At 46.5% G+C, this 51377-nt stretch overlaps 2 protein-coding genes across 8 annotated transcripts; one reads left to right on the top strand and one right to left on the bottom strand.

Annotated features, from left to right (window-relative positions):
• Window positions 1-341: 341 nt before the first annotated feature.
• LOC100489278 (beta-1,3-galactosyltransferase 1) lies at window positions 342-16693 on the top strand. The gene is made up of 5 exons (XM_031899394.1): window positions 342-505; window positions 1036-1162; window positions 1467-1591; window positions 2574-2657; window positions 15667-16693. The coding sequence occupies exons 3-5, from the start codon at window positions 1511-1513 to the stop codon at window positions 16663-16665; spliced, it is 1164 nt and encodes a 387-aa protein (XP_031755254.1). The 5' UTR covers window positions 342-505; window positions 1036-1162; window positions 1467-1510; the 3' UTR covers window positions 16666-16693.
• Window positions 16694-18311: 1618 nt separating this feature from the next.
• On the bottom strand, window positions 18312-36868 carry ilf3 (interleukin enhancer binding factor 3). Of its 7 annotated transcripts, none has more exons than XM_012953092.1 (20): window positions 36695-36868; window positions 33714-33774; window positions 33402-33628; window positions 33139-33319; window positions 32902-33049; window positions 31544-31635; window positions 31036-31131; window positions 30263-30374; window positions 30077-30174; window positions 29817-29931; window positions 29616-29726; window positions 28981-29180; window positions 27953-28093; window positions 27538-27675; window positions 27233-27409; window positions 26883-27030; window positions 26616-26678; window positions 21576-21989; window positions 21248-21370; window positions 18312-19275 (listed from the first exon to the last, which is right to left on the bottom strand). In XM_012953092.1, exons 2-20 carry the CDS (start codon window positions 33714-33716, stop codon window positions 19136-19138), a joined length of 2727 nt encoding a protein of 908 aa, XP_012808546.1. In that variant the 5' UTR covers window positions 33717-33774; window positions 36695-36868; the 3' UTR covers window positions 18312-19135.
• Between the last annotated feature and the right edge of the window lie 14509 nt (window positions 36869-51377).

The raw sequence follows: 51377 nt of genomic DNA, 5'->3' as shown, positions 1-51377 counted from the left end.
GTTAATATGAGTATGGTCAGACTGATGGGTGCAGGGCCCACCGGGGCTTCTGCCTCAGGGACTCACTGTTAATATGAGCAGGATCGGAGTGCTGGATGTAGGGCCCACCGGGACGTCTGCCTCAGGGACTCACTGTTAATATGAGCAGGGTCGGACACACATTCCACCAGGGGCCCCCAACCGCACGCTCGGAGGACCCTGAATATGAGGATTCTGAATATGAAATAGGAATGAAGGGACTACAGAAGGCCGTGTTCTGGAGAGGATGTCCTCCTACAGGAAGAGCAAAAAGGAAGGAAGTGCATCTGAGGAGCTGGGGGGGGGGCTGCTGGAGGTCTCTGCTAAAGGCCAGACTGTGTGTGTACGTTGCATGGAGATTCCCCCTGCCCAGTTTGGGAAGAGGACTGAAAGGGGAGGGGAGACTTGCGGCCCAAACACGTTGCAAAGTATCAGACCCGCCTGTCCCACATCTCAGTAGTGAATGTGCCGCAGCCCTGACGTACAGGTAACTCCTATATATGTAACCTGTGCAGCAGCAGTGCCACTGGGACAGAGCGGCCATACAGTTCCCTCACACACTCACACACACTCACACACTCACACACTCACACACTCACACACTCACACACTGCCGCTGTGGGATTAGTATCACTGACCCACACTAAGTGGATTACAGGGAAAGCACTGCCTACAGTCACAGATAATTATATTTAATGTGACAGTACACATTTGAAGCTGTAATACAAAGTTCAAGCATCCTGGGTGTAAACTGCCGGCTTTGAGGACATTACGGGAGCCCCAAACACACACATTGTTTATTTACTTTGTTGCTAAACGTAAATGCCAGTATGGGTCACACTGCACTATATTTGCCGTTGCTGCCTGTTCATATTTCCTGCATTTATCTGTATTTCATTTTTCTAATTCATTTTCAGCCCAGTTCCTGTGTAATAAATCTGGGTTTACTTCCTATTTGTGTTGGTATTTGTACGGAAATATTTAGGCGTAACCGCAGTCCTATCTCCCATACCCTAGGGTGGGCTACACTCACCTACTGGCACTGTTACAGAGACACAAGGCAGTGGCGCAATGGGAGCCGGCTGAGACCATTACTGAGGGGCCAACGCTGGTCGGCTGCAAGCAGCTTCCCCCGGAATATAAGGTAGATATTCCCTGTGCCATGTGGCTCGCTGGTACGGTAATAATCACCCTATTAATTAGTCTCTCGGGAGGGATATTTGTCACTAAGGGAGGAGAAGTAGCAGGGAAGCATAGAGGGAACTTGTTTTCTTTCTCATTTATCTCTGTATCGGGGCTGCATGTACCATAGAGTTGCCACCCTGCCAGTAAATCTCCAGCTAGGGGGACTGAGTGCCTTAAACCTGTAGGTGAACATGTAGGGAGCACTGTCTGTTTGTTCCCAAAATGATTAACCCAAAGCAGCAAGATTGTTTTTCCCATCAAAGGTGCAAAATGTAAATTCTCCACTGAACCCCTGAATCCTTCGTGAATGATTTGGACGCATACTGAACCGCATCTGAACCTTAATTGCAAGGCAGGCCATACAAGGGCTAAAGGGAGGGCTAAACAGGTAAAAAAATTCAATTTCCATGTTTGTGTGACAAAAAGTCAAAGTTGTAGCAGCTTCAGTCTCCCTGTAAAGCTCAATAAATAATAAAAAAAAACACATTTTAGCCTGTGTCCTGTTCATTGCACTCATGTTGCACAAGGTGAACTGGCCCTTTAATTTCCAACTAATACTAAATGTAGCTGCATTATATAAATATATATATGTATATAAAGCAAGAAAGTAAGCTGCACACACCAAGACTTGACAAAAATTATAACAAATTTATTTAAGGAAAGAGATCCAGAGATATATATATATATATTCAAAAATAAAAAATGATTGGTGAACTTTGTATAAAATACTTACGAAAAAAGCTTTAGCTCCTAGTTGTTGCTCCGTGCTAAATACAACTGCAAAAATCCAAAAAGTAGAAAAAAAGCTTCAGCAGATTTACTGCAAAGCATTTATTGTGGGGAGTGGTAACACGACATGTTTCGGGTCAGACCATAACCGTGTGTTCTCGTTTAAAGCCAAATTGACCTATGACCCCGCCAGACACACAGCATTTCAGGAAACTCCTTAAAGTGATAGTACAATAATTGAACATAAGTGAGGGGTCAGTGTATAATATACCTTGTGAAAAAAGTGCTACAGTTAAGCAAAGTAATGTTTCATTATACATTAACATTAAAGTGAATGCGGCATTATCTATGCTTAATCGCTGCACTATCACTTATGTTCAAATAAATGTTATGACCAAAAGGACAGTAGATTAAAGGTTTCACATAAACCACATCCTTCTTTCTTTGCTGCCAAGAAAAATTGGGCCTGGCTCCAACATGCCATTTATGGAGGCTGTATCAGATTATATCGCTATTACCGGGCGCAGCAGGCACAGAGTAATGCAAGCAATGTTTGCTAAGCCCATTGGGCGTGGGAGCGGAGATTTTAAGCACAGCTCGGGCTAATGATTTACTATACGTTACTGCTCCGTATTTTATAGGTCACACAGGCAGCACAGGGCGTATGGGGACAGAAGCTCCACCGGCAGAAACATGTGCCTGACACAAGTATGGAGATATATAAGGTACTAATTAATCTTTCCTTTATTTTTCATTTAGCAGTCTCTGCCCACTGTGTACTTTCCATGTAGTGATCCATAAAAACCCCTCTATTTGCTTTGCCATCATCCCAGGGGGCAGTATGGGGTATGTATTTTACTTGCAAAACTGCCATTGTCATGGGTAAAGGTTCAAGGAACTAGGGGGAGAGACTAGGAACTAGGGGGAGAGAGACTAGGAACTAGGGGGAGAGACTAGGAACTAGCGGGACAGACTAGGAACTAGGGGGACAGACTAGGAACTAGGGGGAGAGAATAGGAACTAGGGGGAGAGACTAGGAACTAGGGGGAGAGAGACTAGGAACTAGGGGGAGAGACTAGGAACTAGGGGGAGAGACTAGAAACTAGGGGGAGAGACTAGGAACTAGGGAGAGAGACTAGGAACTAGGGGGAGAGACTAGGAACTAGGGGGAGAGACTAGGAACTAGGGGGAGAGAGACTAGGAACTAGGGGAGAGACTAGGAACTAGGGGGAGAGACTAGGAACTAGGGGGAGAGACTAGGAACTAGGGGGAGAGAGACTAGGAACTAGGGGAGAGACTAGGAACTAGGAGAAGAGAGACTAGGAACTAGGGGGAGAGAGACTAGGAACTAGGGGGAGAGACTAGGAACTAGGGGGAGAGAGACTAGAAACTAGGGGGAGAGACTAGGAACTAGGGGGAGAGAGACTAGGAACTAAGAGGAGAGAGACTAGGAACTAGGGGGAGAGAGACTAGGAACTAGGGGGAGAGACTAGGAACTAGGGGGAGAGACTAGGAACTAGGGGGAGAGACTAGGAACTAGGGGGAGAGACTAGGAACTAGGGGGAGAGAGACTAGGAACTAGGGAGAGACTAGGAACTAGGGGAACAGACTAGGAACTAGGGGGAGAGAGACTAGGAACTAGGGGGAGAGACTAGGAACTAGGGGGAGAGACTAGGAACTAGGGGGAGAGAGACTAGGAACTAGGAGCAGAGACTAGGAACTAGGGGGAGAGAGACTAGGAACTAGGGGGAGAGACTAGGAACTAGGGGGAGAGAATAGGAACTAGGGGGAGAGAATAGGAACTAGGGGGAGAGACTAGGAACTAGGGGGAGAGACTAGGAACTAGGGGGAGAGACTAGGAACTAGGGGGAGAGACTAGGAACTAGGGGGAGAGACTAGGAACTAGGGGGAGAGAGACTAGGAACTAGGAGGAGAGACTAGGAACTAGGGGGAGAGAGACTAGGAACTAGGGGGAGAGACTAGGAACTAGGGGGAGAGAATAGGAACTAGGGGGAGAGACTAGGAACTAGGGGGAGAGACTAGGAACTAGGGGGAGAGACTAGGAACTAGGGGGAGAGACTAGGAACTAGGGGGAGAGACTAGGAACTAGGGGGAGAGAATAGGAACTAGGGGGAGAGACTAGGAACTAGGGGGAGAGAGACTAGGAACTAGGGGGAGAGACTAGGAACTAGGGGGAGAGAGACTAGGAACTAGGGGGAGAGACTAGGAACTAGGGGGAGAGAATAGGAACTAGGGGGAGAGAATAGGAACTAGGGAGAGAGACTAGGAACTAGGGGGAGAGACTAGGAACTAGGGAGAGAGACTAGGAACTAGGGGGAGAGAGACTAGGAACTAGGGGGAGAGACTAGGAACTAGGGAGAGAGACTAGGAACTAGGGGGAGAGAATAGGAACTAGGGGGAGAGAGACTAGGAACTAGGGGGAGAGACTAGGAACTAGGGAGAGAGACTAGGAACTAGGGGGAGAGACTAGGAACTAGGGGGAGAGAGACTAGGAACTAGGGGGAGAGACTAGGAACTAGGGGGAGAGACTAGGAACTAGGGGGAGAGAATAGGAACTAGGGGGAGAGACTAGGAACTAGGGGGAGAGAGACTAGGAACTAGGGGGAGAGACTAGGAACTAGGGGGAGAGAGACTAGGAACTAGGGGGGAGAGAGACTAGGAACTAGGGGGAGAGACTAGGAACTAGGAGAAGAGAGACTAGGAACTAGGGGGAGAGAGACTAGGAACTAGGGGGAGAGACTAGGAACTAGGGGGAGAGAGACTAGAAACTAGGGGGAGAGACTAGGAACTAGGGGGAGAGAGACTAGGAACTAAGAGGAGAGAGACTAGGAACTAGGGGGAGAGAGACTAGGAACTAGGGGGAGAGACTAGGAACTAGGGGGAGAGACTAGGAACTAGGGGGAGAGAGACTAGGAACTAGGGAGAGACTAGGAACTAGGGGAACAGACTAGGAACTAGGGGGAGAGAGACTAGGAACTAGGGGGAGAGACTAGGAACTAGGGGGAGAGACTAGGAACTAGGGGGAGAGACTAGGAACTAGGGGGAGAGAGACTAGGAACTAGGAGCAGAGACTAGGAACTAGGGGGAGAGAGACTAGGAACTAGGGGGAGAGACTAGGAACTAGGGGGAGAGAATAGGAACTAGGGGGAGAGACTAGGAACTAGGGGGAGAGACTAGGAACTAGGGGGAGAGACTAGGAACTAGGGGGAGAGACTAGGAACTAGGGGGAGAGAGACTAGGAACTAGGGGGAGAGACTAGGAACTAGGGGGAGAGACTAGGAACTAGGGGGAGAGACTAGGAACTAGGGGGAGAGAATAGGAACTAGGGGGAGAGACTAGGAACTAGGGGGAGAGAATAGGAACTAGGGGGAGAGACCAGGGGGAGAGAACTCGAACATTTCCGGATCTTTTTGCATTTAATAAATATTGAGTTTTTCAACCATAAGTAGAATTTTGGGAGTTTTCATGCAAAGCAAAAACTGAATTTGACCATTGAAAAAACATCCCGCTGTATCTCTAAACACTTTAAAAAGAAAAAACACCATCAAATCCCTAGAGGATCCATTTACTATGGGACGGACGAGGCAAAAAGAGACTGGAGAGGTGAAGATCTTGAAATGGGGTCTCCGACCCCGTTAGGTTGTTATATTTATATTAATTTAGGGGCTTTTTAAGGTGATATATAATGTACAGAAACAATCAGGGATATCTGAAACTTCATATCGAGATCAGTAAATATTGCCCTTTTACATCCTTTCCCTTGAGCCGCCATTCAGTGATGGGCTGTGTGCTCCCTCAGAGATCAGCTGACAGGAAGTAATGCAGCTCTAACTGTAACAGGAAGTAGTGTGGGAGTAAAAGGCAGAGCTCTGTCCATTCATTGGCAGAAACCAATGGGATGTAGCAAGCAAGGAATTGGGTGGGTATCTAAGAATCTTGACTCCCTGCCTCCAATATTCGGCTGCCAAAGGCTGCGTCGTTCAAGGCCGCTAAGTCAAGGCAGTAGAACTTTATGAATGTAGTAACGTTGCTCCATGAAGCGGCTTTACATATCTCTTCCAAGCTCAATGAAGTAGAAACTGCTCTAGTTAAATGAGCCTTTAACTGAGTAGGAGGATCTTTCCCTGAAGCCAAGGAGATGGCATTTTTACCCATGCTGAAATGGTAGATTTTGCAGCTTTACTCCCTTCTGATTTTCCAGAACATGAAACAAAAAGATGCTCCGAGTTCCTGAATGTTTTGGTTCTTTCACTATAAGTAGCCAAACATCTCTTAACGTCTAACTTGCTAAGCTCTTCTTCTTGGTCTAAAAGAAGGGAGTTCTCAGGACATCTTTATCCAGAAAAAACAAAGTATAAGGAGGTGTCGCCACCAAAGCTTGAAGCTCTCCCACTCTTCGAGCAGAAGTAACTGCCACAAGAATGGTTGTTTTCCAGGACATCAATTCCAGAGGTTCAAAAGGACTCTTACGCAAAGCAGCCAACACCACATTAAGCTCCCATGTAGGAACAGGAACTCTCACTGAAGGTCTAAACCATTATCCCTTTGATGTAGCATTTTACCAAAGGATCCCTGGATAATTCTCTAGAGGAAATAGCTGATATAGCGGCCAACTGGACAGTCCTTTGACTGAATGTTTTTTGGCTTACACTAGTGATCCCCAACCAGTGGTTCGTGAGCAACATGATGGTCAACAAGGGCTCTCAAGGGCTTCAAAGTAGGTGTTAATTTTTGAATTTCTGGTTTGGAGGCAAGCTTTAGTTGCATAAAACCCAATGTAAAGCCAAAGAGAACCTTCTATAGGCTGCTAGTCCACATAGGGGCTACCAAATAGCCAATTATAGCTCTTATTTTCACCCCCCAGGAAAATTTTCCATGCTTGTGTTGCTCCCCAACACTTTTTCCATTTGAATGTGGCTCACAGGTATAAAAGGTTGGGGATCCCTGGCTTACACCATTGAAAAAAATTTCCAGACTACTGTAGACTTTTGATGTGGACTGTTTACAAGAATGAGGTAAAGTCTGTACCACCCCTTGATCTGTTAAGAGGTCCTTATCAAATTCCATCTAGAAGGGCGACACCTAACCCTGGATCAGAAGATCTTCCCTCTGGGGATGTACCCAATAGACAGTACTACCTTGGACAGAATCAAACTCTTCTTGGCCAAAAGGGCGCTACCAAAATGACTGAGGCCTTGTCTTGCCTGATGTTCTTCACCACCCTCTGAATCATCGCCAGAGGAGGAAAAATGTAAGCTATTCTGAATTTCCACGGAATGGACATTCCATCCAGGAAATCTGGATTGTCTCCAATAGAGAACAAAATTTAGACACTTTCCTGTTGCATCTGGTTGCCATCAGGACGATTTTTCCTGCATACCTCCCAACTGTCCCGATTTTTGCAGGACAGTCCCAGTTTTAACAGCTCAGCCCCCAGTCCCAGATTCTTATTGAAAAGTCCTTCATTCTCCTTTGATCTCCAGCACTGCATGCCAAAACAGATACAGTGTTTCTCAAACTTAATTAAATAAGTATCTTTAGGCAGAGCCCAGAATACTCACCCCCTGCACTGAGATACAACTGTAACTAATGAGCTAAACAGGTCTCTTGGGGGAACTGAGACTCGCAGCTTAAAGGGCAATTTCACCTTCATTAGCAAAACTGTAATAAACAAGACCCCAAAACCCCCAGAAATACAATCAAACTATTTTTAACCTGCCAATTTTTGTCAAATGGGAGTGGTATTTAGGGGGTGCAGTTGAAAAAATGGGTGTGCTCAAAAAACATAATATGACATAGATTTATCATCTCTCTGTACAGGCTATGAGCAAACTTAGGGGGCTGTTCCTGCTGAATTGTGCTTAGAACAGGGGAATCCCTATGTGCCATAGTTTTATGGTATCTCTCTGTACAGGCTATGAGCAAACTTAGGGGGCTGTTCCTGCTGAATTGTGCTTAGTACAGGGGAATCCCTATGTGCCATAGTTTTATGGTATCTCTCTGTACAGGCTATGGGCAAACTTAGGGGGCTGTTCCTGCTGAATTGTGCTTAGTACAGGGGATTCCCTATGTGCCATAGTTTTATGGTATCTCTCTGTACAGGCTATGAGCAAACTTAGGGGGCTGTTCCTGCTGAATTGTGCTTAGTACAGGGGAATCCCTATGCTGCCATAGTTTTATGGTATCTCTCTGTACAGGCTATGAGCAAACTTAGGGGGCTGTTCCTGCTGAATCGTGCTTAGTACAGGGGAATCCCTATGTGCCATAGTTTTATGGTATCTCTCTGTACAGGCTATGAGCAAACTTAGGGGGCTGTTCCTGCTGAATTGTGCTTAGTACAGGGGAATCCCTATGTGCCATAGTTTTATGGTATCTCTCTGTACAGGCTATGAGCAAACTTAGGGGGCTGTTCCTGCTGAATTGTGCTTAGTACAGGGGAATCCCTATGTGCCATAGTTTTATGGTATCTCTCTGTACAGGCTATGAGCAAACTTAGGGGGCTGTTCCTGCTGAATTGTGCTTAGTACAGGGGAATCCCTATGTGCCATAGTTTTATGGTATCTCTCTGTACAGGCTATGAGCAAACTTAGGGGGCTGTTCCTGCTGAATCGTGCTTAGTATAGGGGAATCCCTACGCTGCCATAGTTTTATGGTATCTCTCTGTACAGGCTTTGAGCAAACTTAGGGGGCTGTTCCTGCTGAATTGTGCTTAGTACAGGGGAATCCCTATGTGCCATAGTTTTATGGTATCTCTCTGTACAGGCTATGAGCAAACTTAGGGGGCTGTTCCTGCTGAATTGTGCTTAGTACAGGGGAATCCATATGTGCCATAGTTTTATGGTATCTCTCTGTACAGGCTATGAGCAAACTTAGGGGGCTGTTCCTGCTGAATTGTGCTTAGTACAGGGGAATCCCTATGTGCCATAGTTTTATGGTATCTCTCTGTACAGGCTTTGAGCAAACTTAGGGGGCTGTTCCTGCTGAATTGTGCTTAGTACAGGGGAATCCCTATGTGCCATAGTTTTATGGTATCTCTCTGTACAGGCTATGAGCAAACTTAGGGGGCTGTTCCTGCTGAATTGTGCTTAGTACAGGGGAATCCATATGTGCCATAGTTTTATGGTATCTCTCTGTACAGGCTATGAGCAAACTTAGGGGGCTGTTCCTGCTGAATTGTGCTTAGTACAGGGGAATCCATATGTGCCATAGTTTTATGGTATCTCTCTGTACAGGCTATGAGCAAACTTAGGGGGCTGTTCCTGCTGAATTGTGCTTAGTACAGGGGAATCCCTATGTGCCATAGTTTTATGGTATCTCTCTGTACAGGCTATGGACAAACTTAGGGGGCTGTTCCTGCTGAATTGTGCTTAGTACAGGGGAATCCCTATGCTGCCATAGTTTTATGGTATCTCTCAGAAAGTCTCCCATAGGGCTCAATGGCACTCTGCAGCTCCAACCCGGCCCAAGGGAAGTCTCCCATAGGGCTCAATGGCACTCTGCAGCTCCAACCCGGCCCAAGGGAAGTCTCCCATAGGGCTCAATGGCACTCTGCAGCTCCAACCCGGCCCAAGGAAAGTCTCCCATAGGGCTCAATGGCACTCTGCAGCTCCAACCCGGCCCAAGGAAAGCCTCCCATAGGGCTCAATGGCACTCTGCAGCTCCAACCCGGCCCAAGGAAAGTCTCCCATAGGGCTCAATGGCACTCTGCAGCTCCAACCCGGCCCAAGGAAAGTCTCCCATAGGGCTCAATGGCACTCTGCAGCTCCAACCCGGCCCAAGGAAAGTCTCCCATAGGGCTCAATGGCACTCTGCAGCTCCAACCCGGCCCAAGGAAAGTCTCCCATAGGGCTCAATGGCACTCTGCAGCTCCAACCCGGCCCAAGGAAAGTCTCCCATAGGGCTCAATGGCACTCTGCAGCTCCAACCTGGCCCAAGGAAAGTCTCCCATAGGGCTCAATGGCACTCTGCAGCTCCAACCCGGCCCAAGGAAAGTCTCCCATAGGGCTCAATGGCACTCTACAGCTCCAACCCGGCCCAAGGAAAGTCTCCCATAGGGCTCAATGGCACTCTGCAGCTCCAACCCGGCCCAAGGAAAGTCTCCCATAGGGCTCAATGGCACTCTGCAGCTCCAACCCGGCCCAAGGAAAGTCTCCCATAGGGCTCAATGGCACTCTGCAGCTCCAACCCGGCCCAAGGAAAGTCTCCCATAGGGCTCAATGGCACTCTGCAGCTCCAACCCGGCCCAAGGAAAGTCTCCCATAGGGCTCAATGGCTCTCTGCAGCTCCAACCCGGCCCAAGGAAAGTCTCCCATAGGGCTCAATGGCACTCTACAGCTCCAACCCGGCCCAAGGAAAGTCTCCCATAGGGCTCAATGGCACTCTGCAGCTCCAACCCGGCCCAAGGAAAGTCTCCCATAGGGCTCAATGGCACTCTGCAGCTCCAACCCGGCCCAAGGAAAGTCTCCCATAGGGCTCAATGGCACTCTGCAGCTCCAACCCGGCCCAAGGAAAGTCTCCCATAGGGCTCAATGGCACTCTGCAGCTCCAACCCGGCCCAAGGAAAGTCTCCCATAGGGCTCAATGGCACTCTGCAGCTCCAACCCGGCCCAAGGAAAGTCTCCCATAGGGCTCAATGGCACTCTGCAGCTCCAACCCGGCCCAAGGAAAGTCTCCCATAGGGCTCAATGGCACTCTGCAGCTCCAACCCGGCCCAAGGAAAGTCACGATACTGAAGCTTGAATGAATCCGAAACTTTCGTACTCGGCACGACACTACGATGATTTCGCGACGGCGCCAAAAAAGTAGCGACAATCCACGAAAAAGTCGCGACGGCGCCAAAAAAGTCGCGACAATCCATGAAAAAGTCACAATGGCGATGAAAAAATTGCAAAAATACCGATCATAATGAAAAAACCGCATTCTGACGCTTTTCGGACGTTTGTGGATTAGTAAATGTCCCCCAAGGGGTAGGACACGTAAGAATAAACTGAACAAGTTTGAACTTCCATTTGGTTGTGTCCTTCTTGTTCCCATATATACGTCTTTGTCCCCGCAGGAGGGCTCCCACGGATTACTACATTTACAGTTTGCGGTCGGGAACCCTAACAACTATGATATCATCATCATGTGTAAACGAAGGCTGACTATATATTGTGCAAAGAGCCGGTCATAAAATATGGTATGAGATCGAGCGATTATGGATCAGGCGCCTTCCTTTGCATATGGTGACGGAAACATTTGTTACTAAAACAAGAAACTTGGATCCACTCGGGTTTCTGTTTCACCTGTTTAACCAGATGTTTTATGGGGGTTGAGGCCTCTAAACAGTATAAAAGTGAGACCAAAATGCAGAGTGGAGTTCTGTTTCAGGGATCAGGCCTCTGTGTGCCGGGGTCTCTCTCTAACCAGGAATCTGCCGGCCGAGACACTGACTGTCCCAGGATCGGTAAATATTCTCCTGTCTTTTTGTCTCTGATGGTTTTAGTATTGTGTATTTGGTATTGTATTTATGTATTAGGTTGTTACTGTTTGTACTATTTTGATTAGGGCTCTGGCACACGGGGAGATTAGTTGCCCGCGACAAATCTCCCTTGTCACGGGCGACTAATCTCCCCGAACTACCATCCCACCGGCGAACATGTAAGTCGCCGGTGGGATGGCACACGCAGCGCAGGCAATTTCAGCTATGAGCAAACTTAGGAGGCTGTTCCTGCTGAATTGTGCTTAGTACAGGGGAATCCCTATGTGCCATAGTTTTATGGTATCTCTCTGTACAGGCTATGGGCAAACTTAGGGGGCTGTTCCTGCTGAATTGTGCTTAGTACAGGGGAATCCCTATGTGCCATAGTTTTATGGGATCTCTCTGTACAGACTATGAGCAAACTTAGGGGGCTGTTCCTGCTGAATTGTGCTTAGTACAGGGGAATCCCTGGAATCCCTGGACTTTGTGCTAGTGCAAGTGCACTTGCTTACTGAGCCACAGGAGGCTCCTTGAGCTCCATGGGATCAGTTGCCCTTATGTGCCTTCTGCATTTCCACCAGTTTCCTTTATGTCGCAACCTATATTGTTAATCACGTGTGGCTGCTTTACTAATTACCCGCCTATATAAACCCTATATAAAGCCTGGTCTTGCCACTTCTGTTCCGTGTTCCCTGCCTGTGCCCTGCCTGATCTCCCTGATTTGACTTCTGCCTGACTCCTGATTTGCTTGAACTCTGCCTGGACTGACCCCTGCCTGATAAACGGACCCGCTAGAACTCTGCCTGGACTGACCCCTGCCTGATAAACGGATCCGCTAGAACTCTGCCTGGACTGACCCCTGCCTGATAAACGGATCCGCTAGAACTCTGCCTGGACTGACCCCTGCCTGATTAACGGATCCGCTAGAACCCTGCCCGGACTGACCCCTGCCTGATAAACGGATCTGCTAGAACCCTGCCTGGACTGACCCCTGCCTGATAAACGGATCCGCTAGAACTTTGCCTGGACTGACCCCTGCCTGATTAATGGATCCGCTAGAACTCTGCCTGGACTGACCCCTGCCTGATAAACGGATCCGCTAGAACCCTGCCTGGACTGACCCCTGCCTGATAAACGGATCCGCTAGAACCCTGCCTGGACTGACCCCTGCCTGATAAACGGATCCGCTAGAACCCTGCCTGGACTGACCCCTGCCTGATAAACGGATCCGCTAGAACCCTGCCTGGACTGACCCCTCCCTGATAAACGGATCCGCTAGAACCCTGCCTGGACTGACCCCTGCCTGATAAACGGATCCGCTAGAACCCTGCCTGGACTGACCCCTGCCTGATTAACGGATCCGCTAGAACTCTGCCTGGACTGACCCCTGCCTGATAAACGGATCCGCTAGAACCCTGCCTGGACTGACCCCTGCCTGATAAACGGATCCGCTAGAACTCTGCCTGGACTGACCCCTGCCTGATAAACGGATCCGCTAGAACCCTGCCTGGACTGACCCCTGCCTGATAAACGGATCCGCTAGAACTCTGCCTGGACTGACCCCTGCCTGATAAACGGTTCTGCTAGAACTCTGCCTGGACTGACCCCTGCCTGATAAACGGATCCGCTAGAACTCTGCCTGGACTGACCCCTGCCTGATTAATGGATCCGCTAGAACTCTGCCCGGACTGACCCCTGCCTGATTAATGGATCCGCTAGAACTCTGCCTGGACTGACCCCTGCCTGATTAACGGATCCGCTAGAACTCTGCCTGGACTGACCCCTGCCTGATTAATGGATCCGCTAGAACTCTGCCTGGACTGACCCCTGCCTGATAAATGGATCCGCTAGAACTCTGCCTGGACTGACCCCTGCCTGATAAACGGATCCGCTAGAACTCTGCCTGCTTACGGATTTGCCTATTGCCGGACTCTGTATTTTCTTCATCTCAGGCTTGTACATTACTTATATTTTTGTTCTGTTTTGTCTTCATTAAGCTTCCTTGGTTATCACAATTGGCTGTCTGGCCCTTAAAGGGAGTTCTGGGGGTTATTTGCAGATAGGCTCCTACCTGCCGGTCTCTCGCCAGAGGCCAGTCCTGACAAGGGGAATCCCTATGTGCCATAGTTTTATGGTATCTCTCAGTTCAGGCTATGAGCAAACTTAGGGGGCTGTTCCTGCTGAATTGTGCTTAGTACAGGGGAATCCCTATGTGCCATAGTTTTATGGTATCTCTCAGTTCAGGCTATGAGCAAACTTAGGGGGCTGTTCCTGCTGAATTGTGCTTAGTACAGGGGAATCCCTATGTGCCATAGTTTTATGGTATCTCTCTGTACAGGCTATGAGCAAACTTAGGGGGCTGTTCCTGCTGAATTGTGCTTAGTACAGGGGAATCCCTATGTGCCATAGTTTTATGGTATCTCTCAGTACAGGCTATGAGCAAACTTAGGGGGCTGTTCCTGCTGAATTGTGCTTAGTACAGGGGAATCCCTATGTGCCATAGTTTTATGGTATCTCTCTGTACAGGCTATGAGCAAACTTAGGGGGCTGTTCCTGCTGAATTGTGCTTAGTACAGGGGAATCTCTATGCTGCCATAGTTTTATGGTATCTCTCTGTACAGGCTATGAGCAAACTTAGGGGGCTGTTCCTGCTGAATTGTGCTTAGTACAGGGGAATCCCTATGTGCCATAGTTTTATGGTATCTCTCTGTACAGGCTATGAGCAAACTTAGGGGGCTGTTCCTGCTGAATTGTGCTTAGTACAGGGGAATCTCTATGCTGCCATAGTTTTATGGTATCTCTCTGTACAGGCTATGAGCAAACTTAGGGGGCTGTTCCTGCTGAATTGTGCTTAGTACAGGGGAATCCCTATGTGCCATAGTTTTATGGTATCTCTCTGTACAGGCTATGAGCAAACTTAGGGGGCTGTTCCTGCTGAATTGTGCTTAGTACAGGGGAATCTCTATGCTGCCATAGTTTTATGGTATCTCTCTGTACAGGCTATGGACAAACTTAGGGGGCTGTTCCTGCTGAATTGTGCTTAGTACAGGGGAATCCCTATGTGCCATAGTTTTATGGTATCTCTCAGTTCAGGCTATGAGCAAACTTAGGGGGCTGTTCCTGCTGAATTGTGCTTAGTACAGGGGAATCCCTATGTGCCATAGTTTTATGGTATCTCTCAGTTCAGGCTATGAGCAAACTTAGGGGGCTGTTCCTGCTGAATTGTGCTTAGTACAGGGGAATCCCTATGTGCCATAGTTTTATGGTATCTCTCTGTACAGGCTATGAGCAAACTTAGGGGGCTGTTCCTGCTGAATTGTGCTTAGTACAGGGGAATCCCTATGTGCCATAGTTTTATGGTATCTCTCAGTACAGGCTATGAGCAAACTTAGGGGGCTGTTCCTGCTGAATTGTGCTTAGTACAGGGGAATCCCTATGTGCCATAGTTTTATGGTATCTCTCTGTACAGGCTATGAGCAAACTTAGGGGGCTGTTCCTGCTGAATTGTGCTTAGTACAGGGGAATCTCTATGCTGCCATAGTTTTATGGTATCTCTCTGTACAGGCTATGAGCAAACTTAGGGGGCTGTTCCTGCTGAATTGTGCTTAGTACAGGGGAATCCCTATGTGCCATAGTTTTATGGTATCTCTCTGTACAGGCTATGAGCAAACTTAGGGGGCTGTTCCTGCTGAATTGTGCTTAGTACAGGGGAATCTCTATGCTGCCATAGTTTTATGGTATCTCTCTGTACAGGCTATGAGCAAACTTAGGGGGCTGTTCCTGCTGAATTGTGCTTAGTACAGGGGAATCCCTATGTGCCATAGTTTTATGGTATCTCTCTGTACAGGCTATGAGCAAACTTAGGGGGCTGTTCCTGCTGAATTGTGCTTAGTACAGGGGAATCTCTATGCTGCCATAGTTTTATGGTATCTCTCTGTACAGGCTATGGACAAACTTAGGGGGCTGTTCCTGCTGAATTGTGCTTAGTACAGGGGAATCCCTATGTGCCATAGTTTTATGGTATCTCTCTGTACAGGCTATGAGCAAACTTAGGGGGCTGTTCCTGCTGAATTGTGCTTAGTACAGGGGAATCCCTATGTGCCATAGGTTTATGGTATAGGGGGCTGTTCCTGCTGAATTGTGCTTAGTACCTTCACTAGCACAGTTTTATGGTACCCCTGTGCATAATATAGGGACGTGTTGTGACCAATTCATTATGGATATTTCTTTACGCAGATGTTTTCTCTTGACAGCAAAGAACTGGAATGAATGAAAAGAGCATCCATTTTACACAGCCGGGAGGAAAGAAAACGCTGCTGTTCTGTTTCCTGGTTCTCTGTTGGTTTGTATTGCTGGTCTGCGTATCATATATCTACAACTGCATCAGGAGGGATAACATTGCCGTGATATCAGCCATAAGGGAGCCCATTGTCACAGAGCCCTTGTACCCTTATCTTATAGAGGAGCCATTGAGATGTAGAGGAGAAGCCCCATTCTTAGTGCTGCTCATCCCTTCCATGCCCCAAGATGTTCTTGTCAGGGACGCCCTGAGGAAGACTTGGGCCAATGAAAGTTTAATCCCTGGAATCTCCATCAAAAGGATTTTCCTTCTGGGCAGGTCCTTTGTTAATGACATAGAAATATCGGTGGAACAAGAGAGTTCTACATTCCATGATATCGTCCAGCAGGATTTCCTGGACACCTATCGGAATCTGACCGTCAAAACACTGATGGGTATAGAGTGGGTTAGCCGTCTCTGCCCCCGAGCCAGCTATGTCATGAAGGTGGACGCTGACATGTTCTTCAACCCTTGGTTCCTGGTGAGGCAGATCTTACAGCCGGAGAAGCCTCTCAAGCTGGCCTTTTTCACTGGACTGGTCATTTCAGGAGCTTCACCCAGGAGAAATAAAAATAGCAAGTGGCATATATTATATTCTGAGTACTCTAAAAATAGTTACCCCACTTACTGTTCTGGCACGGGCTACGTCTTCTCTGGGGGTTTGGCCCCGCTCTTATACAGACAGGCGATGGAGCTGGCCATCTTGCCCCTTGAGGATGTCTTCTTGGGTCTCTGCTTGCAAAGAATAGGGTTATACATATCCCGGCCACAGCAAAACTGGTTTAACCTTGACAGGTTTGAGTACAATGGATGCCAGTTTGCCCGGCTGGTAACTGTCCACCATTACAAGCCGCATCAGTTACTAACACTGTGGCCTGATTTCTTAAAGGCAGTGGAAACTTGCACATGGTAGTATATTTAAATAAAATAAATGAAACACATATTTGCAGAAACTGGTCTGGAAAATAAATGGGGGGATAATAGCCTCTGGGAAGGGACTGGGGCTGTGGGATAGCAGGTATAGTAGGGAGAGATGGTGCCTATAGTAGCAGTGGGATAATAGCCTCTGGGAAGGGACTGGGGCTGTGGGATAGCAGGTATAGTAGGGAGAGATGGTGCCTATAGTAGCAGTGGGGGGATAATAGCCTCTGGGAAGGGACTGGGGCTGTGGGATAGCAGGTATAGTAGGGAGAGATGGTGCCTATAGTAGCAGTGGGGGGATAATAGCCTCTGGGAAGGGACTGGGGCTGTGGGATAACAGGTATAGTAGGGAGAGATGGTGCCTATAGTAGCAGTGGGGGATAATAGCCTCTGGGAAGGGACTGGGGCTGTGGGATAGCAGGTATAGTAGGGAGAGATGGTGCCTATAGTAGCAGTGGGGGGGATAATAACCTCTGGGAAGGGACTGGGGCTGTGGGATAGCAGGTATAGTAGGGAGAGATGGTGCCTATAGTAGCAGTGGGGGGATAATAGCCTCTGGGAAGGGACTGTGGCTGTGGAATAGCAGGTATAGTAGGGAGAGATGGTGCCTATAGTAGCAGTGGGGGATAATAGCCTCTGGGAAGGGACTGTGGCTGTGGAATAGCAGGTATAGTAGGGAGAGATGGTGCCTATAGTAGCAGTGGGGGATAATAGCCTCTGGGAAGGGACTGGGGCTGTGGAATAGCAGGTATAGTAGGGAGAGATGGTGCCTATAGTAGCAGTGGGGGGATAATAGCCTCTGGGAAGGGACTGGGGCTGTGGGATAGCAGGTATAGTAGGGAGAGATGGTGCCTATAGTAGCAGTGGGGGATAATAGCCTCTGGGAAGGGACTGGGGCTGTGGGATAGCAGGTATAGTAGGGAGAGATGGTGGCTATAGTAGCAGTGGGATAATAGCCTCTGGGAAGGGACTGGGGCTGTGGGATAGCAGGTATAGTAGGGAGAGATGGTGGCTATAGTAGCAGTGGGATAATAGCCTCTGGGAAGGGACTGTGGCTGTGGGATAGCAGGTATAGTAGGGAGAGATGGTGCCTATAGTAGCAGTGGGGGGATAATAGCCTCTGGGAAGGGACTGTGGGATCTTTAAATCCAATAGTGTAACTAATGTATATTATGAGGTCTATGAGGTCCATTCCTTTGTGTAGTTCTTAAACTACGTATAGTTACTTGAGATATACCTTTAATATTACAGAATTAGTCCTTCTCACCCCTAGCTTAAAGGGATTCTGGAAAATGGTCACCATTGTGGCATTAAATTGACAGGATCTCCCCCCCCCCCCCCAAGTCTGTACCAATAAATGTATGCCCCTACTGTACAGAGGGTAGCAGCTGTGCCCCCTACAGGACAGAGGGTAGCAGCTGTGCCCCCTACAGGACAGAGGGTAGCAGCTGTGCCCCCTACAGGACAGAGGGTAGCAGCTGTGCCCCCTACAGGACAGAGGGTAGCAGCTGTGCCCCCTACAGGACCAAAGGCGGCTGCTGTGCCCCCTACAGGATAGAAGCCACACACAGTGAGCTGCACAGCCAATGAGATTACATCCTGGCATTTGGTGAAGAGAAGGACGAGCAGAGGCAAAGCTCCTTTTTTTACATTTTATTCACCTATGTTTCGGTTCACTCCAGATACTGCCTGAATGATACGAGACATACAAAAAAAGAACGCATCCCACTGTATTCTTAAAATAAATTCTTCACTTATAAAACGGGGAAAGAACAAAAATGAGGGAAAAAAACAAAAAACATTTCAAAACACTAACGCGTTAAAATACATAAAGCTTGTTAAGTCACTTCACAGAATTATTTTAACGATAGGGAAATGGAGGTGAAAATGGATGAATGTTCTGCTCAGGATTAAAACTTCCCTTACCTAGAGAACAGGCTAAATACCCTCTCTCCCAGCCTCTGCGCGCAGCAGTGAAAGTGCCAAATGCAAGCGCGGGACAGTGAAAATGGCGCCACAGAGCCGTTAAACCAGTCGGGGGGTTAGTGCAAAACCTTATCCGCTTGTGTTTGGGGTTAGGATTTGGCTTAGAGTGTACAAATCCTAAGAGCAGAAAGGTTCTGGCAGCCATGTTTAAACCTTCCTTGACTTCCACACGTCACTATGGTTCCAAGTTGAACAAGTACAGGACAAGGGCGGAAGGAAACCAAACTTACACACTACAGACAAGGCTGCTTCCGGGCGCGGTGGAGAGTTCCGACAATATGGCGGAGGGACAGATTTGAGGAGAAAGTGGAAGAGACCGTTTAGAAGGGAGCAGAGTGAGGCCGTTACATAAAAGCACTGCAACAAGGAGGAGGGGGAAGAGCAGAACATCCCCTTAACGATGTCTTAAAACGAGAAGTGGTAAGTAACAAAAGCTTGGGGCTCCCCTCGCAGGGAGACTGGGGGGGCTAGAGAGTTTATCTGTACTGGTAGCTCATGTTGTGGTCTGTATTCCTGCCGTAACCACCTGCTCCTCCCTGAGGCGCTTGGTAATTATTTGGGGGGCCACTGTAGTTCTGTCCGGGGGGACCTTGATTGTAGTTCGACTGCGTGTAACCTACAATGAGAGTGAATTCCATTAATACAGACATCTGAAAGCCACAAACAGTCAGATAAATGCAACAGATTCACATGAAAGCTTAATGGCCCCGTGTATGGGGCCCTTAGATGGGCCCTGCTTGACCAATATCTGGATGGAGACTGGCCAGCTGTTTATCGGGCAGGTTTCAAATTCCTGTTGGCAGAGGAGCACATCAGTGTGTTGATGCAGTCTCGCTCTGCAGCGGTACAGTGACTTAAAAGAACAATGTCCCCTTAAAAAGGTTTCCAATATAGTTAGTCAGCCACAAATGTAATCTATTAAGGCTGGAGTAGGCAGATGCCTAACATAATAGCCAGAACCCTACTTCCTGCTTTCAACACAAGCTATTAGCAGTCAGTATTTTGAGGGGGGGCATATAGGACATAACAGTCAGTCAGTTAGTTTGCATATGAATCTGTCCTGCCTGCTCACAAACTAACCGAACAGTTACGTCCCATGTGCCCCCCCCTAAAGTCAGACTAAGAAGTTAGAGAGCTGAAAGCAGGAAGTAGTGTTCTGGCTATTATGTTAGACATCTGCCCACTGCAGCCTTTATAGATACATTTTTGCCCAACTATATTACAAATGTTTTTTTATTTTGCACAGTGTCTATTATACCTGGTTTCATTTTTACACTGAGCTGTTCCTTTCCAATCAGCTCTGACAGTCTACACAGCTTAATACACATCTATAAAAGTACAACAGCCAGTAGGAGAATAGTATATATGTAGTATGTCCCCATCATCCATAACATAAGAAATTGAACAGAGCCTTTAAACACTTGCATAATGCTGTGTTGGCTGTATCTCAAGCACAGGATCAGGCAAAGTGAGATGGCTGCCTACAAATTTCAAAAAGAACTAATGTTCACAGCACACAGTGAAATATAGTATTAAAGGAACAGTAACACCAAAAAAATAACTGTATAAGTACAATATGATGTACTATTGCCCTGCACTGGTACAGCTGGGTTGTTTGCTACAGAAACCCTACTATAGTTTATATAAATACCCGCTGTGTAGCCCCGGGGGCAGCCATTCCTGCACTGGTACAGCTGGGGTGTTTGCTACAGAAACCCTACTATAGTTTATATAAATACCCCGCTGTGTAGCCCCGGGGGCAGCCATTCCTGCACTGTTACAGCTGGGGTGTTTGCTACAGAAACCCTACTATAGTTTATATAAATACCCCGCTGTGTAGCCCCGGGGCAGCCATTCCTGCACTGGTACAGCTGGGGTGTTTGCTACAGAAACCCTACTATAGTTTATATAAATACCCCGCTGTGTAGCCCCAGGGGCAGCCATTCCTGCACTGGTACAGCTGGGGTGTTTGCTACAGAAACCCTACTATAGTTTATATAAATACCCCGCTGTGTAGCCCCGGGGGCAGCCATTCCTGCACTGGTACAGCTGGGGTGTTTGCTACAGAAACCCTACTATAGTTTATATAAACACCCCGCTGTGTAGCCCCGGGGGCAGCCATTCCTGCACTGGTACAGCTGGGGTGTTTGCTACAGAAACCCTACTATAGTTTATATAAATACCCGCTGTGTAGCCCCGGGGGCAGCCATTCCTGCACTGGTACAGCTGGGGTGTTTGCTACAGAAACCCTACTATAGTTTATATAAATACCCCGCTGTGTAGCCCCGGGGGCAGCCATTCCTGCACTGGTACAGCTGGGGTGTTTGCTACAGAAACCCTACTATAGTTGATATAAATACCCCGCTGTGTAGCCCCGGGGGCAGCCATTCCTGCACCAGTACAGCTGGGGTGTTTGCTACAGAAACCCAACTTGTACCAGTGCAGGGCAACTGTACATTATATTTTAATTACTTTAAAACAATTTTTTGGTGTTACTGTTCCTTTAAAGCTACACCATCAAAATCACGACAGTATCCTATAAAGCTCCCCCCCAATTAGAGGGAGGTATGCACTAAATAGCCGCTTGCCTTGGTACGATGAGGTACTGCTGGCTCCACCATAGCCGGTGTGCGCCCCTGCGTTGTAACCAGAGCTAGGCGCTGTGTAAGAGCTGCCGCCTCGCCCTCCTGCACCCTCTCCACTGCCGTACCCTAAAGACCAGGGAGAGTTTAGAACATGGAATACCAGTGCTATCCAGAATGTATAGAAGTGACCAAAATTAAATATTCAGAATTAGTGAAGTATAGGGAAAGCCTAGGTCAGCTTGGAGTATACCAGAATGGCTTTGATTGGCACACTTTTCTGGTATATGTAATCCACAAAGCAGCAGCAGCTCGCAATAATACCATTACTCACCCGAGCTTGCACCTCCTGTGTAAGAGTTGGAGTAGTTGTAAGATCCTCCGCTTCCACCTCCCTGTGCCCCCTGGTTGTAACCACCCTTTTGTTTCTGAGGTGGCCCATAGTTGCTGTACTGGTTCTGATTGTAAGTCTGCTGCTGCTGTTGTTGCTGCTGTTGTTGTTGCTGCCCTTGATGGCCCTGGTAGCCTTGGTTATAGGCTGGTTTGGGAGGGTTGCTGGCATGCTGTGAAGGTGGTTGTTGTTGCTGTTGTTGCTGCTGTTGAGGAGGGGGTGGCTTCTTGTTTACAAAAGGTTTTGGTGGAGTTGGCGCATTATAACCATCTCCCTGATAGTAAGAGCTGTAGCCACCAGTTCCTGCACCACCTCCTCCTGCGTTGCCTGAAGCTCCTCCGTTGCTATAGAACTGACCTGTAACATGGAAATAGAGAGTGAGCGCAGTGCTAAAAAACAGGATTAAAAAAAAAATCAGCTGACAGTGACCAATAAAGCAACATTTTTAATGTTTTAAACGGAACTCGTGTGCAATGTGGCTAACTCTCCCCGTTCTACATGGCGCAGCAGAAAAATGCAAGCAGAATGATAAGCAGAAGAAACCTTTTCATTGTCAGGTGATATTGTTATTAGGAAGGCATTTGGGTTTGGCAGGGTTATAGTACTGCTTACTATGGCCAAGGATCCATTTACTAACCCTCCAGTCAGCCCCTGGGCTGGCAGCCAATCCGAGCTTCAAGAGAAACCACAGGTGAATCATAAGCTTGGGGACAGTGCATATTTCACCTTAAGGGCTTAACCTTTCACCTTCAGTAGGATATAAAGTGCTATTATGAGAATCTGCAATTGACCTTCATTTATTTGCGGCTTTTGATTTAGCTTTTTTCCCCACCAGCAGCTCTCAAGGTTGGAATTTCAGCAGCTATCAGGTTGCTAGGGCCCTATTTAACCTAGCAACCAGGCAGCAACTTGAAAGTCAGGAATATGAATAAAGATAATAGAGGCCAACTAAAAAATAAAGGCCAACTGAAAATCTGCCATTCTAACACATACTAAATATTAAACTGAAGGCAAACCACCCCTTTAATTAAACATATTATACTGTCTGAAACCAAGCAACAAAACTTGGGTGGAATCTAGAGAAGCATGAATAGCCAAGTCAAACCTAAGGAAGCCAGAACCATGTGAGGACATGGCTTTGTATCACCAAGGAAATACTGACGAGGAAAGTCCAGTATGGACATCAAAAAAATTAAGGGGCTGTTCACTTTGTTACAGAATGGACTATTTAAATTGGACTAATATTCTATCTGGCTCACCGACAAATGCTATTATGTTGTTCTGGTGTTAATTATATATTTTCTGTCTGTCACTCAAACTGCTGCGTGCATACTAGGATTAAGGGTAAGGAACCCACGCAGCTAGATATCTGCTGAGATTTCAAATGAACTCATCAATAGGAGGCAATGAAATACCTCTTTAAGGGGCAAATGTAGGCTTCTGTATTACCACCTGTGAATGTACCCCTCTACATGGTGTGTGCCTGGCACATCTGTACAACAAACCCAACCCTAGCCGGCTTGCACACATGTTCTGGGTACAGAGTTATTTTAGCTACAAGGGATTTCCACCCTAAACACTGGGATTGCTTACTAGCCAGAAGAGCATGCAGTTACATGACCCTACTATGTCACTGACAGGTTTCAGACTACCAAGAATTAATCACCTATGGGAAAATTAGTCAAGCAGTTCCTAAACTAAGTCCCTTTGAAATGTAGAACCTCTGCCTACAGATCAGAAGCAATGACTTGTTACTGGAGCTGAACCCAAAACCTCTTATTCTACATATTGCCTCATTTAGACTGAAGCTTTTGGGCAGGGCCCTCTTGTACAGAGGATTATTTTTACTTGTGTATTTGCCCATTTATTGCAGGTCAATGCAGTAAGATATTAACTTCTAACTACAAAATACACCTGGTGCCACACAGTTTATATGATTTAGAGCTACATTACTGAATTTCAAGTGAAATGGTGAGACAGCCAGAAATACTCTCATTAATCCCATAACAGTACACTAAATAAACTTGCCAGAAGTATTTAAGAGAAGCTCTGCTGAAGCTGTAAGGTAAATTAGGCGGTATCAAGCGGTCACTGTACCAAAGCCTTCCAGGCACACCAAGGCCCTGTCAGGATATATCAATACACACCACCACTATACAGTACATGATATGAAAAAGGTGTCGTCAGTCAGCAAGTCATGAACGCTTAAGCAAAACTGCATGCTTTTACCACAAAAACAGTTCAAACTTAATATCTCAAAAATATTAACTCGTGAAAAACTGCAGCCTTTCAAAAGCAGTTAATTTGAATAGTATCACGTGAAGATAACAGATATGAGCAGAACAGGCAAATAACCAGAGGCCAAAAGAAAGCCTACAGCATATATAGTACTATCCCCTACACAAGATAGCACAGCCCCCTATTAATGGAGTGTTCCACAGCTCTACAACAGACAAGCTATGCAACTATACCTGATATTAACTGCTCCTGCAACACTATACATTAGCTTGGAGCCAAGGATAGATGAAAATTTATCAAAAATGGCCAAGTTCAGTCCAAAGGGTCACACAGGTAAGGCACAAAAGGTCTCCCTCAAGGGCCCTGAAGTTCAGGCCTTAATGGCAACCAACATGTTTCACAGAGGAAAATGCAGAAAGTAGCACAATATTTCTGCTTTGTAACATAACACACATGGCAACACAGCTACAAAAGCTACTTCACTTAACCTACTTTCTGCATTTTCCCCCCATAAACCTACCTTTTCAGTTACTAAACATTTAAGTTTCAGAGTAAACGGATTGGTTGCTCATTAAAAACTGAACTGTGTAGGGCAGCATTATAAAGAGAACAATTTACAAATATTGCTGGGAGAGTTAACACATTTGTCCAGTACATAATATGCAATTAAAGGGAATGTAAACCCATAAATGTGCCTAATCAAAGGAAATTGAATTCTAAGCACTTCCTGACACATCGGAAAGTCGCTCAGAATGACTCTTTAATTAGACAAAGTACCTTCGGGTTGACATACCATTTAGTTTTTAGGGCAGGGAAAAACCCCAATCTGCTTCTTAAGGTCAGAGGTGTACCCCTAAACCCTGTAGAGAATTGGGGTCAGTGACACAAGGTTGTGCCAGAGCCTCAACCATCTGAGGGGTGCTGCTGTGTTCCAAGAGGTCAGGATGAAATCACGATGCTGACTTTGTATTATACAATCCAGCTTTGATTTCTGTCCCAACAACTCTGGGAAGAAGGTTGCAGAAGCAGGAGTTAGTTGTAACCCATCACTGCAGACAGAAGTCAGATGACTATCATTTTAACATTCCCAACAAGTTTTATATGAAAGTTCCCCTTTAAAAGCAATGACACAGGGTTATTTTTTTACCACAGCAATTAGTAGCTCAAAGGGCAGCACAAAAAACCACCCCCATTCTGAAATATTCCAAGTGAATGGGGGTGATTGTTTCCTGCCCCTGGATCTACTAATAACTCTGGGAAGAGGATTTAGAAATGTCCTGGGTCATTGCTTTAAGACAGACTCTGGTAACCAACCACAGAGCCATTTAAATGACTAGGAGGACTGAACAGAAGCTCGGTAGCAACACTGCTACTTAAAAGAACCTATGGCACTCCGGCTATAGGCTGCCCACAAAGGCCAGTACACCCAATGGCCAAGCGGGAATCATGCCAACAGCTGGAGTGCCAAAGGTTTCACATAATGGCAATTGTAAAATTGACCGTTTGCAAGCAAAAATATGGCCAATTTTAGAAGAGCATTCTCAGCCCAAAGCAAGATGTACAAAAAGGAGCTTATCCACGGTAGTTTTAACACGGTTTATTAAAACATTATGACCACGCCAAAATCCAAAACAATGAATGCGACTTTAAGACAATAAAAACACTTGTCAAGATTTAAGTAAAAAATAATAGTTAAAAAAAAAGTTATAAAGTGCCCTCAAAGCTATGCTTCAAGAACTGTAGAGTGGCTTCAATTTAGGGAAACGACGAGTGCAGTAACTGGCCAATTTAAAATCTCAACTGTTGACATTAGGAAAAAAAACTTCCATTCCGGCATTAAAAATGTCCCAGGGAAGGTTCAGTCTGCCAAAATTGTATACATTGCCAAGGGATTAAAAGTCAGAAAGCTTGAGGTGTGCGTTCCGAGAACTCAGTCATGTACAAGGGAAAGTAAGAGGGCAAGGGAGGAGAAAAATAAAAACAAAAGTAGAATGTTCTTGGCTTTGTAGTTCAAGAGACTGGATTTAAAAGCTTGTGGGTGTTGAGTGTATGGGTACAATACTCTAGAGATGGTCTAGGCAGATGCAAAATCATGATAACCGTAGCAGTCTGTGAAAAAGTCACCTACAAAAAGGGGGAGACAGCAGAGAGAAAAAAAGAATTAGAATTCTTTTTGTAAAGGGGCACTAAGCCACAGTTTTTATACAATGTTTTAGATTTCTCTGCTCCTGTCTCCCCCCTCCCACCAAATATGTAGATGCTGCTCCAAGTGGTGAAAAAGGGGGAAAGGCATAAACGAGGGTGTGAGTTGTATGTCGTCTCACTTTGTTAAACCAAAGCAGAGAAATGTAAAAAAAGACAAATTGCAGACCTTTCTTCATAAGTTAGATGCATTATGATAAATATGGTGCGTTGCCATAACCCAACACAGGTGTGACCTAGGCCGTTTAAACTATTACGCTTGTTTTACACCATTAAAAGTTTCTATGCATTATGGACATGTCAGGTCGGCAGCCTTTGTAATCTAGAAAGCATACACAAACAAACAGCCTTCGGGGAAGAGAAAACACACAGCGACAAGCCTGCTAATGTACAAACCCATCTTGGATTCCCCCCTCTGGGCTGAAGTAAAAGCGGTTACTGGTGAGCTTAAGAAGCTTTCAATAAAAACAAAAAAGTACATTCAAACCAGGGTAAAGTTGAGTCAAATTATAATTTAGCAAGTTATGTTATGAGTCAACTTACTGTATCCTGCCGTCGCAGAAGTTTGATAGTTGTAGTTTCCACCATAACCTCCACCATAGCCACCTATTAAGGGGAAGGTTAAATATTAAAAGTACAGACAGACACAGGGTTCCCCATTGTCATTTTAAGAGCAATAATCTTTGTTCACTACTTGCAAACAGTACAACATGGAATAAACCTAGAATAGTAGCAGTTGGCAGTGTGCCACTCATCCAAGGTATCTTAAGAGCCAGATACAACAAAGCATTTAATAAGTACAGAACCTACCAGAGTTCATGTAGCCACCGTGGTTTCCTCCACCAAATCCACCTCGGCCTCTTCCTCTGCCGCGATTCATTCCACCTCTACCACGACCTCTCATGGCTTGAGGAGGGGGTACCTCATTGTACATCATTCCAAAACCTTGGTTATGCTGCTTAAATAAAAAAAAAAGGATGGTCTTAATGAACTAGAATCTACAGCTTTTGGCACAAAGCTGGACTAGGTAGTGACTAGTTCACAACCTTTAACCTCCCACTTCAAATCCACTTGTCCCACCCATTACTTATAGAAAGTAAAAGGTAACCATACACAATGTAATCCAATAGTGGGGCAATTTAACACACACACACACACACCTTTCCTGCAAATTTGGGACCTCCTCGTGGCATCATAGGTGGTCTCTTTTTCTTGGGAGCTTCTGCGTATGTTGTGTAGTCTGGGAATAGTTTTTCTAGGGCAGCAAGTGCAGCATAAGCTTTTGCCACTTTCTTGTTAGAGCCAGATCCTTGAAACTTCACACCATCAACCTCAACCTGAAAATTAAAAAAAAAATTGTATTTCTTGTTGAGCCTGTGTCCCACAGTACCAGTGCAGTAACACTCCCCCCCCCCCCCCCCCCCCCCCCTTTGACAAATGCAGGTCAAACCAAGAGCCAACTTACCTCCATTACAAAGCGCTTATCGTGACTGCCACCGGTCTCTGAGATCAGTTCATATTTCAGGCCACGTCTTTTCTCATTCAATTCCATGACAGGGTTCTTGCCATGCTTTGTGAGAATAGGTCCCTGCTGCTTTGCACTCTAGAAAGGGGAAAAAAAAGTAGATTTAGTTCTAGAACGAGAACCACCAATAAAACTATAGCTATCCACAGAGAGCAATTTTTAATATGAGCAAAGTTGCAACTTTAAACTCAGGCATTAAATGAAGAGTCAGAATATTAATGTATAATGTTGTACTAAAATAAAGCTAAAATCTGAAAGCTTCAGGGTGGACCTATTCATATCCTTGATTTAAGAATCATTAAAAAACAGTGAATAAACAGTGATTTGTTATCAAAGCAAAACCTGAGAAACATACCTCTGCTTGATCTGCAGCAGAATCAGTTTGTGTGGAATCAGCTGGCTGTGCTGGAGTTTGTACAACTGGTTTCTGTTCCGATTCATCAGTTGCTTCTTCCTTTTCCTCCATACCGGTAGGGAGACCCATGTCTTGCAGCACCTTTCAAAAGCACCAGATTAAACAGTCAGCAAATTAGCAAGCCTAGCAACAGAAGTCTAATTAGGGATATGAGGAATAAGCAATGCAGCCCACAGATCTTTAGAAAAGCTTAAGCTCCCACTGTATTCAGGTGCAACCACTACTGCCCTGATTTTTAGCAGCCTTTGGCTGTGAAAACAAGCCTTAAAAAGGACCATTACATATTTTTATCACCACTTTTTTTCCTATATGCCTAGTCAGAACAAAGAAAGTGAATGGCCCTTTAAAGAGAGACAGTCATGAGTTTTATGGTGTACTTTATTTCTAAATTACACTGTTTATATAGCAAATCATTGACTGCTTTTAACATTTTATTCTTGAACCAACAAATGTATTTTTTGTTGTTGTAATACTGATGTGTAGGCGCCATCTCAGTGCATTGTGCCCGAGTCGGAGCTTTCAGCCAGCGCTACACATTAGAACTGCTTTCAGCTAACCTATTGTTTCTCCTACTCCCATGTAACTGGAGGAGTCCCAAGCCGGACTTGGATTTCTTACTATTGAGTGCTATTCTAATACCTACTGGGAGCTGCTATCTTGCTCCCTTCCCATTGTTCTGCTGCTGGGAGGGAGGGGGTGATATCACTCCAACTTGCAGCTCAGCAGTAAAGTGTGACTGAAGTTTCAGAGCACATGTCACATGGCTGTGGCACCCTGGAAATTAATATGGCTAGCCCCATGTGAAATTTCAAAATTAAAAAAACTTTTCTGCTGGAGAAGCTCTATAAACAGATTTGTTTTGAAATCAAAAACCTGTTCTCCCACGCAAGAGACGTATTCCTACAAGGCTGACATTTTTTGTCAAACGTGACAGATAAGCAGCAAAGATAATCAGCAAAGTTACTTACTTTGACTGCTACATGGAGCTTTGCCGTCTTCTTTGAAGGACCTGAAGCTTCAAATGTCTTTTCATCTACTTCCACGGACATCGTAAAGATAGGTGCATGTACAGGTCCTGTCTGGGATATCAGCTTGTACTGCAGACCTGGCTTGAGCTGGTTCAGCCTCATTAACGCATTCATAGCTTGTGGGGGTTCGCTCTTCTCATCTGTTGCAGATTACAGAATTGTTAACTGTAAATACGGCAGTTATTGATGGCACAAGGCTTTCGGTTTATAGAAGCCATTTGTACACACAAATAGCTTTATAACAGATGTATTATTCTGCGATTACTCTGCACAGTAGCTGTTCATCTTGCTATGTCTGACCAAACTTTCACACTTGAGCAGAAGAGTGCAGGTACCATATTGAATTTTTTTTTTTTAAACATCTGACTGGACTAACTACTCATTCCTTTCTCGCTCAGGTCAACTATTTTCTGAGAGAGTAACCACTGCACTGTTTCAACTGAGCCTGGAGTCCAATTGTTGTGTCAAATACCTGCATGACTTGCAGGACACACCAAGTTAAAACTGAATGTAGACAATGAAGCGGGTCTTTTTCAAGCTTAAAACAAGGTTTCCTGCCTGTAACACTCAAATACCTTTCTTCTGAATCTTCTTTTTCTTCTTACTTGGCGACTTGTCTTCTCCATCCTCCTCCATGGGGCGCTTGAGAGCTGGCATGGCATAGGTGGTGCTGGGAGGAATCTGGACTGTAGGGTTGATAAGAACAGTTAAAGCAGTTAAAACAAAGTACAGATTAAAAGGCTTTCCGTTTATATTTGAGTAAATCCAAAATTTACCTGTATAGTCAATGGTGGGTGTTTCAACCTTGGTTTTCTTTGGAATCTTTGTAGGTAATGGGTCCATGCCCAAGACTTTGTGCAATTGCCCAAAAGCTGCTAATCTCAGTGCATGCTGAAAATTGAAAATGACAAGTCAGACAGAAGGCTTGGATATCTAGAACTTGAGTACGTCAGTTCAATTAAAACTGTGTGGAGACCTAATCTAAAACATATATATTATACTATGCAATATAAAGTGCCAACCATGCAATACGGACCTGTGCACTCTGTGTGATGTCCTCTCTTTGTTGTCTTTCAAGATGCTCAAGAGCATCACTAGCCTCTTTTTCACAAGGGTCATACAAACCAGGTCCATCTTAACAAAAGGGGATAGAAAAATTATTTCTAGGAAGGCACAAGATAAAAAAAAAGTCAATCAACTTGCAAAGGAATGTGTAACAAACCTGGCATGAGGATCCCAGAGCTAAGGCATTCCAGAACTCTCCTTAGTGCCTCCCCGGCACCCATAGGCCTGTTTGCTGTTCCAATTGCCTTCTCACAAAGAAGTTCTAGAGGCTAGAATTATACAGAATGTTAAGGTTAGAAGCAGATTTAGGATTCTAATCCACTAAACCACTACAGTTACAGAGTCAAACAAGATAATTTTATAAACAAGTCCTTATTAGGGGCAATCTATTGGAATTCAAATGTTATTATAGCACAGTTCCCAATTACACATTTGAGAAATTCTTAATCAAATGTAACTGCTAACAGTGTGTCTGTCCTAACATGATTAAAATTTAAGTATTAAGCTTTATTTCAGTCAGGACAGAATCCCACAATGCCTTGCATTCCTATGATTAACACACCTGTGACATTAGATGCATGCACTGTGGAGCTTGGGAGTACTGGCTTGAGAAGAGCTGACTATGGCCAAGTATATGCTCAAAACCAATAGTGGGGGAGGAACAGAAAGCAACATAAAAATGCTGCTTTATACATCAGTTAAGAACAGCTTAATTAAATATATGGGTGGCCATATGCATGCAAAATCCATTGTCAGGATTACAGAACTGCAGTATTTTTAAAAGAAATGACTAACTCTCCCAAAATTCTTATAAAGTTAGCACTTAATGTTGAGAGATGGGCCATACACAGGCAGTAGGGTTTGCAATCAGCTTTTCCTACACCATAAAACATAATAGAAAGAAAATGCAGGTTAGGATTAGGAACATACCCATCCCCGAAGAGGCTCCCATGTTGGTACACGTGTGCACAGATCCCGCAGCACACGAATGACAATCACGCAGGATTTCAGTCCATTAGCCCTAGCCTAAGACAATATCAAATACAGGTCAACATGTGGTGCCACAATCAGATCAGAAGAGGAAAAAAAATAAAAATAAATAAAAAGTACAAAATTTTAGTGCTACTTTGTCAAGGGTAAAATAAACTATGTTTAAGAATATGTCTTATGTATGTATTAAGTTTGCAATTACGTGTAGCAAAAAATAAAATAAAATTACTCTTAGAACAAAGCAGCAACTATGCAGTAGGCATTTACGTTACCACGTGAGGTGGCGTATACTCAAAGTGCGCGCTCTTATACAGCCTACTGAGAGACAGGTGCCAAGTCCTGCAGTTATTTGTGGTGTTAACATAATAGTTGCTTTAAACATGTGATTACATTAAGTATAAAATAAATTGCTTTTACTACTTTAAGACAGAAATAATAAAATGCAAACCTGGAACCACTTGGCGTGTCGGAGTGACGCCAATGCAGCAAGGCATTTGTGCCTGTCCAGAACGTCCGGAGGATCGCTGACTGTTAGCGTTTCTATTCATGGATAAGAAGACAAGGCACGGTTTGACCAAGGGGGTGTCTGTCAGGTGGACAGGGGATGAGGCAGCTTCCAGAGGGCAGTGGGGCTCCTATAACTGCTCTCTTCATAAACTGACTAAAGCTAAACTAAGGAAAAAAAATCTTCAGGGAATCCCTAGCACACCCAACGCATCCCATAAACAAAAAAAAAAAAAAACAAAAAACACTATACTATGGGCTGGAAAAATAACATAGAAAACAAAACCCATGCTATTACCAAGACTAGAACACTACAATAGTAAAATGCATTAAAGCAGCAGTCTGTCATTTATTCTTTGTGATTTAGTATAGCCTTAGCGGCACACAAGATTTAAACCGATGAGTTAATATTTAACCAGACAACAAAATAAAATAGACATATCAGCCGAAGGGACAGAATGCTGCTTCAATGATCAAGATACCCCACACTCTGCAGCTAGAAGCTAAGATCTCTGTACAGTGGAACACTATCCCAACCCAGCTCGACTGCCCTGGCCACAGCCCATGACAGAGAGAGTCCTGTTGGTCAAAGGTCCAGCGTCCCTAAAAATCGACAAACTAGAAGTCTTGATACGAGATCAAATGTCAGAACCATATAGAAAAATATCAATATATTCATAGAAGCACAACAAGTTGGGATCCAGTCTGTGCTGCAGCAAGTCAAATGCCTGAAGACCAGGGTTTTAGATAAGGCTAGCCTATTAAATAGAAAAGTTGCCTTAACAGTAAAACGGCTTGGGAAACGGAGTTGTGTTTGTTTAGATTTTCCACATACAAAAACTAATCTAACTTTATCCAAAACTCTGCTTTGACTGTAAACAGGTTGGCAGTAGACTCCTTTCAAAACAGGGCCACGTCAGTCATTTTTGCTGCAACACACACACATCCCAATGTACATGCAAATATATACCTTCTACTGTCAAGAAAGCCACTCTGAGCCAGAGGGCACTGTTACCCTTTACAGTAAGTAGCAGACTCTCTGGCACAGCAAGTGGACAACTGTAATAACCATAGCAAAAGGCCACTATAGATAGTTATAACACAGCTGGCAACAAGGCCCAGAATACATGGGTATTACAGCAACACAGGCAGGTTTAAACAGTGCAGTTATGATCTTCTATGAATGAGACAAATAAGCAAACACTGATCTGAAGCCAAACCAGATATGGGGTGGGGCTGATTGCATAATTTAAAGGAGAAGGTTTAGTAGTGTGATCACTGCCCGTTTTCTTCTTCCCATACCTCCAGCGCTCAGTTTCTCCATCTCTTCTCGGACCAGGGGGGATGTGAGACGGATGTTGAGAGTCAGAGGGGGCTCTTTAGTGTTTTTGATAACAATTGAAGCTTCTCTTATGTTCTGTATGACTTCATATTTATCCTCAGATACTGTCTGTAAGGGTAAGAGAATAAGGAAGGCATGTTTCAAACAAACAGAACCACCAATAGGAGAGTGCATGTACTAGAATGTATTTTTCATACCTCAAACTGCAGGACAAGGTTATCTGCCACCCTTTTTAGGAGAGAAATTGTGGGTTTGTCTCTGCACAACAGCACAAGTTCAAGGTCCAAGTCTCCCTTCAGAAGAAGCCCTTTGGCAACAAGTCCAACCCTCATCACGCCACGTAGAGTCCTTGTTGGATTCTCTCCAGTTTTTCCTTCGCTACAAAAAATAAGGAATACATGAAATACAAAGCTACGGACCATAATTATACATGGTTACCCCTGCAAGATGACTAAATTACCTGTCCTTGCCCTCCTCTGTTGTCTCAGGTTCTTCTGGCTCTGGTTGTTCTTGCTCTCCACTGCAATCTTTTTCTTGCTGATCAATCCAGTCAGAGACTGCCTTTAGGGCCCGCTCTGTGTGGGATACCATGTTCTGTACAGCCTCCAACTCCTCCTGAGTGGGATACACCACAGAGTGCTTTGCCATGACATGGCGGTCATCATTCAAAAAGATGCGCATGGGACGCTGGAAGAAAAAATAAAAATCATGTTTTAACAGAATATCAAGTGGAAAGACATTGATTGGTGCGTAAAAAATAAATATATTTTACCATTGTAAGAGATTGGTGGTCTAGATGGTTGAAAAGGAGGACAGTCACTTGCTGGAAAGACCTATAAAAAAAGAAAAAATATTTGAATTGGTCTTGTGACCCTTACACTGCCACATGGTTCCCAGCACACTTCCTGTTTCAGCCATACCCCAGCAGCACTGATTGTGTTGCTGGTTAATCAGCGACTGATCTATAGTCTGGAAACTTAAAGGACAGTTAATCTCTGCGCTATTATGTCTGTAATTATTACTTTTTGTCAGTTTTATGCTTAAAAAGGGGATCAGATTTACTGGACAAGCTTTATCGATGGGTCAAAACCCAACCACACAAAAATGTTACATGGCAAGATAAAATATATGTCAATATAGGTCAAATCAATCTAGCCATAGACCAGTAATCCCCAACCAGTGGCTATGGGGTAACATGTTGCTCCCCAACCCCTTGGATGTTGATCCCAGTGCCCCTAAACCAGGGAGTTATTTTTGAATTCCTGACTTGTTTTAGTTGAATACAAACAAGATTTCCTACCAAATAAAGCCCCCTGTAAGCTGATAGTGTGCATAGAGGCTGCCTAATAGCCAATCACAGCCCTTATTTGGCTCCTCCATGAACTTTTATGGTGTTTGTGTTGCTCTCCGAGTCTTTACATTTGACTCTGGCTCACGAGTAAAGGTGGCCATACAAGTTAAGACCTGCTCACTTGGCGACCTATGGGTGGGTGATACCAGGTGAATTTAGGCTAAGACAGTCGTTTGGCCCTGGGGCCAAATGATCAAATTGGAACACTGGTAATAGGCGCAGCCTGTTCAGGGGCCACCACACCAACGAGTCGAAGCAGTCCCCAACCCGACTACATTTTTTGACCTGCAGGCCCATCGTTTGTGCCCCTACACAGTCTAAGGAACCGATATCGGCAGCTACAATCTGCCCGTGTATGGCCACCTTAAGAAAGGTTAGGGACCCCTGCCCTAGACCCTTTGTCAGGCAGTGTACATGAAACAACACTAAATACCAGAAAGTTATGTTCCACAAACACAAAGCCCCTATGCTGGATTAAGGGACATCACTATGGCTACCCCCACCCCTCCAAGATTGTCCATTTGGTAGCCCACCAACTCATAGCAGAAACTAAGCACACCATATCTAGCCTAGCAGGATAGACATGCATGGGTTATAAAGCCCTGCCTGTGGCCTGGAGCCCAAATGAGACCTTTAAGGTGGCCATACACGTACCGATAATATCGTACGAAATATTCAGTGCGTGTATGGTATGTCGGCGAGTCGACCGATATCGGCCAACTCGCCGATCGGACCAGCTTGAAAATTTTGATCGGGCGCCATAGAAGGCGCCTGACCAAAATCTCCCTTCAGCGCTGAATCGGCAGAAGGCGGTAGAAATCCTATTGTTTCTACCTCCTTATCTGCCGTTTCAGCCCTGAATGGTGTGTGGCGGATCTGACGATGTTTCGTGCGACCATCGTCAGATCGCCACATGTATGGCCAGCTTTAATGGAGAAGGAAAGGTACAGTAGCTGGGGTGGGGGGGTTCAAAATGTAAATTACCTTATACCCCAGGCTGGTGCTCCTGTTAGGAAAAATTGCCCCAGCCTACAGCTACTCCGGGCTGATACGGTTTTCCCCTATCAGGAGCGCCAGCCTGGGGTGCACCCCCCCCCCAATGATTGCACCTTTCCTTCTCCTTTAAAAAGGCTTAAGGTGCCCATACACTATAAGATCCGCTCGCTTGGCAATGTCACCAAGTGAGCGGATCTTCACCCGATATCCCCACCTACGGGTGGGCGATATTGGGTAGGAAGTAACCCGATAGGAAGCCCTGGGGCCAAACGATCGGATTACATTTGTGGTTATGGGGCAGTCGGTTCGGGGACCGCACTGGACCGACTGAATTTTCTAACCTGGCCGATCGAGATCTGGCCAATTTCAGGCCAGATATTGGTTGGCCAGGCCGCTCTGTTCTGCCCATACATGGGCCGATTAGCTGCCGAATCTGTCCAAGGGACCGATATCGGCAGCTATAGTCGGCCCGTGTATGGGGACCTTTACGGTTGCATTGACATTAAGAACAATTAAAGGAGCCATAACAGTAGCAATGATGAGGGCTATTAAGCCTTGTCCTGACCAACATCAGGTTAAAACGCACCACCCAGTCTATTATATATATATATATATATATATATAAATAAAGGGACATCAGATAATGCACAATAGCCCATGAATGCCCAACCACACAAAGCAAAGAAAGCTTTTTTTTATTCTACCACAAAGGTTAATATTTATATTATAAATCCCCAGATACATTGGGCTGGTATAGACTATATCCCCAATGAAAAAAAGCAGTGATTGGTCTATAAACAAGTAAAATGCATTGTGTGTGTATGTATTATACAGAGGGAAACCATTTATACCAAATGGGGAGTTATGGAGGATGTAATTATGCAATGGGCCCCTGTGATTTATAGGGCCCCACTTACTGGGGGACAATGGGGCTTTAAGGGGCCCTAATAATATCAGTTTCAGTTCATACAAAGCCCCAATACACTGTTTATAGGCGGAGGGGGCCGTACTTGGGTCACTTCCCCTCCCGCAGCCGGCATGACAAAGGCCCTGCAGCCGCCCGTGCGATTCGGAGCAGGAGACCCCGTACTGCTCGCCACAGGCCGCCATTTTGTCTGCGCCGGCTTCATGGAACGTCTAGAGAAGCAGCGTTCTACACAATAAGACTCCCCACACTCACCCGATACGGACAAACAGAGACTGAACAGGATAACGAGGCTTAATCCTAATACGGGCAGAGCAGCGGCGAATGGCACAAAATGTCGGAAGTAGTAAATAAAATGGCGCTGGAGCTGGCGTAGTATAAAAGTAAAGCGAACAAACAAATAAAGGCCCCGGTTAAACCCCACCCTTTTAAACGTATATGCTTCGAACATACGTTCCCGTTAATAAGCGATCGTGCTCACCTGTTTGCGCCTGGCGATGTAACTGCCGGACTGCGCAATGGAGAGAAGGCGGGAGGAGGGGGCTGCACAGTCCGCTCGGTGGTTGGCTGAGCGCGCTCACGTGACTAGAGAACGGCGCGAAGGACAGCAGCTCCCCGCTACTTGGATTTAAAGCGGAGGCGCATTTAAGCGAAAGGGTTATATAGTGCCGCCGAGGAACGCCCCCCGGCATTAATGCGTTTCACGCCTCCATCTGGGGTCAACTCACTTGTATGATTGTGAAAAGGAGGCTTGGAAAACACACCGGCTTTGATTGGAGGGCTGACGTGGGTTTGGGGGTGGGTGGGGACAACATGGCTGCTGCGGCTTGAGATCAGCGTGGGAAACAATGGAAATTGTCTTAGCTGCGCATAACCATAATAAACTCGACAGTTTGGACTATTGGGTTATGAGTGGGAACGTATTAGATTTGTGAGCTGTGTATGTACAGGGGAAGGGCTCAGGGATCCATGGATGGAGGGAAACTTGTGTGGGGCGACAGCGCAATAGAATCTACGTACATAGAGGCTTTTACCTAGGACTAAGGGGTGTAATATTGATACAAGGTAGTGTGCTACTAGTATGTGCTTGAGGGGTGTCTGTAGTGTAGTTATAGTTGCACTACTGCAAAGGCTACAGGTAGGCTTCCATGACGATAAAAAAATACTAGCCAGGTGGCAACGTTAGATTGTGGGTGATTTGCAGTGGGAGATATATATATAATGCAACCTGGGTGCTCTCCCAAGTAGGGGTTGCCAGCTGGCTGGTAATCACTAGCCTAACTAGCAAAATTGATACAGGTATGGGATCTGTTATCCGGAAAGCCTGTCTCCCATAGGCTCCAGTTTAATCAAATAATTTAGATTTTTATAGATCCCTTTCTCTTTTATAAAACAGTACCTGTACTTGATTACCCCTTATTGGGGGCAGAACAGCCCTATTGGGTTTATTTCATGGTTAAATGATTCCCTTTTCTCTGTAATAATAAAACAGTACCTGTACTTGATCCCAACTAAGATATAATTACCCCTTATTGGGGGCAGAACAGCCCTATTGGGTTTATTTAATGGTTAAATGATTCCCTTTTCTCTGTAATAATAAAACAGTACCTGTACTTGATCCCAACTAAGATATAATTAATCCTTATTGGGGGCAGAACAGTCCTACTGAGTTTAATTAATGTTTTATTGCTTTTTTAGTATAGACATAAGGAACGAAGGAACATTCTGGATAACGGGTACTATACCTGTACTCAATACCAATGTTATATACCGGGAAGAGAAGGCCCATAAGTCCAAGGGTTCCCAGCAAAGTGCACTGGAGTCAAAACTACACTGGGGAGGGTGCAGGGTACACTCTGGGGTCACAGGAAGAGTCTGCCCCATATCATAGGTTAGATGTCCCCAATTTATGTTTAGGCCCTGCACTTAATATCTCTAATTCTGGGTTCAAACAAGATAGATATGCAATAATTCTATTAATGTCCAAATTAAATAAGCAAATTCTATTCCCCTCTAATACAAACCAATTGGCCATTATGTTAATTAAAAGCACAAAGATGTTCCAGGTCCTCGTGGGGCTCATTATGCTCGATGCCGAGGCTGAAAACTACAAGCCCTTGCGCCCTGCCGACAGGCAAACGTACAATGCAACAACCTAAACACTAAAATACATTTACCCTTATTAGCTCACTCTCAGTGCAAATGTTGCAGCAATTTCAACTCATTTTACCATGGATTTCTAATTAAGGGTCCCCAGTTCAAGCCCCAGATAAATCAGTGCAACGTAAAAAAAATAAAATTAAAATGCATTAACAGGGCTGAACTGATTGCAATATATTGTATTCACTGACTGCTTTCCCTTTGTAATCCCTATTGCTTTGTCCTGCCCTCTACAAAAAGCTGTCCAGCTACCAGCTGTAGGGCCCTAACCATGCTAAGGTTTCAATTTATCCCTGATTGGCTACAGGTGGGGGTCGCTTGACATTTACCGATTCTGATTGGCTGACCTGTACTCTGCTGAGGATAACCCTAATTCCCAGCTTGTTTAGGGAGTGGAATATGGAAACTGTTTCGGGAGTGGGTGCAGGTCAGATTGTATAGTATAGGCACAACATTAGAGGAAGGCACCAGTTAATAACCCATTCATGTCTGAGCAGGGCCGCCATCAGGGGGGGCAGTCGTCCTGGGTCCGGGCAAAAGGGGGCTCAGCCGTGCTACACTTTTCTGACTAGCTTGGGCCCCCTTTAATCTATTACGGGCCCTGTCATCCATAACACAGTCCGATTGGTTGTGCCCCGTGCGTATGTTTGGCGTAAGTATGCATGGGGCGCAACCTTATAAAAGGGCTTGTCTCGCAGAGGAGCCCAAAGTCGCCACCGCTGCAGAGTAAGCAGCCAAAGAAGAAGCCTTAGATTGGGGGCACTGTCTTCAGGGGGCACTGGGCAGCATAGTGTATGGGTGGCATTGTCTTCGGGGGGCACTGTGTATGGGGGCCCCTGGCCAGCATAGCATTAGGGTGGCCCTGATACTTTTTATGTCTGTGTGTCCTTTGTACTGATGAGGTGGGCCCGTGATTTCTGATGGTGGCCCTGTGTCTGAGCAGGGAATTTCAGCACACACACATTTCTAGGATCTGCTATGTGGTTCTGGTGAAGGGCCTTGTACTAGAGCAACTTAGCCTTAGGAATGGCATATAGGGTGCTGCAGTGCTCTGGTAGGGAACTGGGCCAGGAAGCCTGTGGCACACAAAGCATTATGATACAGGTAGATGATACTGTATAGTCCCAATCAAAATGCCCTGGGTGATGCCCTTAAAGAACCCTTGTAATGCCCCATCCAGCTGCCATGGTTGCCACCTCAAACCAGGGTGGATATTGCTTCATTATTATACAAGTAAATATTGTCTAACATTGCCCGTGTTACTGGCTGTCACTCCTACATTGAAAGTAGCCAATCATGGGCAGAATTAAAGGTGCAGACCCATAAGCTTGCTAAGTATAGATCTGTTAGATACGCATTGCTTCACCTTCCATCACCTCAACGTTATCTGTTTCCAAGCACAAGAAATCTATGTGGCCACTCCTTAATTATTTATGGGGGGGGTGCAAGGCATTGTGCATAGTACAGAGGCAGTGAGACAGCAGGGTGCATTCACATGAAGAACACTCCATTTGCACAATAATGGGGCATAGGGGAAGGTCGAGAAACCCCTTCTAAGGGAATATTGAAATGGAACAGTCCTGGGATACATGTTCCATATACACTATAAACTGTCATCATAATAATCCAGCAGGCTCACACTGGGATTACAATTACCCCCTGGCACTGAGGCCCAAACAGCCCCCCACCAACCCACTAGTGACTGTTTAGGACAGGGGTCCCCAACTGTTTTTTTATCTGTGAGCCACATTCCAATGCAACACAAGCATAAAAAGAGTTTCTGAGGTGCCAAATAGGGGCTACGATTGGCTATTTGGTAGCCCCTATAGGGACTGGTAGCCTACAGGAGGCTCTGTTAGGCAGTAGCGCTGCAACCAAAACTTGCCTCCAAGCCAGGACTTCAAACATAAACCACTGCTTTGTGGCTCCTGGGAGCAACATATTGCTCCTGAGTCACTGGTCAATGGCACCTTACAGCAGCCCCTCTGGCATTTGCCAGAACCCACAAATTGCCAGTCTGGGCCTGATTTTCAGTACAGAGAGGCCCAAACAGCCCCCCATAGGCCCAATAAATAGTGAGTGACTATGGCACCTTACAGCAGCCCCTCTGGCATTTGCCTGAACCCACAGATTGCCAGTCCGGGCCTGATTTTCAGTACACAGAGGCCCAAACAGCCCCCCATAGGCCCAATAAATAGTGACTGTCTATGGCACCTTACAGCAGCACCTCTGGCATTTGCCTGAACCCACAGATTGCCAGTCCGGGCCTGATTTTCAGTACACAGAGGCCCAAACAGCCCCCCATAGGCCCAATAAATAGTGACTGTCTATGGCATCTTACAGCAGCCCCTGTGGCATTTGCCAGAATCCACAGATTGCCAGTCCATGGCTGACTCTTGAGTTCTAATCTATACCGCTTGAAAGAGAGCTGGCTTTTGGCCTGAAATTTACATTTTAAACCATTTAGGGCCAAAATGGCAGAAGGTGCTACGGGTGCCATGACTCTCAGGGTTGCGGTGTTGCTTTTGCCACTAGAGCCCCTTCCCTTGTTCTGGTGCCCACGTCCCCTCTGGGTTGATTCAGCATGGTGCTTCTCTTTCTCTCAGTGCCAAAGCGCATTGGTACCCTGAAACTCAAAGGAGGGGTGCGCTGAGGAGCCCAGAGTAGGTCTAAAGCTCAAAAACTTAAATACAACTGTCTACAGAAAGTGTTTTTTTGTTTTATATATAAAGCACAGCTGAGCAACCTTAAACCATTGCTGAACTAAACCTCTCACCATCTACAACTGCTGGTTGGGTCTGAGCAGTTGTAGCTTAGAAACTATTTGGATAACTTTGTAACTGGTAATGCTTTCCCTTTTATTTATTTCTCTGCCACTGCTGCCATGTGGCAACCAAAGAGATTGGGGTCCAGGGTCAGACTGGGCCGGCGGGGCACCAGGAACCCCAGTCTCCCTCTCCTGATGCGCTGATGGTTAGTCTAATTTACGTGTGCTCAGCTGAGGGGGGCGGACGGGTGGTGGGGGCCCCTGTAGGGGGTTTGAAGGCTGCGATGGGGGGCGCAGGGGCCCCTGAGGAGTAGCTCGGTGGGCCCTGCACCCCCCAGTCCAAACCTGTTGGGATCCAGGGAATTTCCCATACTTATGCCCTTCTAAGACGCTATGACTGTTTATTATATCCTGCTCTGTACCCCAGCCTGTCGTGCTTATATAGAGTAGATCCATCTAGACAAGGACAATCCATTACTGACACATTAGAAGCTCATATTAATAGTCCCAGAGAAAGAGTAGCATTTGTTATTAGTGCTGTTACAGCCCCGCTCTTTCCTCCCATCCCTCTATAAGGTTTCATGTATCTGATTTCTGCTGATTTCCTACAGTTTTTCTGTGTATGGGCAGAATTTGCTGTAATGTTTCATTTTCCTGCTTTGAAGGTGATATAAACCCAAAACTAAGATTTTGCCTAAGGAATGACAATGTATTTTCTAAGCAATTTTCCCAATATGCAGTTATTAAACATATTCATCCTTCTGTCCCTTTCTGCACTGCTGGTTCTGTCTCCAGGAACAATATAGCAGATATCAGCTTTGCTTGCTTCTTCACTGGTCTGTTTAACCCACTGCCTTCTCCTACATTGTTTCAAAAGTCAGAACCACCAGGGCAGAGAAGGGACAGACAGATACTGCTGTAGTTATGCAGCTGATACTGCACCACTTTTTACTTGTAGAATACATTGATTATAATGCAAATACTAATGTAACCAAACAGCCAGGTACTATATATACTTCCTTGCCCACAAGAAATGGGATCTGGCGCAGCACCATCTGTCCTGGGAACGCAACATCTCCATGCAGTTTTCGCATGTTGTCCCTAGATGGCGCAACATAGTAACTGTTAGGGGAAATATCCATGGGTGCCCTGCTGTGTAACTGTAAGCAGAGGTAAGGTTAAACGTGGTGCACACAGGTAGCACCCAGGAAGAAGATGTGAGCGGGGGGGGGGGGGGGGGGGGGGGGGGGTCGCTGCTTTGCAGGTGATTTGGGACAGCAAACTTGTACATTCATATTGACTTTCCTGGGGATTTATTTACGCTTTAAAATATCTTAAAGAGGGACTGTCATTTCAGTTGTGTTTAATACATCTGTTTCACATAAGTCTTATCTACAAACACTTCCACATGTGATAAAATGGACGTGTATTGATGGCGGTTGTTCAAGGTACTTGTGACCGAATACACTCTTTGCACTTTCCCATAGTTGTGCATATTGTCAGCCAGTCAGCCAAGTCTGCTGTGATTGTGCACAAGTGCGCCTATTGCTTGGAACCCTGGAACTGCCTGAACAGGGGGGTATTTCCAGGATTCCCATGGTGGGTTGCACTAATAGGAAATAGTCACAGTAATACAAGGAAAGAAGAAAAGAGGGCAAATAACTTGCAGTAGTAAAACATCATTTCTAAAAGCAACCCTACTTATTACATAATATTACACACTATTCTCAGGCAAGAGTAACAGCGTTGTGTGTTCTGAGGAGAGAAAAATGTCTCTGAGAGCAGAGTAGGCCGAGGTGACACAGAAAGGAAACCCACAACCAACACAGATTGTACAGCTGAGAAACACATTTATTTGGAGCAGAAAATTACACAACACCAGCCTGTACCTTGCCTTCTTCTTGGCTTCTTCTCTCCCAGAGTGCCGGCACTGCCTGCTTTATTTTCTTACATGGTGCCAGTGGTACTTGGTTTCTCCTTTCCCATGGTGCCAGTGGCTCTTGGTTTCTCCTTTCCCATGGTGACAGTGGTACTTGGTTTCTCCTTTCCCATGGTGACAGTGGTACTTGGTTTCTCCTTTCCCATGGTGACAGTGGTACTTGGTTTCTCCTCTCCCATGGTGCCAGTGGTACTTGGTTTCTCCTTTCCCATGGTGCCAGTGGTACTTGGTTTCTCCTTTCCCATGGTGCCAGTGGTACTTGGTTTCTCCTTTCCCATGGTGCCAGTGGCTCTTGGTTTCTCCTTTTCCATGGTGCCAGTGGTACTTGGTTTCTCCTTTCCCATGGTGCCAGTGGTTCTTGGTTTCTCCTTTTCCATGGTGCCAGTGGCTCTTGGTTTCTCCTTTCCCATGGTGCCAGTGGTACTTGGTTTCTCCTTTCCCATGGTGCCAGTGGCTCTTGGTTTCTCCTTTTCCATGGTGCCAGTGGCTCTTGGTTTCTCCTTTTCCATGGTGCCAGTGGCTCTTGGTTTCTCCTTTCCCATGATGCCAGTGGTACTTGGTTTCACCTTTCCCATGGTGCCAGTGGTACTTGGTTTCTCCTTTCCCATGGTGCAAGTGGCTCTTGGTTTCTCCTTTCCCATGGTGCCAGTGGTACTTGGTTTCACCTTTCCCATGGTGCCAGTGGTACTTGGTTTCTCCTTTCCCATGGTGCCAATGGCTCTTGGTTTCTCCTTTCCCATGGTGCCAGTGGTACTTGGTTTCTCCTTTCCCATGGTGCCAGTGGTACTTGGTTTCTCCTTTCCCATGGTGCCAGTGGTTCTTGGTTTCTCCTTTCCCATGGTGCCAGTGGTTCTTGGTTTCTCCTTTCCCATGGTGCCAGTGGTACTTGGTTTCTCCTTTCCCATGGTGCCAGTGGTTCTTGGTTTCTCCTTTCCCATGGTGCCAGTGGTTCTTGGTTTCTCCTTTCCCATGGTGCCAGTGGTACTTGGTTTCTCCTTTCCCATGATGCCAGTGGTTCTTGGTTTCTTCTTTCCCATGGTGCCAGTGGACTTGGTTTCTCATTTCCCATGGTGCCAGTGGTTCTTGGTTTCTCCTTTCCCATGGTGCCAGTGGTTCTTGGTTTCTCCTTTCCCATGGTGCCAGTGGCTCTTGGTTTCTCGTTTGCCATGGTGCCAGTGGCTCTTGGTTTCTCCTTTCCCATGGTGCCAGTGGCTCTTGGTTTCTCCTTTCCCATGGTGCCAGTGGCTCTTGGTTTCTTCTTTCCCATGGTGCCAGTGGTTCTTGGTTTCTCCTTTCCCATGGTGCCAGTGGTACTTGGTTTCTAATTTCCCATGGTGACAGTGGCTCTTGGTTTCTCCTTTCCCATGGTGCCAGTGGTTCTTGGTTTCTCCTTTCCCATGGTGCCAGTGGTTCTTGGTTTCTCCTTTCCCATAGTGCCAGTGGTACTTGGTTTCTCCTTTCCCATGGTGCCAGTGGCTCTTGGTTTCTCCTCTCCCATGGTGCCAGTGGTACTTGGTTTCTCCTTTCCCATGGTGCCAGTGGTACTTGGTTTCTCCTTTCCCATGGTGCCAGTGGTACTTGGTTTCTCCTTTCCCATGGTGCCAGTGGCTCTTGGTTTCTCCTTTTCCATGGTGCCAGTGGCTCTTGGTTTCTCCTTTCCCATGGTGCCAGTGGTACTTGGTTTCACCTTTCCCATGGTGCCAGTGGTACTTGGTTTCTCCTTTCCCATGGTGCCAATGGCTCTTGGTTTCTCCTTTCCCATGGTGCCAGTGGTACTTGGTTTCTTCCTTTCCCATGGTGCCAGTGGTACTTGGTTTCTCCTTTCCCATGGTGCCAGTGGCTCTTGGTTTCTCCTTTCCCATGGTGCCAGTGGTTCTTGGTTTCTCCTTTCCCATGGTGCCAGTGGTACTTGGTTTCTCCTTTCCCATGGTGCCAGTGGTTCTTGGTTTCTCCTTTCCCATGGTGCCAGTGGTACTTGGTTTCTCCTTTCCCATGGTGCCAGTGGTACTTGGTTTCTCCTTTCCCATGGTGCCAGTGGTTCTTGGTTTCTCCTTTCCCATGGTGCCAGTGGCTCTTGGTTTCTCCTTTCCCATGGTGCCAGTGGTACTTGGTTTCTCCTTTCCAATGGTGCCAGTGGTACTTGGTTTCTCCTTTCCCATGGTGCCAGTGGCTCTTGGTTTCTCCTTTCCCATGGTGCCAGTGGCTCTTGGTTTCTCCTTTCCCATGGTGCCAGTGGTACTTGGTTTCTCCTTTCCCATGGTGCCAGTGGTACTTGGTTTCTCCTTTACCATGGTGCCAGTGGCTCTTGGTTTCTCCTTTCCCATGGTGCCAATGGCTCTTGGTTTCTCCTTTCCCATGGTGCCAATGGCTCTTGGTTTCTCCTTTCCCATGGTGCCAGTGGTACTTGGCTTCTCCTTTCCCATAGTGCCAGTGGCTCTTGGTTTCTCCTTTCCCATGGTGCCAGTGGCTCTTGGTTTCTCCTTTCCCATGGTGCCAGTGGCTCTTGGTTTCTCCTTTCCCATGGTGCCAGTGGTACTTGGTTTCTCCTTTCCCATGGTGCCAGTGGTACTTGGTTTCTCCTTTCCCATGGTGCCAGTGGTACTTGGTTTCTCCTTTCCCATGGTGCCAGTGGCTCTTGGTTTCTCCTTTTCCATGGTGCCAGTGGCTCTTGGTTTCTCCTTTCCCATGGTGCCAGTGGTACTTGGTTTCTCCTTTCCCATGGTGCCAGTGGTTCTTGGTTTCTCCTTTCCCATAGTGCCAGTGGCTCTTGGTTTCTCCTTTCCCATGGTGCCAGTGGCTCTTGGTTTCTCCTCTCCCATGGTGCCAGTGGTACTTGGTTTCTCCTTTACCATGGTGCCAGTGGTACTTGGTTTCTCCTTTCCCATGGTGCCAGTGGTACTTGGTTTCTCCTTTCCCATGGTGCCAGTGGCTCTTGGTTTCTCCTTTTCCATGGTGCCAGTGGCTCTTGGTTTCACCTTTCCCATGGTGCCAGTGGTACTTGGTTTCTCCTTTCCCATGGTGCCAATGGCTCTTGGTTTCTCCTTTCCCATGGTGCCAGTGGTACTTGGTTTCTCCTTTCCCATGGTGCCAGTGGTACTTGGTTTCTCCTTTCCCATGGTGCCAGTGGCTCTTGGTTTCTCCTTTCCCATGGTGCCAGTGGTTCTTGGTTTCTCCTTTCCCATGGTGCCAGTGGTTCTTGGTTTCTCCTTTCCCATGGTGCCAGTGGTACTTGGTTTCTCATTTCCCATGGTGCCAGTGGTACTTGGTTTCTCCTTTCCCATGGTGCCAGTGGTTCTTGGTTTCTCCTTCCCATGGTGCCAGTGGTTCTTGGTTTCTCCTTTCCCATGGTGCCAGTGGCTCTTGGTTTCTCCTTTCCCATGGTGCCAGTGGCTCTTGGTTTCTCCTTTCCCATGGTGCCAGTGGTACTTGGTTTCTCCTTTCCCATGGTGCCAGTGGCTCTTGGTTTCTCCTTTCCCATGGTGCCAGTGGTACTTGGTTTCTCCTTTCCAATGGTGCCAGTGGTACTTGGTTTCTCCTTTCCCATGGTGCCAGTGGCTCTTGGTTTCTCCTTTCCCATGGTGCCAGTGGCACTTGGTTTCTCCTTTCCCATGGTGCCAGTGGTACTTGGTTTCTCCTTTCCCATGGTGCCAGTGGTACTTGGTTTCTCCTTTACCATGGTGCCAGTGGCTCTTGGTTTCTCCTTTCCCATGGTGCCAATGGCTCTTGGTTTCTCCTTTCCAATGGTGGCAATGGCTCTTGGTTTCTCCTTTCCAATGGTGCCAGTGGTACTTGGCTTCTCCTTTCCCATGGTGCCAGTGGTACTTGGTTTCTCCTTTCCCATGGTGCCAGTGGCTCTTGGTTTCTCCTTTCCCATGGTGCCAGTGGTACTTTGTTTCTTCTTTCCCATGGTGCCAGTGGTTCTTGGTTTCTCCTTTCCCATGGTGCCAGTGGTTCATTGGTTTCTCCTTTCCCATGGTGCCAGTGGTACTTAGTTTCTTCTTTCCCATGGTGCCAGTGGTTCTTGGTTTCTCCTTTCCCATGGTGCCAGTGGTTCATTGGTTTCTCCTTTCCCATGGTGCCAGTGGTACTTGGTTTCTCCTTTCCCATGGTGCCAATGGCTCTTGGTTTCTCCTTTCCCATGGTGCCAGTGGTACTTGGTTTCTCCTTTCCCATGGTGCCAGTGGTACTTGGTTTCTCCTTTCCCATGGTGCCAATGGCTCTTGGTTTATCCTTTCCCATGGTGCCAATGGCTCTTGGTTTATCCTTTCCCATGGTGCCAGTGGTTCATTGGTTTCTCCTTTCCCATGGTGCCAATGGCTCTTGGTTTATCCTTTCCCATGGTGCTAGTGGCTTTTGGTTTCTTCTTTCCCATGGTTCCAGTGGTACTTGGTACTTGAATGTCTATGTAACTATGTTTCTACACTTGCTTCTATGAATATGTTACTGCAGTTTCAGATTAAATAAAAATCCATTGTCCACTGGTTTAGTCATTTCATTATCTATCATAGCGTTATAGCGAAGGTGGAATGACCTGAAGCCTTTGGGGGCATGGGCAGTGCCAAACACACGGAAATAGAGACGTGCAATATCTAGGAAACCTGTTTGCCCACAGCTTGTAAGAAAAAAAAAAACGAAGATCATATTTGTTGCTTTTTAAGCCCATAAGTGGATGGTATAATGCCCCTTTACGACTGGAGGAGGGGACGGTGCGTCAGAGGCTTAACTAATTCCAGGCCAGGTATGAGGTAACGGCTAGTGACAGCAACTGAAATCAGGGCAAAGTTATTTTGTAAATCTGTGAGGGATCTACACAGCCTTGTTACAGCTATTTTGTCCTAATTTCCTAAACTTTGGTGCTAGTGCAGTTACCAACAGCAACCAATCAGCAAGCCGTTTTGATCAGTCTACTACAAGGTAGAAAAGCAGAGATTTGATTGGTTGCTAGGAGTAACACCACTGGTGCAGTTTTAACACCTCTGTTAGTAAATAGCCCCTAAATTTGCCCTGGAGCAGTAACACATAGCAACCAATCAACAGCACCATTTACTGGTCAACTGTATAAAAGCAAACATCTTATTGGTTGCTTTAGATAACTGCTCCTAGGCAACTTAGTGTCCTTTATTACATGAGGGTTTTTCAATTGGAATTCCACCCAAAAAATATGTAGATTCAGAGTGGAGATCGAACACACAACTCAAACTCCCTAATGGGTCTTCCCCACTGAAGGCTGACATAAAGGTCTAAAGGTGGCCATACACGTTAAGATCCGCTCGCTTGGTGAGGCCACCAAGTGAGCGAATCTTGTCCTGGGTGGGCGATATTGGGTGAATTTAGGCTAATTCGGTTCGAGTTAGAATGGCGGCAATAGGCGCAGTCAGTTCGGGGACCACATCAACAAGCCGATGCGGTCCCCAATCCAACTAAATTTTTAAACCTGCCCAATCAATATCTGCCCGATTTCAGGCCAGATGTCGGTCAGGCAGGCCTGTCGTTTGTGTCCCTACACGGGCCGATATCGGCAGCTACAAACGGCCTGTGTATGGCCACCTTTAAAGTGCAGCTCTTTTTGCACCAAGACTATTGTGTACGCCACTAGCTCACCTACATTTCTTACCAGCAACCTCAGAATCATTATTAGCACCCTAGGGCCCTGTACATCCAGGACATCTGGAGACCCTCTTGATTAACTGAAAAATTTTCTAGGGCCTAAGGAATGATGAAAGCCTTGCATAGGTATGGGGCCTATTATCCAGAACACATGGGATCTGGGGTTTTCCAGATAATGTACCTGTAACTTTTATATTATACAGATCTAACCTTTTTGAAAATATATTTAACCCCTCTGTATATGTCCCGGGGGCCCCCTAGTAATAACAGGTTTAACTCAAAGGAGATGTTGGCTTATACAAGTCACATAGTCTGTAGGGCATGAGTCACTGTCACAGGTACATGAAATATAAATGCCCTTTAATAATAATGACACTCATTTAGGAATGTGGTCAACAGTGTTGGCTCAGTTAAGAGCCCTACAGATGTCTACAAGGAGTGGTTCTAGGAATGTGCAGGTAATAAGTAAGTACAGGAGGGCTGGCTGTACCCCCGGTCTTCAATTCCTTGGAGAGGATGACTAATTAGACAATTATGGGCAAAGTGTTTCCCATTCCAATAGCCCATAGCAGCCAATCAGCAGTTACTCTTATAGTGCAGACCACTATGGAAGAATGGTGGCGCTGGATTTCTGCAGGAGGTTGTAATATACTTATAAACAATGAGTATCTTCTTGGCTTCGTCTTTCTGGTGCAACCAAATGGTTCCCCTCCACAGGCAGGTGTCTCCCCTAATGGAGCCACAGCAGAAAGGCTTGCATCCAATAAGGACATGGATCCATTTCCACTGGGCCTCAGTTGACCAGATTTGATCACACGTTGGGTCGGCCCAAAGTAGAAGGTGGGGCAGCAGGAGGGCTCAAGCTCACTACAGGGGAGGGCAAGCGAGAATGAGAGGGGCTGACACTATACTTGAGTTGCTACCATTGCTTTTACCACAGAGAGCGATCCTGGTTCCTCTGAGGTGGGAGGGTACATCTAACGCTCCCCAATTTCCCATCTGCATGGACAATGCCCATATCCCTATATGGGTAGAATTACTGCAATGGATCTCTTGTATCCTTCAGAGCGTGGGTTTTCAGGTGTCTGCTGCTTCTCATTGGGTGAGCTCTCCTCCAATCAGGAGGTGTCAACAAGCTAGACAGCAGTTGGGGTTTGAATGAGGCGCGAAGAACCAGAAGAGAAACAATGAAAGGTGAGAGCTGTTGTTGAGCTACACAGCCCCAACTGGTATTTTAAACACACCTAAAGGGTCCCCTTGATGCTATAATATTATATTTATATATTTCATGTATAGAACATCCTCCGATTTGTTGTTTTTAGGGCTTTATCCTACAATTTCAGTCTGAATGCTAGTTTTAGATCATTGCATTTAAATGTGCGATACAGTGACACAGACAGGAGGGAACCATGGGACATGGAGTCTGCCCCTCCCACTGCAGGGTGATACAGTGACACAGACAGGAGGGAACCATGGGACATGGAGTCTGTCCCTCCCACTGCAGGGTGATACAGTGACACAGACAGGAGGGGGCTATGGGACATGGAGTCTGCCTCTCCCACTGCAGGGTGATACAGTGACAGAGACAGGAGGGAACCATGGGACATGGAGTCTGTCCCTCCCACTGCAGGGTGATACAGTGACACCGACAGGAGGGAGCTATGGGACACGGAGTCTGCCCCTCCCACTGCAGGGTGATACAGTGACACAGACAGGAGGGGGCTATGGGACACGGAGTCTGCCCCTCCCACTGCAGGGTGATACAGTGACACAGACAGGAGGGAGCTATGGGACACAGAGTCTGCCCCTCCCACTGCAGGGTGATACAGTGACACAGACAGGAGGGGGCTATGGGACATGGAGTCTGCCCCTCCCACTGCAGGGTGATACAGTGACACAGACAGGAGGGGGCTATGGGACATGGAGTCTGTCCCTCCCACTGCAGGGTGATACAGTGACACAGACAGGAGGGAGCTATGGGACACAGAGTCTGCCCCTCCCACTGCAGGGTGATACAGTGACACAGACAGGAGGGGGCTATGGGACACGGAGTCTGCCCCTCCCACTGCAGGGTGATACAGTGACACAGACAGGAGGGGGCTATGGGACACGGAGTCTGTCCCTCCCACTGCAGGGTGATACAGTGACATAGACAGGAGGGAGCTATGGGACATGGAGTCTGTCCCTCCCACTGCAGGGTGATACAGTGACACAGACAGGAGGGGGCTATGGGACATGGAGTCTGCCCCTCCCACTGCAGGGTGATACAGTGACACAGACAGGAGGGGGCTATGGGACATGGAGTCTGCCCCTCCCACTGCAGGGTGATACAGTGACACAGACAGGAGGGGGCTATGGGACATGGAGTCTGCCCCTCCCACTGCAGGGTGATACAGTGACACAGACAGGAGGGAGCTATGGGACATGGAGTCCTGCCCCTCCCACTGCAGGGTGATACAGTTACACAGACAGGAGGGGGCTATGGGACATGGAGTCTGTCCCTCCCACTGCAGGGTGATACAGTGACACAGACAGGAGGGAGCTATGGGACATGGAGTCTGCCCCTCCCACTGCAGGGTGATACAGTGACACAGACAGGAGGGAGCTATGGGACATGGAGTCTGCCCCTCCCACTGCAGGGTGATACAGTGACACAGACAGGAGGGGGCTATGGGACACGGAGTCTGCCCC

This window comes from Xenopus tropicalis, chromosome 3 (assembly GCF_000004195.4).
Source record: "Xenopus tropicalis strain Nigerian chromosome 3, UCB_Xtro_10.0, whole genome shotgun sequence".
NCBI classification, from domain to species: Eukaryota; Metazoa; Chordata; class Amphibia; order Anura; family Pipidae; genus Xenopus; species Xenopus tropicalis.
Note: the sequence above shows the minus strand (reverse complement) of the source record. Positions and strands in the feature narration are given on the sequence as shown.

Coding starts and splice junctions, on each gene's coding strand:
- LOC100489278 (XM_031899394.1), top strand. CDS start 1,511: ATGATTTGGACGCATACTGAACCGCATCTGAACCTTAATTGCAAGGCA. Junction 1,592..2,573: donor CTAAAGGGAGGGCTAAACAG/GTAAAAAAATTC, acceptor CGTATTTTATAG/GTCACACAGGCAGCACAGGG. Junction 2,658..15,666: donor CAAGTATGGAGATATATAAG/GTACTAATTAAT, acceptor TTCTCTTGACAG/CAAAGAACTGGAATGAATGA.
- ilf3 (XM_012953092.1), bottom strand. Junction 30,375..31,035: donor GGGAGCCTCTTCGGGGATGG/GTATGTTCCTAA, acceptor GTATAATTCTAG/CCTCTAGAACTTCTTTGTGA. Junction 27,410..27,537: donor ATAAGCGCTTTGTAATGGAG/GTAAGTTGGCTC, acceptor TTTAATTTTCAG/GTTGAGGTTGATGGTGTGAA.